Below are 72089 nucleotides of genomic sequence, written 5' to 3' on the forward strand. Positions count from 1 at the left end.
TTTTTTTCATGCCTCAAGGGCTAGGTGGCGCTGCATATATAACTGAATGTTGTCATAGAGATAACTTCAGGCCTTGACGATAAACATACATGTCAAGTTTGGGATTTTTTGGAGCATGTACCGGGGAGTTATCAAGCATATCCTTTTTCATTGTGAAACACAAATTTTGATGCCCCGCCCTCATCATATAGTATTTCGAAAAGTCAAAATTTTTCCCCCTGTCGTTGGCTCAGGTCTTGACATGGTCCAGGCCAAGTCTTAACTCAGTCGGATGAAACGTGTAGGAGAAGTGGGCAAAAGTCTGCCCCCTGTGAATGTGCAAAAATCGTCAAAAATGGGACATTCAAAAATTCGTAGCTCACTTCCTGTTCATTTTAGCATATGGGTACAAGAGACTTTTTTGTAGGTCTTGGGCTCCCTCATACACTTAAAAATATTCGGCGTTCTTGCTTAAACGTACAACCGGGGCTGCTTCGTTAAAAATTTCGAGGGGGCGCTATTGACTCATTTTTGTAAAAATAGCACAATCAACAATAAAATATTGCTCATTTTACCAGGCCAGATGTGTGTGCCAAGTTTCAGGAGTTTCTGTGCATGTTTAGACCCTCAAAACTGGCGTTGTTTTCTTGGCGAACAGCGCTTAGCCACGCCTACAGCAATTCGCGAAAACTCACAAACTTCGTGTTGTGACATCATGAAGGCCGAAACCCTCCTCTGAGCAAATATGAGGTAGGTCCAGTTAACGTGTTTGGAGAAAAACGTAGAAGAAAATTCGTAAGAAAAAAAATTGCCACTAGGTGGCGATATCAGTTAGATGAAATGTAAGTTAGTAGATGTCTTTAGAGCTGGACTCTCATCAAATGTGTGAAATTTTGAGAAGATAGGATCATCTCGGTCAAGTTAATGCAGCTTTTATTTTCACGAAAAATCTTCAGATTTTGCGTCACCGTAGCGGCCACGCCCTTTGACGAAAAGTTACAATATTCGGTGTGGGGCATGATCAACATCTTAAGGCTTTTCTGACCAATTTTCAAATGGATCCCTTCAACAAGCTCAGCACAGTAGCTAAAAACGTAAAGTATGACATTTATTGTAACCACTAGGTGGCGCTATATGTATAACTGAATTTTGTCATATAGATGTTTTCAGGCTGTGACTATTACGTTGCCTGAGAAGTTTGAGATTTTTTGGAGCTTGAACATGGGAGTTATTAAGCATTTGCTCTTTCTGGACAAATGAAATTTTAAAGGCAATATTTGATGCTCCGCCCCCGTCGTATAGTATTTCGAAAAGGCAAGATGTTTTGCCCAGCTGTTCTCTTAGGTCTTGAGATGATAAATGCCAAGTTTGAAGTCAATTGGATGAAAAATGTTTGCAAAGGGGGAAAAAGCATGACCACAGTGAATGTGCCAAAATAGGCCAAAATTGGACATTAAAAAATTCATAGCTCACTTCCTGTACATTTTAGCTACATGGTCCCAATAGACTTTTTTGTGCGTCTCGGGGTGCTACACGTGCCTGCCAATTTTCGTTGCTCTAGCTCAAACGTGTCGGGCTTGGTTTTTATTTTTCTACGCTAGGGGGCGCTATAGAGTCGCGTTGTTATAACGACTTCATAATATCAAATTTTTCGCCGGACCTGAGGAGTGTGCAAAGTTTGGTGAGTTTTCGTGAATATTTAGGTACCCAAAATCGCGATTGTTTGCGGAGAATAAAGAAGAAGAAGAAGAATAATAATAATAATAATAATAATAATAATAATAATAATAATAATAATTTTTACAAAAACAATAGGGACCTCGCAGCGGTCGCTGCTCGGGCCCTAATAATAATAATAATAATAATAATTTTTACAAAAACAATAGGGACCTCGCAGCGGTCGCTGCTCGGGCCCTAATAACTAGAGCTGCGAGCAGCTATAAAGGGCCCTCGCAGCCCGGGCCACGTTGGGGTCCTTGCACGTTGGGGTACTGGCACGTTGGGGTACTGGCATATTGGAAGCAAAATTTCTTTGAAAATGGCATAATAAACGTTTACATGTAGAATATTTTTTTTGCCAGTGTCTGTCAAGCTCAACGGATTTTGGTGATTGTTAAGACCTGCAAAAATCAGCGTCCTTATTTATTTTTAGGCAATGAGTTGCCCTGATTGGTATTTTTTTGTAAAAGTGTATATACACATCATCGCTCGTTGTACTCATTGCACAATGTTTACTTTTATTGTCCAAAGGGGCAATCAAAAATGAATAAAACAAAATGGAAACGTACATACGTTTGGATCGGTGTGAAGCCAGTGAACAATTTGAGTGGTGGAAACTAAAAGAATATTCATAAATGACTTAGTTATCACACTTTGAATGAGTGTACATTTTTTGTACAAAATACCGTATGTGGGTATTTTTTTAATTTTTTTTATATAAGCCTCAACGGCTAGGTGGCGCTGTATTTATAACTGAATGTTGTCATAGAGATACCTTCAGGCCTTGATTATAAGCATACATGTCAAGTGTGGGATTTTTTTTGGAGCATGTACCGTGGAGTTATTAAGCATATCCTTCATTCACGATATTGCTTTTAATGTCCACAGAGGCTATCAAAAATAAATAAAAATATATATATGTTTGGATAAGTCTGATGCCAGTGAACATTTTGAGTGGTGGAAACTAAAAGAATATTCATAAATGACTTAGTTATCACACTTAGAATGAGTTTACATTTTTTGTACAAAATACCGTATGTGGGGTATTTTTTTTTCATGCCTCAAGGGCTAGGTGGCGCTGCATATATAACTGAATGTTGTCATAGAGATAACTTCAGGCCTTGACGATAAACATACATGTCAAGTTTGGGATTTTTTGGAGCATGTACCGGGGAGTTATCAAGCATATCCTTTTTCATTGCGAAACACAAATTTTGATGCCCCGCCCTCATCATATAGTATTTCGAAAAGTCAAATTTTTTCCCCCTGTCGTTGGCTCAGGTCTTGACATGGTCCAGGCCAAGTCTTAACTCAGTCGGATGAAACGTGTAGGAGAGGTGGGCAAAAGTCTGCCCCCTGTGAATGTGCAAAAATCGTCAAAAATGGGACATTCAAAAATTCGTAGCTCACTTCCTGTTCATTTTAGCATATGGGTACAAGAGACTTTTTTTGTAGGTCTTGGGCTCCCTCATACACCTGAAAATATTCGTCGTTCTTGCTTAAACGTACAACCGGGGCTGCTTCGTTAAATATTTCGAGGGGGCGCTATTGAGTCATTTATGTAAAAATAGCACAATCAACAATAAAATATTGCTCATTTTACCAGGCCAGATGTGTGTGCCAAGTTTCAGGAGTTTCTGTGCATGTTTAGACCCTCAAAACTGGCGTTGTTTTCTTGGCGAACAGCGCTTAGCCACGCCCACAGCAATTCGCGAAAACTCACAAACTTCGTGTTGTGACATCATGAAGGCCGAAACCCTCATCTGAGCAAATATGAGGTAGGTCCAGTTAACGTGTTTGGAGAAAAACGTAGAAGAAAATTCGTAAGAAAAAAAATTGCCACTAGGTGGCGCTATCAGTTAGATGAAATGTAAGTTAGTAGATGTCTTTAGAGCTGGACTCTCATCAAATGTGTGAAATTTTGAGAAGATAGGATCATCTCGGTCAAGTTAATGCAGCTTTTATTGTCACGAAAAATCTTCAGACTTTGCGTCACCGTAGCGGCCACGCCCTTTGGCGAAAAGTTACAATATTCGGTGTGGGGCATCATCAACATCTTAAGGCTTTTCTGACCAATTTTCAACTGGATCCCTTCAACGAGCTCAGCACAGTAGCTAAAAACGTAAAGTATGACATTTATTGTAACCACTTGGTGGCGCTATATGTATAACTGAATTTTGTCATATAGATGTTTTCAGGCCGTGACTATTACGTTGCCTGAGAAGTTTGAGATTTTTTGGAGCTTGTACATGGGAGTTATTCAGCATTTGCTCTTTCTGGACAAATGAAATTTTAAAGGCAATATTTGATGCCCCACCCCCGTCATATAGTATTTCGAAAAGGCAAGACTTTTTGCCCAGCTGTTCTCTTAGGTCTTGAGATGATAAATACCAAGTTTGAAGTCAATGGGATGAAAAATGTTTGCATAGGGGGAAAAAGCATGACCACAGTGAATGTGCCAAAATAGGCCAAAATTGGACATTAAAAAATTCCTAGCTCACTTCCTGTACATTTTAGCTACATGGTCCCAATAGACTTTTTTGTGCGTCTCGGGGTGCTACACGTGCCTGCCAATTTTCGTTGCTTTAGCTCAAACGTGCCGGGCTTGGTTTTTATTTTTCTATGCTAGGGGGCGCTATAGAGTCGCGTTGTTATAACGACTTCATAATATCAAATTTTTCGCCGGACCTGAGGAGTGTGCAAAGTTCGGTGAGTTTTCGTGAATATTTAGGTACCCAAAATCGCGATTGTTTGCGGAGAATAAAGAAGAAGAAGAAGAATAATAATAACTAGAGCTGCGAGCAGCTATAAAGGGCCCTCGCAACCTGGGCCACGTTGGGGTACTTGCACGTCGGGGTACTGGCACGTTGGGGTACTGTCAAATCGGACAAGGACCATCTAAAATGTTTTTGACAAGCTTTGTGAGTGCAAAAGGCCAAAGATGGTGTGCAATTCCCAAAATAAATTCAAAATGGCGGACTTCCTTTTAGGTTTAGCATACGGCTACAGAATACTTTTTGTAGGTCTTAAGCTAATAGGTATGCCTCCCAGTTTTCACAAATCTAGGTCAAGTCATCTTTAGTTGTGTATCGCTTGAATCATACAATTGGAAATGCTCCATAAAAATGCATAGAGGGCGCTATTGAGCACAACGTTGGGTTACTTGCACGTCAGGGTACTGGCACGTTGGGGTACTGTTACATGGAACAAGGACCATTTAAAATGTTAGTTTTTTCCATGCCTTGTCTGTGCAAAGTTTAATGAAAGAGGCCAAAAATGATGTATAATTCCCAAAATAAAATCAAAATAGCGGACTTCCTCTTTGGTTTGGCAAATGGCTACATAATACTTTTTTGTAGGTATTAGGCTGATAGGGGTCTGTCCTAATTTTCACAAATCTAGCAGAATCATACAATCGGAAATACTTCATAAAAATGTCTAGAGGGCGCTATTTATTGCAAATTGCACAATAAATCTCTAAAAATTCATGTTCATGACAAGTCTGATGTGTTTGCAAAGTTTCATGAGTTTTCACACATGTATAGATAAAAAAACAAAGCAGCACTTTACTTGGCAAACAATGCATCGCTATAGCAGCAGCGTGCGACAAAATAAAAAACTTTCGATAACTTTGCATCTTAAACATCTTAAGATGAAACACACCAAGTTTGAAGACGGTCGGATGAACTTTGTACGAGGAGTTCGTTAAAATATGACCCCTGAAAAAGGCCACAAAAAATGGCAACAAATCCCATCGTAAATCAAAATGGCAGACTTCCTGTTTGGTTTAGCACATGGTTCCAAGAGACTTTTTTGTACATCGTGGGCTCTTATGTATGCCTGCAAATTATCATCGCGCTAGGTGAAACGTACAACCGGGAATGCTTCGTTAAAGAGGAGTTTTCTAGCTCAAAATGTGATGCCCGGCCCCTGGGGGACTTCCTGTTGGATTTAGCACATGGCACCAAGAGACTTTTTTTGTACATTGTGGGCTGTTACATATTTCTACAAATTTTTGTAGCTCTAGCTACTTCGTACAACTGGGAATGCTTCATTAAGAAGGATTTTTTTCCTTTGCAAAAAGTGCATGCCACGACAACAGCGTGCGACGAAATAAAGAGCTTTCAATAACTTTTCATCCTCAACATCTTAAGATGAGTCACACCAAGTTTGAAGATGATCGGATAAACTCTGTAGGAGGAGTTCGTTAAAATATGACCCCTATGAAATGGCCCAAAAAATGGCAACACATTCCAAAGTAAATCAAAATGGCGGACGTCCTGTTAGGTTTAGTATATGGTTCAAAAAGAGTTTTTTGTACCTCGAGGGCTGTTATATACCTCTACAAATTTTGGTAACTCTAGGTGAAACGTACAGCCGGGTATGCTTTGTTAAAGAGGAGTTTTTTAGCTCAAAATGTGATGCCCGGCCCCTGGGGGACTTCCTGTTGGGTTTAGCACAGGGCACCAAGAGACTTTTTTGTACATCTTGGGCTGTTACATATGTCTACAAATTTTCGTAGCTCTCGCTGCTTCGTACAAATGGGAATGCTTCTTTAAGGATATTTTTTTTTCCTTTGCAAACAGTGCATGCCATGACAACAGCGTGCGACGAAATACAAAGCTTTCAATAACTTTTCATCTTCAACATCTTAAGATGAATCACACCAAGTTTGAAGATGATCGGATAAACACTGTAGGAGGAGTTCGTTAAAATAAGACCCCAATGAAATGGCCAAAAAAATGGCAACACGTTCCAAAATAAATCAAAATGGCGGACTTCCTGTGAGGTTTAGCATATGGTTCAAAAAGAGTTTTTTGTAGGTCATAGCCTGTTACATATGTGTACCAATTTTCGTAGCTCTAGATTAAACGTACAACCGGCAATGCTTCGTGAAGTAAGAATTTTTAAACTCTAAATTTGATGCGTCGCCGCCGTCATATAGTATATCAAAAACTTTAGATTTTTTACAATGATGTTGTCCCAGGTGTTGAGATGGTCCATCCCAAGTTTGAAGTCAATCGGGTTAACCGTGTAGTAGAAGCGGGCAAAAGTATGACCCCTGTAAATGTGCAAAACTGGGCCAAAATTGGACATTCAGATGATCATACCTCACTTTCTGTCTATTTTAGGGTACACACATCAAAGAGGTTTTTGTTCATCTGGATGTGCTACGGGTGCCACACAATTTTCGTCGCCATAGGACAATCGTAGCGGGACAGGGATCCGTTTAACCTATGTAGGTGGCGCTATGGAGCCATTTTTCTGTTATGTATGGCGACTTTAAAATATCAAATTTTTCGCCAGGCCTGATGTGCGTGTAAAGTTTGGTGAGTTTTCATTCACGTTTAGCGTCTCAAAAATGTGATTGTTTGCGGAGAATAATAATAATAATAATAATAATAATAACTAGAGCTGCGAGCAGCTATAAAGGGCCCTCGCAACCCGGGCCACGTTGGGGTATTTGCATGTCGGGGTACTGGCATATTGGGGTACTGTTTCATAGGAAACCGTCTAAATTGTAAATGTTTTAGACATGCTTTGTGTTTGCAAAGTTTCATGGAAGGCCAAAAATGATGCACAATTTAAAATCAAAATGGATTGGCACATGGCTATAGAATACTTTTTGGAGGTATTAGGCTGATAGGTATGCCTCCCAATATTCACACATCTAGCTGAATCATATAAAAAACATTTTTCTTTGCAAACGATGCATCGCTACAGCAAAGGCGTGCAACAAAATAAAAAATTTCAATAACTTTTCATCTTAAATATCTTAAGATGAAACGCGCCAAAGAATATATGACGCCTATAAAAGGCCCCAAAAATGGCAACAAATACCAAAGTTAATCAAAATGGCAGACTTCCTGTTTGGTTTAGCATATGGCTTTAGAAACTTTTTTGTAAGTCTTAGGCTGATCTCCCAATATTCACACATCTAGCTGAATCATATAAAAAACATTTTTCTTTTCAAACAATGCATCGCTACAGCAAAGGCGTGCGACTAAATAAAAAATTTCAATAACTTTTCATCTTAAATATCTTAAGATGAAACGTACCAAAGAATATATGACGCCTATAAAAGGCCCCAAAAATGGTATCAAATACCAAAGTTAATCAAAATGGCAGACTTCCTGTTTGGTTTAGCATATGGCTTTAGAAACTTTTTTGTAAGTCTTAGGCTGATAGGTATCCAAATTTTTTCACATCTAGCTGAATCATACATTTCCAAAAGCTTCATAAAAATGTCGAGATGGCGCTATTGAGCCATTTATTGAAAATTGCAGAAAAACTCTCTAAAATATTCATGCTTATGACAAGCCTGATGTGTGTGTAAAGTTTCATGAGTTTTTGCACATGTTTAGATAAAAAAAAAAAAAAGCAGCATTTTACTTGGCAAACAATGCACCGCTATGGCAACGGCGTGCGACAAAATAAAACACTTTCGATAACTTTGTATCTTAAACATCTTAAGATGAAGCACACCAAGTTTGAAGACAGTCGGATAAATTTTGTAGGAGGAGTTCGTTAAAATATGACCCCTAAAAAAGGCCACAAAAAATGGCTACAAATCCCAACGTAAATCAAAATGGCGGACTTCCTGTTTGGTTTAGCAGATGGTTCCAAGAGACTTTTTTGTACATCGTGGACTCTTATGTATGCCTCTAAATTATCATAGCGCTAGGTGAAACGTACAACCAGGAATGCTTCGTTAAAGAGGAGTTTTTTTACCTCAAAATGTGATGACCGGCCCCTACGGGACTTCCTGTTGGGTTTAGCACATGGCACCAAGAGACTTTTTTGTACATCGTGGGCTGTTAAATTTGTCTCTAAATTTTCGTAGCTCTCGCTGCTTCGTACAACTGGGAATGCTTCATTAAGAGGGAATTTTTTCCTTTGCAAACTGTGCATGCCACGGCAACAGCGTGCGACGAAATAAAAAGCTTTCAATAACTTTTCATCTTCAACATCTTAAGATGAATCACACCAAGTTTGGAGATGATCGGATAAACTCTGTAGGAGGAGTTCGTTAAAATAAGACCCCTATGAAATGGCCCAAAAAATGGCAACACGTTCCAAAGTAAATCAAAATGGCGGACTTCCTGTTCGGTTTAGCATATGGTTCAAAAAGAGTTTTTTGTACCTTGAGGGCTGTTACATATGTCTTCAAATGTTGGTAACTCTAGGTGAAATGTACAGCCGGGAATGCTTCATTAAATAAGAATTTTGAAACACAAAATTTGATGCCTCGCCTCTGGCGGACTTCCTGTTAGGTTTAGCATATGGCACCAACAGGCTTTTTTGTAGATCATAGTCTGTTACATATGTGTACCAATTTTCGTGGCTCTCAATTAAACGTACCACCGGCAATGCTTTGTTAAGTAAGAATTTTGAAACTGTAAATTTGATGCCCCGCCACCGTCATATAGTATGTCAAAAACTTTAGATTTTTTACCATGATGTTGTCCCAGGTGTTGAGATGGTACAGCCCAAGTTTGAAGTCAATCGGGTTAACCGTGTAGGAGAAGCGGGCAAAAGTATGACCCCTGTAAATGTGCAAAAATGGGCCAAAATTGGACATTCAAATACTCATACCTCACTTCCTGTCTATTTTAGGGTACACATATCAAAGAGGTTTTTGTTCATCTGGATGTGCTACAGGTGCCACACAATTTTCGTAGCCATAGGACAATCGTAGCGGGACAGGGATCCGTTAAACCTATGTAGGTGGCGCTACAGAGCCATTTTTCTGTTATCATGTATGGCGACTTTAAAATATCAAATTTTTCGCCAGGCCCGATCTGCGTGTAAAGTTTGGTGAGTTTTCGTTCATGTTTAGTGCCTCAAAAATGTGGTTGTTTGCGGAAAAGAATAATAACAAAGAAAAAGAAGAAGAAGAAGAATAATAACTAGAGCTGCGAGCAGCTATAAAGGGCCCTCGCAACCCGGGCCACGTTGGGGTATTTGCACGTCGGGGTACTGGCATGCTGGGGTACTGTCAAATAGGAAACCATCTAAATTTTAAAAGTTTTTGCCATGCTTTGTGTTTGTAAAGTTTCATGGAAAGGCCAAAAATGATGCACAATTAACAAAATTAAATCAAAATGGATTGGCACATGGCTATATAGAATACTTTTTGAATATATTAGGCATGCCTGCCAATATTCACACATCTAGCTGAATCATATAATCGGAAAGACTTCATAAAAATGTCTAGAGGGCGCTATTGAAGCATTTATTGCAAATTTAATAAGAAATCTCTAAAATATTCATGCTTATGACAAGCCTGATGTGTGTGTAAAGTTTCATGAGTTTTTGCACATGTTTAGACCAAAAAAAAAAAGCAGGATTTTACTTGGCAAACAATGCATCGCCATGAAACGGTGTGGGACAAAATAAATAACTTTCGATAACTTTGTATCTTAAACATCTTAAGATGAAGCACACCAAGTTTGAAGACAGTCGGATAAATTTTGTAGGAGGAATTCGTTAAAATATGACCCCTAAAAAAGGCCACAAAAAATGGCTACAAATCCCAACGTAAATCAAAATGGCGGACTTCCTGTTTGTTTTGGAAGATGGTTCCAAGAGACTATTTTGTACATCGTGGGCTCTTATGTATGCCTCTAAATTATCATAGCGCTAGGTGAAACGTACAACCGGGAATGCTTCGTTAAAGAGGAGTTTTTTACCTCAAAATGTGATGACCGGCCCTTACGGGACTTCCTGTTGGGTTTAGCACATGGCACCAAGAGACTTTTTTGTACATTGTGGGCTGTTAAATTTGTCTCCAAATTTTCGTAGCTCGAGCTGCTTCGTACAACTGTGAATGCTTCATTAAGAGGGAATTTTTTCCTTTGCAAACTGTGCATGCCACGGCAATAGCGTGCGACGAAATAAAAAGCTTTCAATAACTTTTCATCTTCAACATTTTAAGATGAATCACACCAAGTTTGGAGATGATCGGATAAACTCTGTAGGAGGAGTTCGTTAAAATAAGACCCCTATGAAATGGCCCAAAAAATGGCAACACGTTCCAAAGTAAATCAAAATGGCGGACTTCCTGTTCGGTTTAGCATATGGTTCAAAAAGAGTTTTTTGTACCTTGAGGGCTGTTACATATGTCTTCAAATGTTGGTAACTCTAGGTGAAATGTACAGCCGGGAATGCTTCATTAAATAAGAATTTTGAAACACAAAATTTGATGCCTCGCCTCTGGCGGACTTCCTGTTAGGTTTAGCATATGGTTCAAAAAGAGTTTTTTGTAGATCATAGTCTGTTACATATGTGTACCAATTTTCGTGGCTCTCAATTAAACGTACCACGGCAATGCTTTGTTAAGTAAGAATTTTGAAACTGTAAATTTGATGCCCCGCCACCGTCATATAGTATGTCAAAAACTTTAGATTTTTTTACCATGATGTTGTCCCAGGTGTTGAGATGGTACAGCCCAAGTTTGAAGTCAATCGGGTTAACCGTGTAGGAGAAGCGGGCAAAAGTATGACCCCTGTAAATGTGCAAAAATGGGCCAAAATTGGACATTCAAATACTCATACCTCACTTTCTGTCTATTTTAGGGTACACATATCAAAGAGGTTTTTGTTCATCTGGATGTGCTACAGGTGCCACACAATTTTCGTAGCCATAGGACAATCGTAGCGGGACAGGGATCCGTTAAACCTATGTAGGTGGCGCTACAGAGCCATTTTTCATGTATCATGTATGGCGACTTTAAAATATCAAATTTTTCGCCAGGCCCGATCTCCGTGTAAAGTTTGGTGAGTTTTCGTTCATGTTTAGTGCCTCAAAAATGTGGTTGTTTGCGGAAAAGAATAATAACAAAGAAAAAGAAGAAGAAGAAGAACTAGAGCTGCGAGCAGCTATAAAGGGCCCTCGCAACCCGGGCCACGTTGGGGTATATGCAAGTCGGGGGACTTGCACGTTGGGGTACTGTTAAATAGAAAAGGACCATGGAAAATACAAAGGCATTTGCCGTGCCTTGTGTGTAAATAGGTGCAAGGCCAAAAATGATGCACAACACCCAAAATAAAATCAAAAGTGTGGACTTTCTGATGTGTGTGCAAAGTTTCATGAAAAGTCGCTCGTTTGATATTCAAAACCAGCATCTGTTTATTTGAAAACATTGAATGCCACAGAGATCGTGTGTGATCAAATAAAAAGCTTTTTGATGACTCTTAATGTGGTGTCGCTGTGCAACACATATGTATTCAAGACATAGTGAAGTATTGTGACAGTTTTGTAGGGTCCAGCAAACAGTAAATGTGTGACAGTTATGAAACTAGAAAAAAAAATTTCCCGTGGAAATTTAGGATGTGACTGCTGACTCTTGCAAGGCGGAAAGCCGAATGCACTCTGGGTCACTTCCTACATGTTAACTTTGCAGGAGGATTAGCATGCAAAGCTAACATTAGCATTAGCGTGCTAACTTAGCATGATCATTAGCATGCTAAGCTAACATTAGCATTAGCATGCTAACTTAGCATTAGCATGCTAACGTAGCATTAGCATTAACATGCTAACTTAGCATTAGCATGCTAACGTAGCATTAGCATGCTAAACTTAGCATGAGGAAAAAAAAAAAAAAAAATAATAATAATAATAAAAAAAAAAAAAAAAAAAATAATAATAAAAAAAAAAAAATAAATAAATAAAAAAAATAAAAATAAAAAAAAAACTTAGCATTAGCATGCTAACGTAGCATTAGCATGCTAACTTAGCATTAGCATTAACATGCTAACGTAGCATTAGCATGCTAACGTAGCATTAGCATGCTAAACTTAGCATTAGGAAAAAAAAAAAAAAAAAAAAAAAATAATTAAAAAAAAAAATAAGAATTAAAAAAAAAAATAATTAAAAAAAAAAAAAAAAAAAAAAAGAAAACAAATTAGCATTAGCATGCTAACGTAACATTAGCATGCTAACGTAGCATTAGCATGCTAACTTCGCATTAGCATGCTAACGTAACATTAGCATGCTAACTTAACATTAGCATGCTCAGCTAACATTAGCATGCTAACTTAGCACTAGCATGCTCACTTCCTGGTGAATCAGGTCACTTCCTGTTGAAGTCGGGTCACTTCCTGTTGATATTAGGTCACTTCCTGTTGAAATCCGGTCACTTCCTGTTGATTTTAGGTCAGTTCTGGGTCACTTCCTGTAGAAATTAGGTCACTTCCTGTTCAAATTAAGTCACTTCCTGTTGATATCAGGTCATTTTTAGGTCATAGCAGTTCATTACATTACATTTCATCAACAAAAATATTATATTGTGCTTTGATTTTTTTTTATTAAGCGAAAATAGGGAATGATCTGAAGAGTTAAAAATTCGAATGGTTTTAATTGATCAAGAAATGTGGAAGTTAAGCCATAATCACTAAACTGAAAATGGGTTACTGTCACTTTAACAAATATGCGCATTCACGCACACACATTTCCTAAGTACCAGGTGGGTGAACATTTTGCTTGCTTCAATTGAGTTCTATGAGAAAGCGCACACCTCGAACAAAAGGCTCTCACGACTGAACGGTTTAAGATACAGATTTCAGAAATGCCCCGTTAGAACGGCAAGGCTTTGGGGAACGCAAGCATGTTCTCATTTTTTAAATCGGATAAAAAATGACCAAATTAGAGCAGGTTGAAAACGTGTGACTTTTTAAAAAAATGACAAAAAAAGGCGGCGAAAATAACATGGGGCTCAATGGGCGAAAAAGTGCGACTTCCCCTCGCTTCAAGTCAAATAAAAGGTACTAAATGACACCTTAGCCGCACAAAAGTGGGTTTGTCAGAAAGAAGACCCTTGTGACTACAAAATATCCAAATGTGATGTTTACTGAGCAAATATTGTGGCCACGGTGACGAGTTGAAGTGAAATTTTTCGAAAGAATTTTTTTTGTCTCTCCACTCTAGCGCTGATTGCTCCACTCTAGCAAACGCAATACACACTAATGTAAAGAGCCTCTTTTTCTTCATTTCACACCCTGTCTTTGAACCCGCACAGGAGGGAGCGCTTACATTTCTTAAAAAAAATTTCAACACAGAGCTAAAGATGGGAAAAATTGCAACAAAATGAGCTAAAAATCGTCTCGGTCGGTCAATGTATGTGCGCGCAGCGTGGCTTCGAAAAAGGTGTTACATTTGTGGAGGTTTTTTCCCCTTCTCCATTCATTCCTATGGGACTTTTTGGGGGGGTTTTAGGGGAATTGCGTCGCCATGGTAACTCAAAATTCCGAAAAAAAATGGTTCCCCGCCGAGTCAGATCGAGACGCATCTTTTGACACCTCATTTGTGCCGGTACGTTCAACGGTACGACCCGCATTCTTTCTGAAAAATCGGTGGAATAATTAAAAAAAATAATAAACGCCGTTTTCCTGGATAGTAATATGTGACTGCTTTGCAGCAGTCACATAATAATAAAAAATGTAGCTTTGAAGCAGGCTAACCAATGACATCATCTAAAGGGGAAAAAAAGCACATGAGCAAGCATAGGTATAAGTAGAGGAGAAAAAGAGATGAAAGAAGTGCGAGAGATGGAACAGGAGAGGAATGCAGCTGTTTATGTATAGCTGTTGTAACAGGACAGATTAAATAACCTTGCCAACACTTTAACCAGGGGTTAACAGCGTCCTAGGACAGATAAACTCTTGAGTGTAAAAGTTTTCTGGGACAGATGAATCCCTTGGGGTCAAAGAGTTTGGGTTAGCACATAGTCTGTCTTAGGATAATGTAACCTCCATGGATGAATTAGTTTTAGGACGCTTTGACCTGCGGGCTAAAACTTCAGGGGGGTTAACCTGTCCTGTTATATTGTGATCATCGTCTTCGTGCATGTCCTCAGTGGCTTCTTCTGTCTGTGTGGCAGCATTTGATACATCTGTAGAACAAAAAAGAATGAAGAATCATGTTAGATCTTTGAAGTGTGGTTGTCTAAGGTGTAGTTTACAGAACAGTCGTGTGCATATTTGTAGCATGGTAGTGTCTTAATACAAAAGGATATTATGTAATGCACTGTATATGGATATTACAGACGTAATATTTGACGGTGATCGTATATTCATAGTTTTTGCCCGTTAATAAATAATATAGCTTGGATCAGTAAAGTAATAAGACACGCAAAAAGGGTATAGTTGAATCCTCAGGGTCAAAAAGCAATGTTTTAGGATTGTGTGATGAAATGATGAATAAAAGTAAGGATACAACAAGTACATAAATGGTTATGTAAGTGTAAAATTTGGCATGGTGTGTCCAGATACATGCAGGATAAGTATAAAATATTGTGGTGTGTGATTGATTTCTTCTTAGTAAAAATTAGTATTGTAAAGGTCAAGTCACAGTATGTCCCAAAAAAAAATCTAAAAAAATCTATGGTATAGAAACATCAGAATCAGGGGCAAAGACATAAACATAATAATAGTAATTAATAATGATAGAATTTAAATCTTTTCCATGAATATGTCAGTTGTTTTGAGAAGATACAAAAAAAAAAAAAAGAACTTTGAAGTGGTTATCAGTGGATGAAAGAGGGCAAGATCACAGCACAGCTACATGATATCAGTCACATTAGAAAGTAATCAAGTGTAGTATGTATTCACATTATATACATTGAGAAATTGCGGCTCAATAATCAGTCAGTGTTTCAGTTAACAGTCCAATGTTACCTTCAAGATATTCCTAACAGAAAAAAAGGAACGTGCATTAACAAAAAAAAAGTAAAAATGTCCATTGTCAAACATGTCATTCATTATACACAAAGTGTAGGATGGGGATGCTTGCTGTGTTAGTGTTTGTGTGTCTTCCATGTCATATAGCTTACCATCACGGACAAATGCATCACATGCATCCTTTATATCCAATGCAGTCTCGAGTTCTTTCACACGCTTGGTTTTGAAGTCCATCTGTTTTTCAAGTGCTCGATTGACTCGAGTCACATGGACTAGTTGGTTCATCATTTGGGAATGAAGATCAAGGCTGCGCTGGTATAAGTCGTTGCGACTGAAAGCATGATCAATGCATGCATACTGTAATGACAAAGCATTCAATGAAAATCAGTCATGTTAGATTCCATGATTCTAAATAGCAGAGGTAACGTGTTGGTGCAAAACGTTGTGGTCGTGTTGCATGTTACTCAATGGTGGTGTGTGTCAAAACGAGTTTATTTAAAAAAAAAAAAACAAAAAAAAACAAAACGAGTTTATTTGAAAGAATATACAAATATATACACACGGACATATATATTGATACAGTATAACAGTACTGCATGTATTGGTTTTAAGGAAAGAGTTGAAAAGCAGTCTTCAGGAAAATGCATAAGACGCACAAAGTACCATTTCACTACAAGTAATAAGTTGTCAATTAGACATGTGAATTAAGTGGTTAAGATAGTGGCTACTGTGCAAGTAAGCTTCAATTGTCTCTAAAAGGTTAGCGTATGTGTTCTACATGATATCAATGGCTAGACGTGCTCGTGGAGAAACATTACAAACAGAAAAACACACAAAAGGTGCCTTTAACAAACCTGTCAAAAAATGAGAACTTAATACATATATGTATGGCATACTGTATATGATTGAGAAAGTAGTCCTGTTTAGTTTATTTATTGTATACTTACGGAAAAAAGTTGGCAATCTTTGCGTATGGAGATGATTAGAGGGTCTTTATCAGAAGAGAATTTGCTCGGTGATTTGTCCATGTTCTGTAGAAAAGCAAAGGAGTAGAAATAAATACAGTGTCATATTTCATAAACATACAAGAAATTTGTAGCTGTATTAACCATTGTTGGTATTTGAAGTGATAATGTAGGAATTGAAGTGTAGTGATGGCAGAATTTACAGAGTGCTTACCTTGTATGACTTTGTAGATGGAAATGTTCTTTGTTGAAAGAGCTCTTTGTTGTCTACTATATATGCAAGTACAAGCATAAGTAGGTGTGGTTATGAAGTACTTGACCATTGAAATAAAGCAGTGGTATCAAAAGTATGGACCGTGGTTTGGCTCAGGCCCGCAAAGGGGTTTAATGTGGCACAAGAGATAATCTTGTAAGGTACAAAAAAATAATAATAATATGAGTAATGTCTTACCAATTAATCAGATGGCCAAAATCAAAAAAAAGAAATGTGTAATTTCAAAAGTAGTTTTTAGGTGACCAATCAATTAGAACACGGAATGGATCAGCATGTTATTATTTGACACACAAGCTAAAGTTATGGATTGTTGGGGGGGGGGAAAAGACAAACATAAATGTGCTGAATATGACACTCATTCAGCTATTGGTAACACAAACACAATATGGTGTGAAATAATGTCCAATAACTTCATTAATTGTGTCACACAGTACATTCTAGAAATAATATATATATGAAAGACAGGTAGATATAACACGCTGGGAACTCATATGGACAGTGTTGCCACTTTCCATTTGCATGTGAGTTATTCTTAGCAAAAATGTATTTACAGTTGAGCCTTGCTATTTAGGGTAGTTCTACAAATAGCAAAAATCTGTCTATAACTGATGCCGATTGTATTTAAGCTATATACCATGATGTTATCAGTCCAGCCAACTTAGTTATAGAGTATATTGTCCTTCATGTGGCCACTGAGCTAATAAAAGTTGATAAAAAAGCATGATCACAAGTGGTGAGTGACTGTTAGTAAGAATAATAATTGTATCTATGTTGTGTGCTACAATGAAAGTATTGATAGTGACATGTTATGATATATAATACAATTTTCTAAGTAGCATTTGAAACATCAGTATCTTTAATTTATTGACAAGAAAACACAGGAATGTATGGATATAGATGTTGATAGATAAAAAAGCAATATTTTCTACATACTATCAGTTAGCATTACAAGTATCCATAGTAAGTAAAAGAAATGCTGTTAATTGTGAAATTGGAGTGCTAAAAATTATCTAAACTTTGCTTGTACATGTGAGGGAATTGTAATCATTAGCAAAGGCAATAGGAAACAAACAGAATGCACATAGCTTACAAAACATAAAAGTAGTAGTATAAAAGTGTTGATGTTTAAATTTCATTGTGTAACAGTGTTGATGTTTAAATTTCATAGAAGTATCATATTTTGCCCGCCCCTTCTGTTCTTATTGGTCAAAAGTCAGACTCTTTCAAGGGCGGCTACATTTAAACCACTGTCACTGAAAGAGACTTCCTCTTGTTGTTCTTCACTGGTTTTGCGTCAGCAGATTCAGAGAGCACAGACAGCATGTCAGGCCTGCGGGCCGAGCCCGCTGAGTGTGCGTGTGTCTTCCAGGTGTGGTGCATTGGAGTCAAGCAGCAGGTGTGTCCAATTAATCAGCAGCCTACTTAAGCCAGCCTCTGACTCCACCACACCGCCAGATCGTCACAACTCCTGAACGAGTTTGTACATCCAGCTAGACCTTGAAATCAACTTTTACTTACCTTTTCTGACTCGCATTTCCGTCCTCCTTTTCAGCCTGTCGTCCTGCCCGCAGACCCCGACCTTGACACACGCCTCGCCAACCAGAACCAGCCCCCAGCACCCAACGGACTGCAACCACTTTCTGGCCGTCCACTATTGCAATAAAACTTTGCCAACTCACTCCTTTTGTTTTTCTGCATTTGGGTCCCCACCCCGCACCGGAACCGTGACAGCACGATCTGGCCAGCCATGGACCCAGCAGAGAACGATTCCGTTCGTCAGACCCTGACCGGACAAGGCTTGCTTTTGGACCAACATGACAACGCCCTGAACTTTTTGATTGGACAGGTACGTGAATTCTCACAAGCCCTCACGACCCTCCAACAGCAACATGCGGCCTTTCAGACACAAAGACAATCCGCAGCTACACCTGCCACGCCCGCCGCACCTCCTCCCCATGTCATTAAAGAACCGTACGTGCCCACACCGGCCCCTTATGATGGTGATTTAGGAGCTTGCCGTCCCTTTCTAGTCCAGTGTTCTCTAGTCTTCAGTCAGCAGCCTCTGTCATATGCTTCCGACCACGCTAAGATAGCTTACCTCATAGGCTGCCTCCGGGGCGCGGCTCTAGCATGGGCCACTGCGGAGTGGGACAAACAGTCCCCTGCTTGCACAACCTATTCCGCCTTTACGAAAGAAATGAGGAAGGTCTTCGACCACCCGGTCCGTGGGAGGGAGGCTGCAAGACGCCTCATGTCGCTACGACAGGGTGCTCGTAGCGTGGCAGAGTTCTCAGTTTCGTTCCGGACTCTCGCCGCTGAGAGCAACTTTAATGATGAAGCGCTCCAGGAAGTCTTCCGGGGAGCATTAAATGAAAACATCAAGGACGAATTGGCCTCGAGGGATGATCCGAGCTGTCTCGACTCGCTCGTTGACTTAGCCATAAAGCTTGATTGTCGCCTCCGGGAGCGCAAAAGAGAGCGTCATGCCAAACCACAGACTCCGCCCATGTTCCCGCCCATTGCCGGGCCATCCATGTTTGATCCACCTCCAATGCCACCGGCTCCGGCTTCCGGTTCGGGCCCGTCCCCAGACACCGGCAGCGTTCCTATGCAGCTGGGACGAGCTCGTCTGTCGGACTTGGAGAAGGCGCGCAGACGTTCATCTAACCTGTGCCTATACTGTGGAGCCAGCGGCCACTACATCTCTCAGTGCCCCTCCCGGCCAAAAGGACTGACTCACCAGTAATGGGGAACGTATTGGTGAGTCCCGTTATGAGTTCCCCTGCTTCTAACCGTTTTATGCTCTCTGCCACCCTCTGCTGGGGTAATATGTCTCTGCCCGTGTCTGCCCTTGTAGACTCCGGAGCCGATGAGAACCTAATTGATCACCGACTGGTAGAACAAATGGCTATAGACCTGCAAACCTTGACCACTCCTTTGGATGCCACAGCCCTAAACGGTGCACTGATCTCCCATGTCAGACAACAAACAGTACCAGTTGTACTCAAGCTCTCGAGTAATCACCAAGAGGTAATCAGTTTACATGTATTTGACTCCCTCCAAGTTCCCATAGTGTTGGGCATGCCATGGCTCAAGCTCCACAACCCACATATTGACTGGACAGTGCCCAACATCATTTCTTGGAGCAATTACTGCCATGGAAATTGCTTGCTGTCTGCTGTTGTGCCACCCAGTGGCCAAAACCAACAAGAACCACCCGACCTGTCCGGCGTCCCTGCTGATTATCACGACCTTGCATTGGTCTTCAGCAAACACCATGCTTCCTCTCTGCCCCCTCACCGACCATACGACTGCGCTATCGACCTCCAGCCCGGAGCGCCACTTCCACGAAGCCGGCTTTACAACATTTCACGGCCGGAGAGAGAAGCAGCAGATTCCTATATCAACGAATCACTGGCAGCAGGTATTATCCGGCCCTCCTCGTCACCAGTGGGAGCTGGGTTTTTCTTTGTGGACAAGAAAGACAAGACGCTCCGCCCTTGTGTAGACTATCGTGGTCTGAATGACATCACCATAAAGAACAAATATCCCCTGCCCCTGATGGACTCCGCATTCTCACCTCTTCATGGAGCCACCATTTTTACCAAGTTGGACTTGCGCCAGGCCTACCATCTTGTCCGTATCCGGCAGGGCGACGAATGGAAGACAGCATTTAACACACATAGAGGGCACTACGAATATCTGGTCATGCCTTTTGGCTTAACTAACGCCCCCGCTGTCTTCCAGGCCCTGGTCAATGATGTTCTGCGTGACATGATTGGGAGGTTCGTCTTTGTATATCTTGACGACATCTTGATTTTCTCAAGTTCTGACTCCGAACATAAGAAACACGTACGCCAAGTTCTCCAGAGACTCCTTGAAAATAAGCTTTTCGTGAAAGCTGAAAAGTGTGACTTCCATGTAACAAAGACCACCTTTCTGGGCTATGTAATTGCTGAGGGACGGCTCCAAATGGACCCCGCCAAGACGACTGCAGTCACCGAATGGCCCAGACCCACATCCAGAAGGGAGCTGCAACGCTTCCTTGGTTTTGCCAACTTCTATCGCCGATTCATCAAGGACTACAGTCGTGCAGCAGCTCCTCTTACCGCCCTTACGTCCACCGTGGTGCCTTTCAAGTGGTCTGAGGAAGCTGCCCTGGCCTTTAGCGAGCTCAAACGTATGTTCACCACTGCTCCTGTGCTTGTCCATCCAGATCCGCAGAGGCAATTCATAGTTGAGGTGGATGCCTCGGAGGTGGGGGTCGGAGCGGTTTTGTCCCAGCGGTCTCTGGAGGATGGTAAGGTCCACCCGTGTGCTTTCTATTCCCGCAGGCTCTCTCCAGCCGAGAGGAACTATGGAATTGGTGACCGGGAACTCCTGGCGGTGAAGGCGGCATTGGAGGAATGGAGACACCTCCTGGAAGGGGCCGAGCAGCCATTCGTTGTATGGACAGACCACAAGAATCTGGAGTACATCCGCTCTGCTAAGAGACTAAGCTCACGTCAAGCCAGGTGGGCCTTATTCTTTGATCGGTTCGCATTCACCCTGTCCTACCGCCCAGGGTCTCAGAACACAAAACCGGATGCCCTATCCCGCCAGTTTGCAGCAGAGGGCACCAGGTCAGATCCCGGCCCTATCCTGCCTTCCACCTGTTTTATTGGGTCTGTCACTTTGGAAATTGAAGCCCTGGTGAGGAGGGCCCAGGTTGGACTGACTGTACCCCCCCGGGCTCCGCAGAACCGCCTGTTTGTCCCTGACCCTGTCCGTTCCCAGGTTCTACAGTGGGCTCACTCCTCGCGACTTACCTGCCACCCGGGAATCCGCAGGACGCTGGCCTTCCTCCGCCAAAATTTTTGGTGGCCCACGATGGAGGAGGACACCCGCTCGTTCGTCTCGGCATGCACGGTATGTGCCCAGAACAAAACCTCCTCCAAACCTAGCTCTGGCCTGCTCCACCCGCTTCCTATTCCCAAACGCCCGTGGTCCCACATTGCCCTGGACTTTGTTACCGGACTTCCGCCGTCAAGAGGTAACACAGTAGTTCTCACCATTGTTGACAGATTTTCCAAAGCAGCCCACTTTCTTGCTCTTCCCAAGCTCCCAACTGCCAAGGAAACCGCTGACCAGTTAGTCCAACATGTCTTCCGTCTACATGGCATCCCTTCAGACATTGTGTCGGACAGGGGGCCCCAGTTCACTTCACAGGTCTGGAGGGCCTTTTGTGCTGCATTAGGCATTGGCCTAAGCCTCTCGTCCGGTTACCATCCACAAACTAATGGTCAATGTGAACGTACCAATCAGCAACTGGAGACCACCCTCCGCTGCATCTCACAGTCCCATCCCGCTTCATGGAGCACTCAGCTCGCTTGGGTAGAGTACGCCCATAACTCCCTGCCCAACGCCTCCTCAGGTTTGTCCCCTTTTCAATGTTCTCTGGGCTACCAACCACCACTGTTTCCCTCTCAGGTCCCTGACCTCTCCGTTCCATCTGTGCAAAGCCACATGCGCCTATGCTCCAGGGTCTGGAGGCAAGCCCGCTTCACCTTACTCCGGTCATCTGCCAGGATACAGGTACACGCCAACCGTCGCCGCATTCCTGCACCCTCCTATGCTGTCGGCCAGAAGGTGTGGCTAAGTACGAGGAACCTCCCGCTAAAGGCGGAATCCAAGAAGCTGTCCCCTCGTTTCATCGGCCCCTTTGAGATTGCGGCTGTGATCAATCCCTGTGCTGTGCGTCTCAAGATCCCAACCTCTCTCCGTGTTCACCCCACTTTTCATGTCTCTCAGATAAAACCTGTTTCATCTAGCCCTCTGTCCCCACCTGTGCCGCCACCGCCAGCTCCTCTCATAATTGATGGACATCCCGCCTACACGGTACGCCGCCTCCTGGACGTTCGTCGCCGCGGTCGCGGCCTCCAGTATTTGGTAGACTGGGAGGGTTACGGACCGGAAGAGCGCAGCTGGATCCCTGCTCGCCAGGTCCTGTGCAAGTCGCTGATCCGCGACTTCCATCGTGCCCATCCTGGTCGCCTGGGCCGTTCTGCACCTGGTGGTGCTCGTGGGGGAGGGGGTACTGTCAGGCCTGCGGGCCGAGCCCGCTGAGTGTGCGTGTGTCTTCCAGGTGTGGTGCATTGGAGTCAAGCAGCAGGTGTGTCCAATTAATCAGCAGCCTACTTAAGCCAGCCTCTGACTCCACCACACCGCCAGATCGTCACAACTCCTGAACGAGTTTGTACATCCAGCTAGACCTTGAAATCAACTTTTACTTACCTTTTCTGACTCGCATTTCCGTCCTCCTTTTCAGCCTGTCGTCCTGCCCGCAGACCCCGACCTTGACACACGCCTCGCCAACCAGAACCAGCCCCCAGCACCCAACGGACTGCAACCACTTTCTGGCCGTCCACTATTGCAATAAAACTTTGCCAACTCACTCCTTTTGTTTTTCTGCATTTGGGTCCCCACCCCGCACCGGAACCGTGACACAGCAAGATTTCCACAAACGTTATTTCAGCTGTTGGAGTATCCTCTAGAGTGTTTTTATTTATTTATTTATTTATGTTTTTATTTTTTTATTTATTTAGTTAGTAGTAACAGGTAATTGTATATTAAATATTTATTGTAGTAGGAGTGTAGATTGTTAGCTTCTCAGATGCCTCGGGGGAAAGGCTATCATCGTTCGGAGGCAGCCAAGAGGAGGATGACTGAACGTCTTCGACTTGGTGATGTTCAGCAACCATTTCATGCAACTTGCGCACGTAAGTAGCTACCATTTGTATGTAATATTTTAAGCACGAAGACGTCCGATGAATTATTGCGGAGAAAAATTTAAACAGTGTTTTATTTCCTTTGTTGTCATGAAATGTAATTCAATAATGATTATTTCTGTATGTGCTAATAGGTGGTGGTACTGGTGGCCGTCACAAAGTGCAAGAATGGCCAATTTCTTGCGTTACTGGTCGAAGCCACAAGTTGGTCATACCCTCTGAGTGTTCAAACAAGAAGGTATACATGGTTTCTAGTGCTACATTTAAGAAAAAAGTGCAATGGATACTGATTGTGCTAAATTAAATACTGTACATTATGTCATATAGTTTGTCTTGCTCATTGGAGACTCGCACCTACGGAGCATCGCAGATGGTTTTGTGGAGATGCCAAAGGATTTTTTTTCCTTTGGCGTCATGTCGACACCCGGAGCTTGTGCAACCGAGTTGACTACTGAGGTGCAGCATGCTGTTGTGCCTAGAACTCCAGACGTGGTTTGTCTTTTGGCTCCTAGCAATAACCTGACATCCAGCCGCACCCCTGACGAGGCAGGAGCAGATTTCTGCAGACTCCTTGGTAATGTCTGTGGTCGCTGGCCTAATAAGGTACATGTATATTATGTTTATTAATAGATTTGTAATACTATTATGAGGTGTATAGTATACACGATTGCAGTGTGATGTGGAAATATTTTAATGGGTAAAATAGTACAAACGTAAGTTATAAACGCTGCTTGTTTTGAATAGGTGTTTGTCTTGGACTTTCCTCCACGTCTAACCGTGGATGTGACTCAGCAGGATTACTTGCGTCAGGAGTTTCATCGTGTGTCAGCACGTATGGGTGAGTTACTAGATAATGACATTCAGTTAGGTCTTACATGTTTTATCATATGGTGTGCGTTTTTGTTACACTGTAAACTGTGCATCCTACAGAATATAAACTGTGAATGTAAAAAGACTTTAATAGGTAATAAACATAGATATAAAATTATTGATGACTATAGGAGAAAATCATAATGAAGGATGTTCTCTCCCAATGTCTTTTTAAGGGGTCAAGTACATGTCTACTGCAGCGTTCTTCCCTTTGAAGAACTTGAAGCTGTGGAGTAAAGATGGTGTAAGTTCCATTATGGTATAATAATTCAGAATCATTGGATATACACATTGATTAGATTTGTATGGTAGTACTGGAATAAAATAGGTTAGTAGTGTTATAAAATTGTTACTTATTTTTGCAGGTGCACTTGAGTGATGATCATGGGATGAGTATTCTTGTGCAGTTGATGTGTGATGGTGTTCATCAGGTTAGCCATTTTATACTGTAATTTGTTTCATTGTAGTTTTGTATTACGTTTGTAATGTGCTTAAATTGTGTAGTTGTATGGAAATATGTACATTTTTCTGAATGCAGTATATATGTATTTAGATATGTATTTTATATAATGCTGTTTGTGAATCATGATTTAGGCAAATATGAGTGATATATAAGTAACATAAATATTTATCTTCATGTTATTTGTTTTGTTTTTTTTATTATCAGCAACTTGACCTCCAAACACCTAAGTTGGAGATACAAGTAGCATCGAGGCCACCAGCGGTTAAAACTATTCCAAAAATTGTGGTTAAGGGTGAGACTTTGGTTCTTCGTCGATTGAACCCATTTGAGTGGATTGTTGTTGGACCAGGCAGGAAGGTAATGGTTGCATATTGTAATAGCTTGGTTGTTGTTGTAGTTTTTAGTGTTGTGATATATTTGTTTTACATTAGATTCTCCAAAGTTGAGCAAAGTAAAGGTCAGTATAGGTTGATAAATAAAAATGATGATGTCTGTCATTGCAGAGGACGCAAGCAGGACTTGAACAATCCTGTGATGGGGTTCCCAAAAAGAGGAAAATTCAGCCTAACGTTAGTTTGTTTAGAATAATTATATAGTGTATTTGTTATAGACAAGATGCATTCAGTAACATATTTTCAAAATGTGTATTTCACAGGTTGTGCTAAAGGAATGTTTTATTCCTCTAACCCCAGTTTGGTTCAGCAGTGAAATGTTGGGTGCGATGGATAAGATAAAACCATCAGATCTGTCCAGCCCTGTGAAGGCTGCTCCAAGAGACAAAAAGGTAATTTTCATGTAAATTTCATGGTTCAGGTGTTGTCATTAAGTGAGTCCAGTCATTTATGTGACACATTCTTCTTGATTGATAACATTTAAATTGTGTATAATTGTCTAAAGAAGCTGTAATCTGCATGTGTGGAATATATAAATATATATATTTTTTGTCTTTCATTAGAAATCAAATGTGAGATATCAACAGAGAGTTGTTTTCAAAAGGACAAAGTCACAGGTTTGTGTTTTTATTTGTATTTTTTATTGGGGAGTAATGTAAATATTAGACTAGTTTATAATTGCTGTTATTCAGTTTGAGAAGGGGAGAATAAAATGTTTTATAGCAATGAGTAACAATAGTTATTGTAATATAAATAAGTACATTTGTAGTTGTTGTTTTGCAGGCATTACAAAGGATGGTGGTGGATGCCAGTCTTTGTTCTTCCAGTGTTGTGGAAGAGGTTGTGCAGCAAGAGGTTAGTTTATTGCTTTAGAATTTCAGAAAAGAGAGATAAGTGTTTATTAGTGATGTATGGTTGTTGTTATTTATGTTATTGATCTAGCACATTGTTTAAGAATGAACAATATATGTAATTTATGTATAATCAAGTAGACTAGTGAGGAGGAATTAAGTGTACTTTGTAATGTGCAAGTAATAGTAAAACAATAAAAAAAAAAACATACACAGTAGTTTGTTGGCTCAGTGGAGTATGTAACATCATTTCATTATCTAACCTTTTTGCTGTTGTATACATTCTAAGTAGGTATTACTTTTGTTATTGTGTTTAATAGGCAACACCAAGGGCGTTGGTGGATGCAAGTTTGTCTTGTTCCAGTGGTGTGGAAAAGGCTGTGCAGGAGGAGGTTTGTGGCCTGCTTTAGAATGCCACCTTAAAAAAGAGAACATGTTTTGTAGCAATGAGTGACTATTGTTATATAAATGATATAAGTTCATTTGTAGTTGTTGTTTTGCAGGCAACACAAAGGATGGTGGTGGATGCCAGTCTCTGTTCTTCCAGTTTTGTGGAAGAGGTTGTGCAGCAAGAGGTTTGTTTCTTGTTTTAGAATTTCAGAGAAGAGAGATAAGTGTTTATTAGTGATGTATGGTTGTTGTTATTTATGTTATTGATCTAGCACATTGTTTAAGAATGAACAATATTGGTAATTATGTATAATCAAGTAGACTAGTGAGGAGGAATTAAGTGTACTTTGTAATGTGCAAGTAATAGTAAAACAATAAAAAAAAAAAAACATACACAGTAGTTTGTTGGCTCAGTGGAGTATGCAACATCATTTCATTATCTAACCTTTTTGCTGTTGTATACATTCTAAGTAGGTATTACTTTTGTTATTGTGTTTAATAGGCAACACCAAGGCCGTTGGTGGATGCAAGTTTGTCTTGTTCCAGTGGTGTGGAAAAGGCTGTGCAGGAGGAGGTTTGTGGCCTGCTTTAGAATGTCACCTTAAAAAAGAGAACATGTTTTGTAGCAATGAGTGACTATTGTTATATAAATGATATAAGTTCATTTGTAGTTGTTGTTTTGCAGGCAACACAAAGGATGGTGGTGGATGCCAGTCTTTGTTCTTCCAGTTTTGTGGAAGAGGTTGTGCAGCAAGAGGTTTGTTTCTTGCTTTAGAATTTCAGAAAAGAGAGAAAATTATGATAAGTGCTTATTAGTGATGTATGGTTGTTGTTATTTATGTTATTGATCTAACACATTGTTTAAGCATTAACAATACTGGTAATTTATGTATAATCAAGCAGACTAGTGAGGAGGAATTAAGTGTACTTTGTAATGGGCAAGTAATAGTAAAACAACAACAAAAACACACAGTCGTAACCTTTTTGCTGTTGTATACATTCAAAGTATGTATTACTTTTGTTATTGTGTTTAATAGGCAACACCAAGGCCGTTGGTGGATGCAAGTTTGTCTTGTTCCAGTGGTGTGGAAAAGGTTGTGCAGGAGGAGGTTTGTGGCCTGCTTTAGAAAGTCACCTTAAAGAAGAGAACATGTTTTGTAGCAATGAGAGACAATTGTTATATAAATGATATAAGTTAATTTGTAGTTGTTGTTTTGCAGGCAACACAAAGGATGGTGGTGGATGCCAGTCTTTGTTTTTCCAGTGTTGTGGAAGAGGTTGTGCAGCAAGAGGTTTGTTTCTTGCTTTACAATTTCAGAAAAGAAAGAAAATTATGATAAGTGCTTATTAGTGATGCATGGTTGTTGTTATTTATGTTATTGATTTAGCACATTGTTTAAGCTTTAGCAATATTGGAAATTTATGTATAAATCAAGTAAACTAATGAGGGTGAAAGAAGTGAATTTTGTAATGTTGCTTAAGTATGCATAAGTAATATATATATAACCATGAAAACATAGAGTTGTTTGTTGGATGGATTGTTGGAGCATGCAACATCATTTCATCGCCTACCCTTGTTGCTGTTGTATACGTTCACATAGCAAGTATGGATTACTTTTGTTTTGTTTTGTTTTTTGTTTAATAGGTAACACAAAGACCAGTGGTGGATGCAAGTTTGTCTTGTTCCAGTGTTGTGAAAGACGCTGTGCAGGAGGAGGTTGGTGTTCTGCATTAAAATGACAAGTTCCATAAAAGTACATTGTTTTCTATGTAGTGATGTAGTTTGTTGTTGAAGATGTTGCCATTCATCTGGGCGAATGTTGAAGTTGTAAAAATATAGATAACATATGTAACCATTTTCTGCCACGTGTATGCTATGCATGTTCCGTGATGTTGTGTAATGTTAAATTATTAAATGAATCGTTTGTTAAAATGTATTTTTTTGTCATATACCTATAGTTGCCGAGGGAGAGGACTTCTCGCATGGAGCATGCAGCCAAGATCAGTCCCAAGCGTATACAAAGTAAGACCATTGGTAATGCAAATACATCTATGTGTTATGTTTTAGAAGGTGATGTTACATGTAATTCATTCTTGACTGATATGAACACAGCATATGACAGTTATGCACATACTGACAGCTCCAGTATTAATGTTCATTCAATATCATTCGGAGCTCCAAGTGATGCTCTAGAGTGTCAATGCAGAAGTGTGAATGGGTCTTTTCATCAAGGAGACAGTCGGTTGAACCATCCAGGTAAGCAGTGTATGGCTATAGCGTATGTGGGTCTAGCAAATCACACAGCTAGTAGTGCGTTTTCATGGTGTTCAGAAGATTTAGACAAACTTCTTGTTTTAGGTGATCGTTTGTATACATTATTGAAGAATAGTGACAAGTTCAGTAGCTCACATAACTATTTAATGGTGCCAGACTTGCCAAAGCAGCTGGTTTTTGAAGGAACGCTGTTTGAGTTTAAGGAAATAGATGTGGTGTCTGGATTTATACCGATGGTCGATAAAACAATTATTGTGGAATGTCAAGACGTTACTATTTTAAAAGGATTGCAAAAGATACATGATCAAGTTGATTTATGTTTGCTGACCATGGGTTGTTATACATGTGCAATCATTTGCAAAAATGGACAGTATGCAGTATTTGATTCCCATGCTCGCAGTGCTAGTGGAATGCCAGATGGTGATGGTAAAAGTGTTATAGTTTACTTTAATTGTCTTCAAGATGTTTATGATCATATATGTAATTTGACAAAAAAGACATGTAGAGGGCAAACGTTTTTTGAGTTTTCAGGTTTTCATGTTGTGCGGACACAGACAAGTTCATATGAACACTCTGTAAAGGGTGTTGGCATGATTGTATTGGATTCCCTGGCTGAAGTTACACGTAATTTAGGTTTGGATAATAACAGCACAATATTTGAGCTCCATGCGTACACCGAGGCAGAAAAAGTACATTCCCAACCAGTGTCATTTGGAGCTTCAAGTCATGCTTTAGAGCGTTATGATGACAGAAGCTTGAATGGTTTTCATAAGGGAGACACACTACAAGCAATGGCTCAATGTTCAGTGGGTCAACAAGCTAAACCCTCTGTAAAGGATGTAAAAATTACTACACAGGATTCTACTGTATCACAGCAATGTAAGATGTCATTGAGAAGTAGCGTTTCAAGGACAATGCAAAGTTGTGACGCTACTGCACTTAATGCTGATGTGCAGATAATGGGCAATGTGACTCATAAAAAGATGCAATTTAAACCTATTGGTAAACAAGTTGTCCAAGATTTATGTACACGATTTAAATGGGATTTAGAGAAACTTGTTGTAGAGGAGTCTGCAAATGGTGGTTTACTAGGGCTTCCATGCCAGAAAGAGAAAATAATAGGTGATGGGAACTGTTTCTTTCGAGCAGTATCTCAAGCTGTGTGTGGTTCACAAAAGAACCACAGAAAAATCAGACTAGCTGTTGTAAAACAAATGGAATCAAATGCAGTTGTGTATGAAACATTTTTAAGGAGTGAGTACTCTTCAGTGGATGAGTATATAAAAAAATCAAAAATGCGAAATGTTGGCAGTTGGGCTACTGAAGTGGAAATTCAAGCAACAGCAGATTGTTTAGGAGTCAATATATTTATATATTATGATGGTAAGTGGTTAGAATATAGTTCAAAAGCAAAAGAGGGAATTTACCTAGAAAATAGCAATGGTAATCATTATGAAACTGTTATTTGTGTGTATCATCCAGAACTGCAGAAGTGTTATGGATTGTGTAAAGCCTATCTGGCCAACTTCGAAGCATATAATTTAAGAAGGCAAAATATAGTTCAAGGTTCATGTATACAACAAGTAAGTGTTAAAAGTGTAAACAACACTGACAATTTGAATCTAACCAGAACACTAAGTATTAAGAAAGAAATAGTGAATATTGAGGATGATGGTATAGCGCAAACAAAATATTCAAAGAGTAATAGTTTTATTTCAAAGTATTTGATACAGAAATATAGATATCAAAAGAAAACTAATTATCAAGACAACGTATCGCATAGAAATAAACTAAAGGAAATGCGTGTTGCGAAATATCACCTAAATGCATTGCATCGGGACAAACTTAGGGACAAAAGTAGAAAAAAATATTGGGAAAATCCTTTTCTAAGGGAAAAAGTGCAAGAATTGAGTGTAAAGAAATATTGTGAAAACACAGTGCATAGAGAAAAAGTCAAAGACATGAGTATAAAAAAATATTGGCAAAACGAACCGCATAGAAAAAAAATGAAAGAAATGAGTGCAAATAAATATGGGCAAGATGAAACACATAGGGAAAAAGTGAAAGAAATGAGTATAAAGAAATATCGGCAAAATGAATTGCATAAGGAAAAAGTGAAAGAAATGAGTATAAAGAAATATCGGCAAAATGAATTGCATAAGGAAAAAGTGAAAGAAATGAGTATAAAGAAATATCGGCTAAATGAATTGCATAAGGAAAAAGTGAAAGAAATGAGTATAAAGAAATATCGGCAAAATGAATTGCACAAGGAAAAAGTGAAAGAAATGAGCACAATAAATTATTGGCATAACGTGTTGCACAGGAAAAGCGTTAAACTTCGAAGTAAATGTAAGTATGATAGTAATCCCGATCACAAGAAAAAAGTTAAGGCAGCTACCAGATGTAGGATGCAAAAAATTAAAGAGAAGTCAACACAGATAGATTTCATTATGAAAAATTTTTGGGATAAAGTGAAAAATGGGCCGGAATTTGTGTGTAGCGTCTGCCATAGATTGTTATTTAGACGCCAGGTTTTATTTTATAAAACCGATAATTACAAGAAAAATAAAATAGTAGCTGCAATAGCAGAAAAATGTGTAACAGAAAAATATTTGCACAAATGTAGTGTGGACTGTGTAGTACCATGTAGGGCATTACAGTCAGCTAGAGGCCAGCTGTGGATTTGCTTCACCTGCAATGGTAAGATTATTAAAGGCGAAATACCTCCTGAATGCGTAATTAACAATTTGACAGTCCAACCCATTCCACCTGACTTGGCATGTTTGAATAGCTTGGAACAACATTTGATTGCCTTACATATACCATTTATGAAAATGTTAGCTTTACCTAAAGGTGGGCAAAATGGAGTACATGGACCAGTGACGTGTGTTCCAGCAAATATTGTGCAAACAAACAATTTGCTGCCTCGTTCAAATATGGAAGGGTCTTTATTGGCTGTAAAACTGAAGCGAAAATTAACATATAAAGGTTATTATGAATACCAATTTGTTGATACGATGCGCATAAGACAAGCATTACAAATTTTAAAACAAACAAATGTGCATTATAAAGATGTTAATTTTAACGAAACCTGGATAAATGAGTTTTGTAGGGAACAAGGTGAAGTTGTAGAAAATATCAATAATGTTGAAAGTGGTGAAAACTCAAATGTTGAAGACGACCTTTTGCATGATAGACAACAACATTGTATGTTTCAAGACACCTGTTTAATGCCTGTTGATATTGGCCAGGAAGCGCTCGATCAGTACTTTGATGATGTTTTAAATTTGGCACCAGCAGAAGGCAATAATCCTGTGAAATTGCTTTCTGATCATACAAATGAAGCCAAATGCTTCCCAGTCTTATTTCCACAGGGACGAAATACATACCACGATAGTAGGCAATATCGACTTACTTTGGCACGTTATTTCAACAACAGAATTTTACATGCTGATGGAAGGTTTGCACAAAATGTTGAATATATATTTTTTGCTCAGTACATGTCTGAGATAGAGCAGGTTATCTCAAATGTATCCATTGCATTACGCAAAGGAAACAAAGGTCAAACATTTAAAAAGCTGAGCAAAGATATGTTAAAAAATGAAGAATCATTGAGGGATTTATTAAAGTTTGATGAAGGTTATCGTTTCCTTAAACCTATAAGAGGTACCCCAGCTTTTTGGCAGGGAGTACAACGAGACCTGATTGCCTGTGTTCGTCAGCTTGGTGTTCCTACCTGGTTTTGTTCATTTTCTTCGGCTGACATTCGGTGGAAAACCCTTCTGAACAGTATATTAAAAAATAACGGTAGAACACAGACAGCAGAAGAGTTAGAATGGGCAGACAAATGTGAACTGCTTCGTCACAATCCCGTAGCTGCTGCACGATATTTTGATTTTCGCTGGCATATCTTTTTGCGCGAGGTGCTTATGTCTGATTTACATCCAATTGGTAAAATCCTGGATTACTTTCACAGGGTGGAATTTCAGCAGCGTGGTTCACCTCATACTCACTGCTTTTTTTGGATTTTCAATGCTCCACTGATTGACAAAAACACAGATGATGAAGTATGTGAATTTATCGATAAATATGTAACATGTGAATTACCTTCAGAAGATGAGGCATTATTAGACATAGTCACGTCTGTACAGGAGCATTCAAAGCAACATACCAAATCATGTAAAAAGAAAAACACAGTTTGTCGTTTCAATTATCCCAGGCCAGCATCCAGTAGGACATTTATTAGTCGTAAGAAAACTGATGAAAATGACAAAAAACAATGCAAATGTAAGGTAGATAAAGATGCTTTAGCAAAATGTGCATGTAAAAATGAGGAACAGCAAGAATCTATCAGAGCAGCAGAAATTATGACAGCAGTAAAGACTGCTCTTTCAGATAAAAACGCGAGCTTCGACTCTGTGGAACATTTGTTTGAAAGCCTCGGCATAAATCAAGAAACGTTTGAGGATGCATATCAACGCTTTAGTCGAAATACACATGTTGTTTTGAAAAGGGACGTTAAAGCGGTTTGGGTAAATCCGTACAATAAGTCACTGCTAAAATGTTGGAATGCAAACATGGACATACAATACGTTATTGATGCATATGCATGCATAGTGTACATAATTTCTTATATTTCAAAGTCAGAAAGGGAAATGGGATTACTGTTAAGAAATGCTCAAAGTGAAGCCGCAAAAGATGGAAATGTTTCTGCAAAGGCTGCATTAAAAAATCTCGGTAGTGTTTATCTACAGAACAGAGAGGTCTCTGCTCAAGAGGCAGTCTATCGGTTAACAAATATGCATCTGAAGGAATGCTCAAGGAAAGTTGTCTTTGTACCAACAGGGGACAATCAAGTGAAACTAAGTTTGCCTTTAAATGTGTTACGGCAAAAGGCGGCATCACAAAATCTTACCACGGAAGACATGTGGATGACCAGTACAGTAGAACGGTATAAAAATAGACCCAATGATGCCACTTTTAATGATATGTGTATGGCCACATTTGCATCAGAATATCGTGTTTTGAGTAAGAATGAGAAATGCCAAAATCGGATTACACTGAATAATGATTGCGGTTTCATCGCAAAAAGAACACGAACAAAACCTGCAGTAGTTCGATACATGCGCTTTTCTGAAAGTAAAAATTCAGAATTGTTTTACCAAAGTAGGATGCAATTGTTTTTGCCATATCGGGTAGATACACAGCTAAAACCTCCCAACTGCGAATTATTTGAACAGTTTTACAAAAATGGTCATGTGAGATTTAATGATGGTTCAAAACATTCAGTGAAGTCGGTTGTTGATTTGAACAGAAGTAAATTTGAAAAAGAAGCAAATGAATTGGAAGCCATCCAGAATATGATTGATTCAGATGGCATTTTAGAAAATGCTTGGTGTGATCTGTTCCCCGAGCAAGAGCTAGAACGATTACAATGTGAGGAGGAACGGAAAAACAAAGACCAGATAGTAGAAGAAGTAGAAAATATTCCGGATTTAGCTGTAGGTAACCAAAAAATAGCACATTTGGAAAAGAGAAATAACATAATGAGCAGAAGTGATGGCTTGGCTTTAATTAGATCTCTCAATAAGACACAATTGTCTGTTTTCTATCAAATACGACAGTGGTGTTTACAAAAGTTAGCAGGGAAAAATCCCGATCCATTGCATGTATTCATTACAGGTGGTGCCGGGACAGGAAAAACCCATTTAATAAAAGCTATTCAATATGAAGCAACAAGACTGTTGTCAACAGTCTGCCGCCATCCTGACAATGTTTGTGTTTTGATAACTGCTCCAACAGGAATTGCTGCATACAATTTGCATGCATCAACTATTCATCATACATTTAGCATAAGCAAAGATTGTCGCTTACCTTACACACCATTGGGTGAGGAAAAGCTTAATTCATTGCGTGCTAAATATAGTGATTTGCAAATTCTCATAATAGATGAAATATCTATGGTTGATCACAAAATGTTATCATATATTCATGGTAGGTTAAGACAAATTAAACAAACTGGTGATGTTCACCCCTTTGGTAAAGTAAGTGTAATTGCTGTTGGAGATTTTTTCCAATTGCCTCCGGTAAAAGGGAAACCCCTATATGTAGATGATGTTGGCTTTAACTTGTGGTCTAATCGATTTAGACTTGTGGAATTGAAAGATATAGTTAGGCAAAAAGACCATGTTTTTGCAGAGTTGCTGAATAGAATACGAACTCGTTCCAAAGGCACCCCAATGTTAAAAACTGACATAGAAACTCTAAAAAGTTGTGAAACTGGCGAAGTCAGCTCAGCATTGCACATATTTCCTACTAATAAACAAGTAAATGAACACAACATTCAACAGCTATTTAAGACTTGTCCAGAATATATTGAGATAGATGCTCAGGACTTTGTCACTAATAAAAAAACAGGAAAACTAGAGTTAAAAAGTGGACATCACGCTAAAGCACATGATGCATGTTTGGCAGAAAAATTGTTGTTGGGAAAAGATGCACGGGTTATGTTGTGTAAGAATGTTGATGTTATGGATGGTCTGGTTAATGGTGTATGTGGTACAGTAAGACATATTGTTACTTATCAAAATAATAAGTTTCCTCAAAAAGTGTATGTGAAATTTGATGATAATCAAATCGGTGCCCAAAGTAGGAAACAATCTGCAGGTTCCAATCCATTTATTTCAATGGGTGCCACTGCGATTGAGCCAGAGGAAGAAAGGGCCACAAAACAAGGAGGGTTGCGCAGACAGTTTCCACTTAAACTTGCGTGGGCTTGTACAATACATAAAGTACAAGGAATTACAGTTGACAATGTAGTAGTGTCCCTCAAAAAAGTTTTTTCTGCAGGACAGGCGTATGTGGCCTTAAGTCGTGTTACCAGTTTGGCAGGATTAGTTATTCAAGATTTAGAAGATAAAGCTCTGTATTGTAAAGATCACATTAAGGATGCAATTCAGAGCATGCCTAAATTCCTGATAGAAAATGAAACAAAATCCAAATTCAACACACATACTTTTTCTTTATTCATGATGAATGTGCAAAATTTGCCGTGTCATGTTTTTGATCTGGGATTGTGCACACAGCATTTGCAGCTTAACTGTATTGCTGTTATAGAAACCTGGCTACCACCTGTTTTTTCAATGGAAGCAGTCAAACTTGATGGTTACAATTTTCATAGTGCACCACGTGCTTTAGCATACAATGGCAACCACCCTGCTTTGGTTGGTTTGCAACACCAACAACACGGTGGTGTTGGCATGTATATTGCACACAATATGAAATATGACATTCTCAAACTACCAAATGTGAACTTGGAATGCTGGGCTTACAAATGTGCTACTTACAATATATTAGTAGCAGTCATTTATCGACCACCATCATATCCCATGTCTTTATTTAAAGAAAATCTAGGAAAGCTCCTTGATTGGCTAGATCCTCAAAGTAACACAATAGCTGTCATGGGAGATTTCAATGATGATCTTCTAAAATCATCCACAATCTGCAAATTTGTAACAGACAGAGGGTATTCTCAGCTTGTTGGAGAACCCACGACAGAAAAAGGTACACAAATTGATCATGTGTATGTAAAAACTCCATTTTATGATGTAAAATCTATAGTTGTACCAACATATTTCAGTGATCACGAAGGGCTTGTGTGTTCTTTTACATATAAATGTATGAATAATGATCCAAAAAACTAACATATTTTATACACTCAGATTTACAAAGGTGTCAACCTATAGGGATGTCGTTCCAGAACAAATTACCGGTAACTGAATCCTAATACTTTTAAAATTAAACAAGCCCTATAAACAAGCCCTAAAAGTACTTCACAAAAAAACAAAACAAAAAAACATATCATCATTGTCATATCCTGAAAAAGTATGGCCTTTTAACTGGGAAAACATTGTAAAATATACTGATTGTGTCCTTGTTTACAAAATTTTTCATGGTAAAGCTCCACCACCATTATTACAGTTTGTTCAGAGCGACTCTAATAGCTCAACCAGAGCTGGCTCTCGGGGTGACTGGAAAGTGCCACTCAGGAAAACTGCTTTTGGTCAAGCTACCTTCTATCGCTCATCACAAACATGGAACTACATACCAAGTACAATACGAGAATTGCTAAATATATCATTATTTTCTAAGTATTTGAGAACATGGCTATTTGTAAAGCAAATCTGTTAACATAACATTGAATGAAAGCAGTTTTCCAGCTGCCTGTAATGTAATCCTTAGTAGTGTGTGATTGGCCCTGTTTTTGTTATAGAAATGTAATACAACTAAGTATTTTATGGTGATGGCAATAGTATTTTATGTATTATTCTTTTATTTTTTCCTCTTTTAATTGCTTTTACTCTATCCTGTCCCCACTTTGGGGACCTTCCTGCCGATGGGACAAGGGATGCAAATTACTAAAACAGCTAAAATCTTACACATATTTACATTTGTAAATGTTCATTAATATGTTCTGTCCCATTTAAAAACAAAAAAAATAAACAAATGGAAAAATAAATGATGTCAAATGATGTCATTCTGTGAATATAACTTTTTGCGTACCAACATTTATATTATGGCATTGACTTGTGAGACTGATACTGACATCATACTTTTGTGAAAGATGTTTCATGTACACTACCTGTGAAAATTGGAGGTTCTACCTGTGTATAAATGTTGACATGTCAACGAGAGACCGTTTTGTTTATATCTCAACTTCAAACTTCTAATACATTTTTGAAAAACATATATTTGCCTGTTTGACTACCGCTTGTCCTCTCTTTTGCCCGCCGCCACATCCTGCTTGGAGACGGGGCTAGGCGGTGATGAAAGAGTGTGACGTTTTTGCTGTATGGATTCTGCACTGACGGACCGGGACAAGATCTGAGGTGGACCATTTCCCCAGAGGCATTATTATGGAGAAATCTACATCGACTCACCAGACCGGGGCCTGAGCAAGAGTCACAGCGCTTCATCTCAATAAAATGACTGTTGTTTTTGAGCGAATATTGTATAGCACCATACTACTGTATCTGTGAAATGTTGTCCATGTGTCATCCATTGCAGCCTGGTCATCCTGGAAGGGGGATTCTCTCCATCTGTGGCCCCTTCTCAAGGTTTCTCCCTTTTTCCCCAAATGGGTTTTTTTGAGTTTTTCCTTGCCCGGTTGGAGGGTTAGATCAGGGGATGTCACAACTTGTTTATAGTTAAATAAATGTCTTAACAACTTCACGATAGAATTTGTTTTCTATTCTCCAAGGTTGCGGATTGGATTTATCGATTTCAATGTTCCCATAATTTATTCACTAAGAAATATAAATAGACAAGTGTATGAAATACTTAATCTATCATTGTTGGCATGTCACATCACATTTGAGCAATAACATATCTGAAATTAATCATTTAAAAAAATATGCATGCATCTGTGTGCACATAAGTATGCCTTCCAATTTTCACAAATGAAGGTGATTCATGCAATAGGGAATGCTTCATTAATAAAATGTGTAAAAAGTACTGTTGAGCAATTTAGTGGAAACTACACTAGGAATTTGTAAAATATTCATGTTCATGACAGGTCTGACCTGTGCAAAGTTCCAAAAAACTTTCCATAACTTTGCATCTTAAACATCTTAAGATGAAACACACCAAGTTAGAAGACGGTAGGATGAATTTTGTAGGAGGAGTTAAAATATGACCCCTGAAAAAGGCCACAAAAAAAGGCTACAAATCCCATCATAAATCAAAATGGCGGACTTCCTGTTTGGTTTAGCACATGGTTCCAAGAGACTTTTTTGTACATCGTGGGCTCTTATGTATGCCTGTAAATTATCATAGCGCTAGGTGAAATGTACAACCGGGAATGCTTCGTTAACGAGGAGTTTTCTAGCTCAAAATGTGATGCCCGGCCCCTGGGGGACTTCCTGTTGGGTTTAGCACATGGCACCAAGAGACTTTTTTGTACATTGTGGGCTGTTACATATGTCTACAAATTTTTGTAGCTCTAGCTACTTCGTACAACTGGGAATGCTTCATTAAGAGGGATTTTTTTCCTTTGCAAAAAGTGCATGCCACGACAACAGCGTGCGACGAAATAAAGAGCTTTCAATAACTTTTCATCCTCAACATCTTAAGATGAGTCACACCAAGTTTGAATATGATCGGATAAACTCTGTAGGAGGAGTTTGTTAAAATATGACCCCTATGAAATGGTCCAAAAAATGGCAACACATTCCAAAGTAAATCAAAAAGGCGGACGTCCTGTTAGGTTTAGCATATGGTTCAAAAAGAGTTTTTTGTACCTCGAGGGCTGTTATATACCTCTACAAATTTTGGTAACTCTAGGTGAAACGTACAGCCGGGTATGCTTTGTTAAAGAGGAGTTTTTTAGCTCAAAATGTGATGCCCGGCCCCTGGGGGACTTCCTGTTGGGTTTAGCACAGGGCACCAAGAGACTTTTTTGTACATCTTGGGCTGTTACATATGTCTACAAATTTCCGTAGCTCTCGCTGCTTCGTACAAATGGGAATGCTTCTTTAAGGATATTTTTTTTCCTTTGCAAACAGTGCATGCCATGACAACAGCGTGCGACGAAATACAAAGCTTTCAATAACTTTTCATCTTCAACATCTTAAGATGAATCACACCAAGTTTGAAGATGATCGGATAAACACTGTAGGAGGAGTTCGTTAAAATAAGACCCCAATGAAATGGCCAAAAAAATGGCAACACGTTCCAAAATAAATCAAAATGGCGGACTTCGTGTGAGGTTTAGCACATGGTTCAAAAAGAGTTTTTTGTAGGTCATAGCCTGTTACATATGTGTACCAATTTTCGTAGCTCTAGATTAAACGTACAACCGGCAATGCTTCATGAAGTAAGAATTTTTAAACTCTAAATTTGATACATCGCCGCCGTCATATAGTATATCAAAAACTTTAGATTTTTTACAATGATGTTGTCCCAGGTGTTGAGATGGTCCATCCCAAGTTTGAAGTTAATCGGGTTAACCGTGTAGGAGAAGCGGGAAAAAGTATGACCCCTGTAAATGTGCAAAACTGGGCCAAAATTGGACATTCAGATGATCATACCTCACTTTCTGTCTATTTTAGGGTACACACATCAAAGAGGTTTTTGTTCATCTGGATGTGCTACGGGTGCCACACAATTTTCGTCGCCATAGGACAATCGTAGCGGGACAGGGATCCGTTTAACCTATGTAGGTGGCGCTATGGAGCCATTTTTCTGTTATCATGTATGGCGACTTTAAAATATCAAATTTTTCGCCAGGCCTGATGTGCGTGTAAAGTTTGGTGAGTTTTCGTTCACGTTTAGCGTCTCAAAAATGCGATTGTTTGCGGAGAAGAATAATAATAAGAATAATAATAATAAGAAGAATTCCTACAAAAACAATAGGGCCTCGCAGCGGCACCGCCGCCGCCGCTGCTCGGGCCCTAATAATAAGAATTCCTTCAGGAACAATAGGGACCTCGCAGCGGTCGCTGCTCGGGCCCTAATAAGAATTCCTTCAGGAACAATAGGGACCTCGCAGCGGTCGCTGCTCGGGCCCTAATAACTAGAGCTGCGAGCAGCTATAAAGGGCCCTCGCAACCCGGGCCACGTTGGGGTACTTGCACGTCGGGGTACTGGCACGTTGGGGTACTGTCAGATAGGACAAGACCATCTAAAATGTTTTTGACAAGCCTTGTGTGTGCAAAGTTTAATCAAAACGCAAAATATGGTGTGCAATTCCCACAATAAATTCAAAATGGTGGACTTCCTTTTAGGTTTAGCATATGGCTACAGAATACCTTTTGTAGGTCTTAAGCTAATAGGTATGCCTCCCAGTTTTCATAAATATTGGTCAAGTCATCTTTAGTTGTGTATCGCTTGAATCATACAATTGGAAATGCTCCATAAAAATGCATAGAGGGCGCTATTGAGCACAACGTTGGGTTACTTGCACGTCAGGGTACTGGCACGTTGGGGTACTGTTACATGGAACAAGGACCATTTAAAATGTTAGTTTTTTCCATGGCTTGTCTGTGCAAAGTTTAATGAGAAAGGCCAAAAGTGATGTATAATTCCCAAAATAAAATCAAAATAGCGGACTTCCTCTTTGGTTTGGCAAATGGCTACATAATACTTTTTTGTAGGTCTAGCATAATCATACAATCGGAAATGCTTCATAAAAATGTCTAGAGGGCGCTATTTATTGCAAATTGCACAATAAATCTCTAAAAATTCATGTTCATGACAAGTCTGATGTTTTTGCAAAGTTTCATGAGTTTTCATGTGTATAAAAAAAAAAAAAAGCAGCACTTGACAACTGTTACATGGAACAAGGACCATTTAAAATGTTAGTTTTTTCCATGCCTTGTCTGTGCAAAGTTTAATGAAAAAGGCCAAAAATGATGTATAATTCACAAAATAAAATCAAAATAGCGGACTTCCTCTTTGGTTTGGCAAATGGCTACATAATACTTTTTTGTAGGTCTAGCATAATCATACAATCGGAAAGGCTTCATAAAAATGTCTAGAGGGCGCTATTTATTGCAAATTGCACAATAAATCTCTAAAAATTCATGTTCATGACAAGTCTGATGTGTTTGCAAAGTTTCATGAGTTTTCATGTGTATAAAAAAAAAAAAAAAAAGCAGCACTTGACAACTGTTACATGGAACAAGGACCATTTAAAATGTTAGTTTTTTCCATGCCTTGTCAGTGCAAAGTTTAATGAAAAAGGCCAAAAATGATGTATAATTCCCAAAATAAAATCAAAATAGCGGACTTCCTCTTTGGTTTGGCAAATGGCTACATAATACTTTTTTGTAGGTCTAGCATAATCATACAATCGGAAAGGCTTCATAAAAATGTCTAGAGGGCGCTATTTATTACAAATTGCACAATAAATCTCTGAAAATTCATGTTCATGACGAGTCTGATGTGTTTGCAAAGTTTCATGAGTTTTCATGTGTATAAAAAAAAAAAGCAGCACTTGACAAACAATGCATTGCTATGGCAACAGCGTGTTACAAAATAAAAAACTTTCGATTACTTTGCATCTTAAACATCTTAAGATGAAACACACCAAGTTTGAAGACAGTCGGATAAATTTTGTAGGAGGGGTTCGTTAAAATATGACCCCTGAAAAAGGCCACAAAAAATGGCAACAAATCCCATCATAAATCAAAATGGCAGACTTCCTGTTTGGTTTAGCACATGGTTCCAAGAGACTTTTTTGTACATCGTGGGCTCTTATGTATGCCTGCAAATTATCATAGTGCTAGGTGAAACGTACAACCGGGAATGCTTCGTTAAAGAGGAGTTTTTTAGCTCAAAATGTGATGCCCGGCCCCTGGGGGACTTCCTGTTAGGTTAAGCACATGGCACCAAGAGACTTTTTTGTACATCCTGGACTGTTACATATGTCTACAATTTTTCGTCGCTCTAGCTGCTTCGTACAACTGGGAATGCTTCATTAATAAGATTTTTTTTCCTTTGCAAAAAGTGCATGCCACGACAACAGCGTGTGACGAAATAAAAAACTTTCAATCACTTTTCATTTTCAACATCTTAAGATGAATCACACCAAGTTTGAAGATGATCGGATAAACTCTGTAGGAGGAGTTTGTTAAAATATGACCCCTATGAAATGGCCCAAAAAAATGGCAACACATTCCAAAGTAAATCAAAATGGCGGACGTCCTGTTAGGTTTAGCATATGGTTCAAAAAGAGTTTTTTGTACCTCGAGGGCTGTTATATACCTCTACAAATTTTGGTAACTCTATGTGAAACGTACAGCCGGGTATGCTTTGTTAAAGAGGAGTTTTTTAGCTCAAAATGTGATGCCCGGCCCCTGGGGGACTTCCTGTTGGGTTTAGCACAGGGCACCAAGAGACTTTTTTGTACATCTTGGGCTGTTACATATGTCTACAAATTTTCGTAGCTCTAGCTGCTTCGTACAAATGGGAATGCTTCTTTAAGGATATTTTTTTTCCTTTAAAAACAGTGCATGCCATGACAACAGTGTGCGACGAAATACAAAGCTTTCAATAACTTTTCATCTTCAACATCTTAAGATGAATCACACCAAGTTTGAAGATGATCGGATAAACACTGTAGGAGGAGTTCGTTAAAATAAGACCCCAATGAAATGGCCAAAAAAATGGCAACACGTTCCAAAATAAATCAAAATGGTGGACTTCCTGTTAGGTTTAGCATATGGTTCAAAAAGAGTTTTTTGTAGGTCATAGCCTGTTACATATGTGTACCAATTTTCGTAGCTCTAGATTAAACGTACAACCGGCAATGCTTCGTGAAGTAAGAATTTTTAAACTCTAAATTTGATGCGCCGCCACCGTCATATAGTATATCAAAAACTTTTCATTTTTCACAATGATGTTGTCCCAGGTGTTGAGATGGTACATCCCAAGTTTGAAGTCAATCGGGTTAACCGTGTAGGAGAAGCGGGCAAAAGTATGACCCCTGTAAATGTGCAAAAATTGGCAAAAATTGGACATTTAAATACTCATACCTCACTTTCTGTCTATTTTAGGGTACACACTTCAAAGAGGTTTTTGTTCATTGGGATGTGCTACAGGTGCCACACAATTTTCATAGCCGTCGGACAATCGTAGCGGGACAGGGATCCGTTTAACCTATGTAGGGGGCGCTAAGGAGCCATTTTTCTGTTATCATGTATGGCGACTTTAAAATATCAAATTTTTCGCCAGGCCTGATGTGCGTGTAAAGTTTGGTGAGTTTTCGTTCACGTTTAGTGTCTCAAAAATGCGATTGTTTGCGGAGAAGAAAAAGAAGAATAATAAGAAGAATTCCTACAAAACCAATAGGTCCTCGCAGCGGCACCGCCGCCGCCGCTGCTCGGGCCCTAATAATAATAATAATTTTTACAAAAACAATAGGGACCTCGCAGCGGTCGCTGCTCGGGCCCTAATAATAATTCTTACAAAAACAAGAGGGACCTCGCAGCGGTCGCTGCTCGGGCCCTAACTAGAGCTGCGAGCAGCTATAAAGGGCCCTCGCAGCCCGGGCCACGTTGGGGTCCTTGCACGTTGGGGTACTTGCACGTTGGGGTACTGGCACGTTGGGGTACTGGCATATTGGAAGCAAAATTTCTTTGAAAATGGCATAATAAACGTTTACATGTAGAATATTTTTTTTGCCAGTGTCTGTCAAGCTCAACGGATTTTGGTGATTGTTAAGACCTGCAAAAATCAGCGTTCTTATTTATTTTTAGGCAATGAGTTGCCCTGATTGGTATTTTTTTGTAAAAGTGTATATACACATCATCGCTCGTTGTACTCATTGCACAATGTTTACTTTTATTGTCCAAAGGGGCAATCAAAAATGAATAAAACAAAATGGAAACGTACATACGTTTGGATCGTGTGAAGCCAGTGAACAATTTGAGTGGTGGAAACTAAAAGAATATTCATAAATGACTTAGTTATCACACTTAGAATGAGTGTACATTTTTTGTACAAAATACCGTATGTGGGGTATTTTTTAAATTTTTTTATATAAGCCTCAACGGCTAGGTGGCGCTGTATTTATAACTGAATGTTGTCATAGAGATACCTTCAGGCCTTGATTATAAGCATACATGTCAAGTGTGGGATTTTTTTTGGAGCATGTACCGTGGAGTTATTAAGCATATCCTTCATTCACGATATTGCTTTTAATGTCCATAGAGGCTATCAAAAATAAATAAAAATATATATATGTTTGGATAAGTCTGATGCCAGTGAACATTTTGAGTGGTGGAAACTAAAAGAATATTCATAAATGACTTCGTTATCACACTTAGAATGAGTGTACATTTTTTGTACAAAATACCGTATGTGGGGTATTTTTTTTTCATGCCTCAAGGGCTAGGTGGCGCTGCATATATAACTGAATGTTGTCATAGAGATAACTTCAGGCCTTGACGATAAACATACATGTCAAGTTTGGGATTTTTTGGAGCATGTACCGGGGAGTTATCAAGCATATCCTTTTTCATTGCGAAACACAAATTTTGATGCCCCGCCTTCATCATATAGTATTTCGAAAGGTCAAGATTTTTCCCCCTGTCGTTGGCTCAGGTCTTGACATGGTCCAGGTCAAGTCTTAACTCAGTCAGATGAAACGTGTAGGAGAAGTGGGCAAAAGTCTGCCCCCTGTGAATGTGCAAAAATTGTCAAAAATGGGACATTCAAAAATTCGTAGCTCATTTCCTGTTCATTTTAGCATAAGGGTCCGAGAGACTTTTTTGTAGGTCTTGGGCTCCCTCATACACCTAAAAATATTCGTCGTTCTTGCTTAAACGTACAACCGGGGCTGCTTCGTTAAAAATTTCGAGGGGGCGCTATTGAGTCATTTTTGTAAAAATAGCACAATCAACAATAAAATATTGCTCATTTTACCAGGCCAGATGTGTGTGCCAAGTTTCAGGAGTTTCTGTGCATGTTTAGACCCTCAAAACTGGCGTTGTTTTCTTGGCGAACAGCGCTTAGCCACACCCACAGCAATTCGCGAAAACTCACAAACTTCGTGTTGTGACATCATGAAGGCCGAAACCCTCATCTGAGCAAATATGAGGTAGGTCCAGTTAACGTGTTTGGAGAAAAACGTAGAAGAAAATTCTTAAAAAAAAAATTGCCACTAGGTGGCGCTATCAGTTAGATGAAATATAAGTCAGTAGATGTCTTTAGGGCTGGACTCTCATCAAATGTGTGAAATTTTGAGAAGATAGGATCATCTCGGTCAAGTTAATGCAGCTTTTATTTTCACGAAAGATCTTCAGACTTTGCGTCACCGTAGCGGCCACGCCCTTTGGCGAAAAGTTACAATATTCGGTGTGGGGCATGATCAACATCTTAAGGCTTTTCTGACCAATTTTCAAATGGATCCCTTCAACGAGCTCAGCACAGTAGCTAAAAACGTAAAGTATGACATTTATTGTTACCACTAGGTGGCGCTATATGTATAACTGAATTTTATCATATAGATGTTTTCAGGCCGTGACTATTACATTGCCTGAGAAGTTTGAGATTTTTTGGAGCTTGAACATGGGAGTTATTAAGCATTTGCTCTTTCTGGACAAATGAAATTTTAAAGGCAATATTTGATGCCCCGCCCCCGTCATATAGTATTTCAAAAAAGCAAGATATTTTGCCCAGTTGTTCTCTCAGGTCTTGAGATGATAAATGCCAAGTTTGAAGTCAATTGGATGAAAAATGTTTGCAAAGGGGGAAAAAGCATGACCACAGTGAATGTGCCAAAATAGGCCAAAATTGGACATAAAAAAATTCATAGCTCACTTCCTGTACATTTTAGCTACATGGTCCCAATAGACTTTTTTGTGCGTCTCGGGGTGCTACAGGTGCCTGCCAATTTTTGTTGCTCTAGCTCAAACGTGCCGGGCTTGGTTTTTATTTTTCTACGCTAGGGGGCGCTATCGAGTCGCATTGTTATGACGACTTAATAATATCAAATTTTTCGCCGGGCCTGAGGAGTCTGCAAAGTTCGGTGAGTTTTCGTGAATGTTTAGGTACCCAAAATCGCGATCGTTTACGGAGAATAAAGAAGAAGAAGAAGAATAATAATAACTAGAGCTGCGAGCAGCTATAAAGGGCCCTCGCAGCCCGGGCCACGTTGGGGTCCTTGCACGTTGTGGTACTTGCATGTTGGGGTACTGGCACATTGGGGTACTGGCATATTGGAAGCAAAATTTCTTTGAAAATGGCATAATAAACGTTTACATGTAGAATATTTTTTTGCCAGTGTGTGTGTCAAGCTCAACGGGTTTTGGTGATTGTTAAGACCTGCAAAAATCAGCGTCCTTTTTTATTTTTAGGCAATGAGTTGCCCTGATTGGTATTTTTTTGTAAAAGTGTATATACACATCATCGCTCGTTGTACTCATTGCACAATGTTACTTTTATTGTCCAAAGGGGCAATCAAAAATGAATAAAATAAAATGGAAACGTACATACGTTTGGATCGGTGTCAAGCCAGTGAACAATTTGAGTGGTGGAAACTAAAAGAATATTCATAAATGACTTAGTTATCACACTTAGAATGAGTGTACATTTTTTGTACAAAATACCGTATGTGGGGTATTTTTATTTTTTTTTATATAAGCCTCAAGGGCTAGGTGGCGCTGTATTTATAACTGAATGTTGTCATAGAGATACCTTCAGGCCTTGATTATAAGCATACATGTCAAGTGTGGGATTTTTTTGGGAGCATGTACCGTGGAGTTATTAAGCATATCCTTCATTCACGATATTGCTTTTAATGTCCATAGAGGCTATCAAAAATAAATAAAAATATATATATGTTTGGATAAGTCTGATGCCAGTGAACATTTTGAGTGGTGGAAACTAAAAGAATATTCAGAAATGACTTCGTTATCACACTTAGAATGAGTGTACATTTTTTGTACAAAATACCGTATGTGGGGTATTTTTTTTTTATTCCTCAAGGGCTAGGTGGCGCTGCATATATAACTGAATGTTGTCACAGAGATAACTTCAGGCCTTGACGATAAACATACATGTCAAGTTTGGGATTTTTTGGAGCATGTACCGGGGAGTTATCAAGCATATCCTTTTTCATTGCGAAACACAAAATTTGATGCCCCGCCCTCATCATATAGTATTTCGAAATGTCAAAAATTTTTCCCCCTGTCGTTGGCTCAGGTCTTGACATGGTCCAGGCCAAGTCTTAACTCAGTCGGATGAAACGTGTAGGAGAAGTGGGCAAAAGTCTGCCCCCTGTGAATGTGCAAAAATCGTAAAAAATGTGACATTCAAAAATTCATAGCTCACTTCCTGTTCATTTTAGCATATGGGTCCAAGAGACTTTTTTGTAGGACTTGGGCTCCCTCATACACCTAAAAATATTCGTCGTTCTTGCTTAAACGTACAACCGGGGCTGCTTTGTTAAAAACTTCTAGGGGGCGCTATTGAGTCATTTTTGTAAAAAATAGCACAATCAACAATAAAATATGGCTCATTTTACCAGGCCAGATGTGTGTGCCAAGTTTCATGAGTTTCTGTGCATGTTTAGACCCTCAAAACTGGCGTTGTTTTCTTGGCGAACAGCGCTTAGCCACACCCACAGCAATTCGCGAAAACTCACAAACTTCGTGTTGTGACATCATGAAGGCCGAAACCCTCATCTGAGCAAATATGAGGTAGGTCCAGTTAACGTGTTTGGAGAAAAACGTAGAAGAAAATTCGTAAGAAAAAAAATTGCCACTAGGTGGCGCTATCAGTTAGATGAAATATAAGTCAGTAGATGTCTTTAGGGCTGGACTCTCATCAAATGTGTGAAATTTTGAGAAGATAGGATCATCTCGGTCAAGTTAATGCAGCTTTTATTTTCACGAAAAATCTTCAGACTTTGCGTCACCGTAGCGGCCACGCCCTTTGGCGAAAAGTTACAATATTCGGTGTGGGGCATGATCAACATCTTAAGGCTTTTCTGACCAATTTTCAAATGGATCCCTTCAACAAGCTCAGCACAGTAGCTAAAAACGTAAAGTATGACATTTATTGTAACCACTAGGTGGCGCTATATGTATAACTGAATTTTATCATATAGATGTTTTCAGGCCGTGACTATTACGTTGCCTGAGAAGTTTGAGATTTTTTGGAGCTTGAACATGGGAGTTATTAAGCATTTGCTCTTTCTGGACAAATGAAATTTTAAAGGCAATATTTGATGCCCCGCCCCCGTCATATAGTATTTCAAAAAGGCAAGATGTTTTGCCCAGTTGTTCTCTCAGGTCTTGAGATGATAAATGCCAAGTTTGAAGTCAATTGGAAGAAAAATGTTTGCAAAGGGGGAAAAAGCATGACCACAGTGAATGTGCCAAAATAGGCCAAAATTGGACATAAAAAAATTCATAGCTCACTTCCTGTACATTTTAGCTACATGGTCCCAAGAGACTTTTTTGTGCGTCTCGGGGTACTACACGTGCCTGCCAATTTTTGTTGCTCTAGCTCAAACGTGCCGGGCTTGGTTTTTATTTTTCTACGCTAGGGGGCGCTATCGAGTCGCATTGTTATAACGACTTCATAATATCAAATTTTTCGCCGGACCTGAGGAGTGTGCAAAGTTCGGTGAGTTTTCGTGAATATTTAGGTACCCAAAATCGCGATTGTTTGCGGAGAATAAAGAAGAAGAAGAAGAAGAAGAACTAGAGCTGCGAGCAGCTATAAAGGGCCCTCGCAGCCCGGGCCACGTTGGGGTACTTGCACGTTGGGGTACTTGCACGTTGGGGTACTGGCACGTTGGGGTACTGGCAAGTTTAGGTACGGCACATTGGAAGCAGAATTTCTTTGAAAATGGCATGATAAACCTTGACATGTGGATTTTTTTTTTTTTTGTAAAAATACCGTTAAGTTGGTGTATTTTTTTTTATGCCTCTAGGGCTAGGTGGCGCTGTATATATAATGGAATGTTGTCATAGGGATACCTTCAAGCCTTGACTCTAAACATACATGTCAAGTGTGGGATTTTTTTGGAGCATGTACCGTGGAGTTATTAAGCATATCCTTCATTCACGATATTGCTTTTAATGTCCATTAGAGGCTATCAAAAATAAATAAAAAAGTACATGTTTGGATAAGTCTAATGCCAGTGAACATTTTGAGTGGTGGAAAGTAAAAGAATATTCATAAATGACTTAGTTATCACACTTAGAATGAGTTTACATTTTTTGTACAAAATACCGTATGTGGGGTATTTTTTTGTTTTGCCTCAAGGGCGAGGTGGCGCTGCATATATAACTGAATGTTGTCATAGAGATACCTTCAGGCCTTGACGATAAACATACATGTCAAGTTTGGGATTTTTTGGAGCATGTATCGGGGAGTTATTAAGCATATCCTTTTTCAGTGCGAAACACAAATTTTGATGCCCCGCGCTCATCATATAGTATTTCCAAAAGTCAAGATTTTTCCGTCTGTTGTTGGCTCAGGTCTTGACATGGTCCAGGTCAAGTCATAAGTCAGTCGGATAAAACATGTAGGAGAAGTGGGCAAAAGTATGCCCCCTGAAAATGTGCAAAAATCGTCAAAAATGGGACATTCAAAAATTCGTACCTCACTTCCTGTTCATTTTAGCATATGGGTCCAAGAGACTTTTTTGTAGGTCTTTGGCTCCCTCATACACGTAAAAATTTTCGTAGATCTTGCTTAAACGTAGAATCGGGGCTGCTTCGTTAAAAATTTCTAGGGGGCGCTATTGAGTCATTTTTGTAAAAATAGTACAATCAACAATAAAACATTGTTCATTTTACCAGGCCAGATGTGTGTGCCAAGTTTCATGAGTTTCTGCGCATGTTTAGACCCTCAAAACTGGCGTTGTTTTCTTGGCGAACAGTGCTTAGCCACGCACACAGCGATTCGCGAAAACTCACAAACTTCGTGTTGTGACATCATGAAGGCCGAAACCCTCATCTGAGCAAATATGAGGTTGGTCCAGTTAACGTGTTTGGAGAAAAATGTACAAGAAAATTCGTAAGAAAAAAAATTGCCACTAGGTGGCGCTATCAGTAAGATGAAATATAAGTTCGTAGATGTCTTAAGGGCTGGACTCTCATCAAATGTGTGAAATTTTGAGAAGATAGGATCATCTCGGTCAAGTTCATGCAGCTTTGATTGTCATGAAAAATTTTCGGACTTTGCGTCACCGTAGCGGCCACGCCCTTTGGCGAAAAGTTACAATATTCGGTGTGGGGAATGATCAACATCTTGGCTTTTCTGACCAATTTTCAACTGGATCCCTTCAACGAGCTCGGCACAGTAGCTAAAAACGTAAAGTATGACATTTATTGTTACCACTAGGTGGCGCTATATGTATAACTGAATTTTATCATATAGATGCTTTCAGGCCGTGACTATTACGTTGCCTGAGAAGTTTGAGATTTTTTGGAGCTTGAACATGGGAGTTATCACACTTAGAATGAGTTGACATTTTTTGTACAAAATACCGTATGTGGGGTATTTTTTTTTCACGCCTGAAGGGCTAGGTGGCGCTGCATATATAACTGAATTTTGTCATAGAGATACCTTCAGGCTTTGACTATAAACATACATGTCAAGTTTGGGATTTTTTGGAGCATGTACCGGGGAGTTATTAAGCATATCCTTTTTCAGTGCGAAACACAAAATTTGATGCCCCGCCCTCATCATATAGTATTTCCAAAAGTCAAGATTTTTCTGCCTGTAGTTGGCTCAGGTCTTGACATGGTCCAGGTCAAGTCTAAAGTCAGTCGGATGAAATGTGTAGGAGAAGTGGGCAAAAGTATGCCCCCTGAAAATGTGCAAAAATCGTCAAAAATGGGACATTCAAAAATTCATAGCTCACTTCCTGTTCATTTTAGCACATGGGTCCAAGAGACTTTTTTGTAGGTCTTGGACTCCCTCATACACCTAAAAATTTTCGTAGATCTTGCTTAAACGTACAATCGGGGCTGCTTCGTTAAAGATTTCTAGGGGGCGCTATTGAGTCATTTTTGTAAAAATAGGACAATACATGATAAAATATTGCTCATTTTGCCAGGCCAGATGTGTGTGCCAAGTTTCATGAGTTTCTGCGCATGTTTAGACCATCAAAACTAGCGTTGTTTTCTTGGCGAACAGTGCTTAGCCACGCCCACAGCGATTCGCGAAAACTCACAAACTTCGTGTTGTGACATCATGAAGGCCGAAACCCCCATCTGAGCAAATATGAGGTTGGTCCAGTTAACGTGTTTGGAGAAAAATGTACAAGAAAATTCGTAAGAAAAAAAATTGCCACTAGGTGGCGCTATCCGTTAGATGAAATATAAGTTCGTAGATGTATTTAGGGCTGGACTCTCATCAAATGTGTGAAATTTTGAGAAGATAGGATCATCTCGGTCAAGTTCATGCAGCTTTTATTGTCACGAAAAATCTTCAGAATTTGCGTCACCGTAGCGGCCACGCCCTTTGGCGAAAAGTTACAATATTCGGTGTGGGGCATCATCAACATCTTAAGGCTTTTCTGACCAATTTTCAACTGGATCCCTTCAACGAGCTCAGCACAGTAGCTAAAAACGTAAAGTATGACATTTATTGTAACCACTAGGTGGCGCTATATGTATAACTGAATTTTTTCATATAGGTGTTTTCAGGCCGTGACTATTACGTTGCCTGAGAAGTTTGAGATTTTTTGGAGCTTGTACATGGGAGTTATTCAGCATTTGCTCTTTCTGGACAAATGAAATTTTAAAGGCAATATTTGATGCCCCGCCCCCGTCATATAGTATTTCGAAAACGCAAGATTTTTTGCCTAGTTTTTCTCTTAAGTCTTGAGATGATAAATGCCAAGTTTAAAGTCAATGGGATGAAAAATGTTTGCATAGGGGGAAAAAGCATGACCACAGTGAATGTGCCAAAATAGGCCAAAATTGGACATTAAAAAAATTCATAGCTCACTTCCTGTACATTTTAGCTACATGGTCCCAATAGACTTTTTTGTGCGTCTCGTAGTGCTACACGTGCCTGCCAATTTTCGTAGCTCTAGCTCAAACGGGCCGGGATTGGTTTTTATTTTTCTACGCTAGGTGGCGCTATAGAGTCGCGTTGTTATGACAACTACATAATATCAAATTTTTCGCCGGGCCCGAAGAGACTGCAAAGTTTGGTGAGTTTTCGTAAATGTTTAGGCCCTCAAAAATGCGATCGTTTACGGAGAAGAAGAAGAAGAAGAAGAATAATAATTCTTACAAAAACAAGAGGGACCTCGCAGCGGTCGCTGCTCGGGCCCTAACTAGAGCTGCGAGCAGCTATAAAGGGCCCTCGCAGCCCGGGCCACGTTGGGGTCCTTGCACGTTGGGGTACTTGCACGTTGGGGTACTGGCACGTTGGGGTACTGGCATATTGGAAGCAAAATTTCTTTGAAAATGGCATAATAAACGTTTACATGTAGAATATTTTTTTTGCCAGTGTCTGTCAAGCTCAACGGATTTTGGTGATTGTTAAGACCTGCAAAAATCAGCGTCCTTATTTATTTTTAGGCAATGAGTTGCCCTGATTGGTATTTTTTTGTAAAAGTGTGTATACACATCATCGCTCGTTGTACTCATTGCACAATGTTTTATTGTCCAAAGGGGCAATCAAAAATGAATAAAACAAAATGGAAACGTACATACGTTTGGATCGGTGTGAAGCCAGTGAACAATTTGAGTGGTGGAAACTAAAAGAATATTCATAAATGACTTAGTTATCACACTTATAATGAGTGTACATTTTTTGTACAAAATACCGTATGTGGGGTATTTTTTTAATTTTTTTTATATAAGCCTCAACGGCTAGGTGGCGCTGTATTTATAACTGAATGTTGTCATAGAGATACCTTCAGGCCTTGATTATAAGCATACATGTCAAGTGTGGGATTTTTTTTGGAGCATGTACCGTGGAGTTATTAAGCATATCCTTCATTCACGATATTGCTTTTAATGTCCATAGAGGCTATCAAAAATAAATAAAAATATATATATGTTTGGATAAGTCTGATGCCAGTGAACATTTTGAGTGGTGGAAACTAAAAGAATATTCATAAATGACTTCGTTATCACACTTAGAATGAGTTTACATTTTTTGTACAAAATACCGTATGTGGGGTATTTTTTTTTCATGCCTCAAGGGCTAGGTGGCGCTGCATATATAACTGAATGTTGTCATAGAGATAACTTCAGGCCTTGACGATAAACATACATGTCAAGTTTGGGATTTTTTTGGAGCATGTACCGGGGAGTTATCAAGCATATCCTTTTTCATTGCGAAACACAAATTTTGATGCCCCGCCCTCATCATATAGTATTTCGAAAAGTCAAAATTTTTCCCCCTGTCGTTGGCTCAGGTCTTGACATGGTCCAGGCCAAGTCTTAACTCAGTCGGATGAAACGTGTAGGAGAGGTGGGCAAAAGTCTGCCCCCTGTGAATGTGCAAAAATCGTCAAAAATGGGACATTCAAAAATTCGTAGCTCACTTCCTGTTCATTTTAGCATATGGGTACAAGAGACTTTTTTGTAGGTCTTGGGCTCCCTCATACACCTGAAAATATTCGTCGTTCTTGCTTAAACGTACAACCGGGGCTGCTTCGTTAAAAAGTTCGAGGGGGCGCTATTGAGTCATTTTTGTAAAAATAGCACAATCAACAATAAAATATTGCTCATTTTACCAGGCCAGATGTGTGTGCCAAGTTTCAGGAGTTTCTGTGCATGTTTAGACCCTCAAAACTGGCGTTGTTTTCTTGGCGAACAGCGCTTAGCCACGCCCACAGCAATTCGCGAAAACTCACAAACTTCGTGTTGTGACATCATGAAGGCCGAAACCCTCATCTGAGCAAATATGAGGTAGGTCCAGTTAACGTGTTTGGAGAAAAACGTAGAAGAAAATTCGTAAGAAAAAAAATTGCCACTAGGTGGCGCTATCAGTTAGATGAAATGTAAGTTAGTAGATGTCTTTAGAGCTGGACTCTCATCAAGTGTGTGAAATTTTGAGAAGATAGGATCATCTCGGTCAAGTTAATGCAGCTTTTATTGTCCCGAAAAATCTTCAGACTTTGCGTCACCGTAGCGGCCACGCCCTTTGGCGAAAAGTTACAATATTCAGTGTGGGGCATCATCAACATCTTAAGGCTTTTCTGACCAATTTTCAACTGGATCCCTTCAACGAGCTCAGCACAGTAGCTAAAAACGTAAAGTATGACATTTATTGTAACCACTAGGTGGCGCTATATGTATAACTGAATTTTGTCATATAGATGTTTTCAGGCCGTGACTATTACGTTGCCTGAGAAGTTTGAGATTTTTTGGAGCTTGTACATGGGAGTTATTCAGCATTTGCTCTTTCTGGACAAATGAAATTTTAAAGGCAATATTTGATGCCCCGCCCCCGTCATATAGTATTTCGAAAAGGCAAGACTTTTTGCCCAGCTGTTCTCTTAGGTCTTGAGATGATAAATACCAAGTTTGAAGTCAATGGGATGAAAAATGTTTGCATAGGGGGAAAAAGCATGACCACAGTGAATGTGCCAAAATAGGCCAAAATTGGACATTAAAAAATTCATAGCTCACTTCCTGTACATTTTAGCTACATGGTCCCAATAGACTTTTTTGTGCGTCTCGGGGTGCTACACGTGCCTGCCAATTTACGTTGCTCTAGCTCAAACGTGCCGGGCTTGGTTTTTATTTTTCTATGCTAGGGGGCGCTATAGAGTCGCGTTGTTATAACGACTTCATAATATCAAATTTTTCGCCGGACCTGGGGAGTGTGCAAAGTTCGGTGAGTTTTCGTGAATATTTAGGTACCCAAAATCGCGATTGTTTGCGGAGAATAAAGAAGAAGAATAATAATAATAATAATAATAATAATAATAATAATAATTTTTACAAAAACAATAGGGACCTCGCAGCGGTCGCTGCTCGGGCCCTAACTAGAGCTGCGAGCAGCTATAAAGGGCCCTCGCAGCCCGGGCCACGTTGGGGTCCTTGCACGTTGGGGTACTTGCACGTTGGGGTACTGGCACGTTGGGGTACTGGCATATTGGAAGCAAAATTTCTTTGAAAATGGCATAATAAACGTTTACATGTAGAATATTTTTTTTGCCAGTGTCTGTCAAGCTCAACGGATTTTGGTGATTGTTAAGACCTGCAAAAATCAGCGTTCTTATTTATTTTTAGGCAATGAGTTGCCCTGATTGGTATTTTTTTGTAAAAGTGTATATACACATCATCGCTCGTTGTACTCATTGCACAATGTTTACTTTTATTGTCCAAAGGGGCAATCAAAAATGAATAAAACAAAATGGAAACGTACATACGTTTGGATCGTGTGAAGCCAGTGAACAATTTGAGTGGTGGAAACTAAAAGAATATTCATAAATGACTTAGTTATCACACTTAGAATGAGTGTACATTTTTTGTACAAAATACCGTATGTGGGGTATTTTTTAAATTTTTTTATATAAGCCTCAACGGCTAGGTGGCGCTGTATTTATAACTGAATGTTGTCATAGAGATACCTTCAGGCCTTGATTATAAGCATACATGTCAAGTGTGGGATTTTTTTTGGAGCATGTACCGTGGAGTTATTAAGCATATCCTTCATTCACGATATTGCTTTTAATGTCCATAGAGGCTATCAAAAATAAATAAAAATATATATATGTTTGGATAAGTCTGATGCCAGTGAACATTTTGAGTGGTGGAAACTAAAAGAATATTCATAAATGACTTCGTTATCACACTTAGAATGAGTGTACATTTTTTGTACAAAATACCGTATGTGGGGTATTTTTTTTTCATGCCTCAAGGGCTAGGTGGCGCTGCATATATAACTGAATGTTGTCATAGAGATAACTTCAGGCCTTGACGATAAACATACATGTCAAGTTTGGGATTTTTTGGAGCATGTACCGGGGAGTTATCAAGCATATCCTTTTTCATTGCGAAACACAAATTTTGATGCCCCGCCTTCATCATATAGTATTTCGAAAGGTCAAGATTTTTCCCCCTGTCGTTGGCTCAGGTCTTGACATGGTCCAGGTCAAGTCTTAACTCAGTCAGATGAAACGTGTAGGAGAAGTGGGCAAAAGTCTGCCCCCTGTGAATGTGCAAAAATTGTCAAAAATGGGACATTCAAAAATTCGTAGCTCATTTCCTGTTCATTTTAGCATAAGGGTCCGAGAGACTTTTTTGTAGGTCTTGGGCTCCCTCATACACCTAAAAATATTCGTCGTTCTTGCTTAAACGTACAACCGGGGCTGCTTCGTTAAAAATTTCGAGGGGGCGCTATTGAGTCATTTTTGTAAAAATAGCACAATCAACAATAAAATATTGCTCATTTTACCAGGCCAGATGTGTGTGCCAAGTTTCAGGAGTTTCTGTGCATGTTTAGACCCTCAAAACTGGCGTTGTTTTCTTGGCGAACAGCGCTTAGCCACACCCACAGCAATTCGCGAAAACTCACAAACTTCGTGTTGTGACATCATGAAGGCCGAAACCCTCATCTGAGCAAATATGAGGTAGGTCCAGTTAACGTGTTTGGAGAAAAACGTAGAAGAAAATTCGTAAGAAAAAAAATTGCCACTAGGTGGCGCTATCAGTTAGATGAAATATAAGTCAGTAGATGTCTTTAGGGCTGGACTCTCATCAAATGTGTGAAATTTTGAGAAGATAGGATCATCTCGGTCAAGTTAATGCAGCTTTTATTTTCACGAAAGATCTTCAGACTTTGCGTCACCGTAGCGGCCACGCCCTTTGGCGAAAAGTTACAATATTCGGTGTGGGGCATGATCAACATCTTAAGGCTTTTCTGACCAATTTTCAAATGGATCCCTTCAACGAGCTCAGCACAGTAGCTAAAAACGTAAAGTATGACATTTATTGTTACCACTAGGTGGCGCTATATGTATAACTGAATTTTATCATATAGATGTTTTCAGGCCGTGACTATTACATTGCCTGAGAAGTTTGAGATTTTTTGGAGCTTGAACATGGGAGTTATTAAGCATTTGCTCTTTCTGGACAAATGAAATTTTAAAGGCAATATTTGATGCCCCGCCCCCGTCATATAGTATTTCAAAAAAGCAAGATATTTTGCCCAGTTGTTCTCTCAGGTCTTGAGATGATAAATGCCAAGTTTGAAGTCAATTGGATGAAAAATGTTTGCAAAGGGGGAAAAAGCATGACCACAGTGAATGTGCCAAAATAGGCCAAAATTGGACATAAAAAAATTCATAGCTCACTTCCTGTACATTTTAGCTACATGGTCCCAATAGACTTTTTTGTGCGTCTCGGGGTGCTACACGTGCCTGCCAATTTTTGTTGCTCTAGCTCAAACGTGCCGGGCTTGGTTTTTATTTTTCTACGCTAGGGGGCGCTATCGAGTCGCATTGTTATGACGACTTAATAATATCAAATTTTTCGCCGGGCCTGAGGAGTCTGCAAAGTTCGGTGAGTTTTCGTGAATGTTTAGGTACCCAAAATCGCGATCGTTTGCGGAGAATAAAGAAGAAGAAGAAGAATAATAACTAGAGCTGCGAGCAGCTATAAAGGGCCCTCGCAGCCCGGGCCACGTTGGAGTCCTTGCACGTTGGGGTACTTGCACGTTAGGGTACTGGCACGTTGGGGTACTGGCATATTGGAAGCAAAATTTCTTTGAAAATGGCATAATAAACGTTTACATGTAGAATATTTTTTTTGCCAGTGTGTGTCAAGCTCAACGGGTTTTGGTGATTGTTAAGACCTGCAAAAATCAGCGTCCTTTTTTATTTTTAGGCAATGAGTTGCCCTGATTGGTATTTTTTGTAAAAGTGTATATATACATCATCGCTCGTTGTACTCATTGCACAATGTTACTTTTATTGTCCAAAGGGGCAATCAAAAATGAATAAAACAAAATGGAAACGTACATACGTTTGGATCGGTGTGAAGCCAGTGAACAATTTGAGTGGTGGAAACTAAAAGAATATTCAGAAATGACTTAGTCATCACACTTAGAATGAGTTTACATTTTTTTGTACAAAATACCGTATGTGTTTTTTTTTTTTTTTATATAAGCCTCAAGGGCTAGGTGGCGCTGTATTTATAACTGAATGTTGTCATCGAGATACCTTCAGGCCTTGATTATAAGCATACATGTAAAGTGTGGGATTTTTTTTGGAGCATGTACCGTGGAGTTATTAAGCATATCCTTCATTCACGATATTGCTTTTAATGTCCACAGAGGCTATCAAAAATAAATAAAAATATATATATGTTTGGATAAGTCTGATGCCAGTGAACATTTTGAGTGGTGGAAACTAAAAGAATATTCATAAATGACTTAGTTATCACACTTAGAATGAGTTTACATTTTTTGTACAAAATACCGTATGTGGGGTAATTTTTTTTTATGCCTCAAGGGCTAGGTGGCGCTGCATATATAACTGAATGTTGTCATAGAGATAGCTTCAGGCCTTGACGATAAACATACATGTCAAGTTTGGGATTTTTTGGAGCATGTACCGGGGAGTTATTAAGCATATCCTTTTTCAGTGCGAAACACAAATTTTGATGCCCCGCCTTCATCATATAGTATTTCGAAAGGTCAAGATTTTTCCCCCTGTCGTTGGCTCAGGTCTTGACATGGTCCAGGTCAAGTCTTAACTCAGTCAGATGAAACGTGTAGGAGAAGTGGGCAAAAGTCTGCGCCCTGTGAATGTGCAAAAATTGTCAAAAATGGGACATTCAAAAATTCGTAGCTCACTTCCTGTTCATTTTAGCATATGGGTCCAAGAGACTTTTTTGTAGGTCTTGGGCTCCCTCATACACCTAAAAATATTCGCCGTTCTTGCTTAAACGTACAACCGGGGCTGCTTCGTTAAAAACTTCTAGGGGGCGCTATTGAGTCATTTTTGTAAAAATAGCACAATCAACAATAAAATATTTCTCATTTTACCAGGCCAGATGTGTGTGCCAAGTTTCATGAGTTTCTGTGCATGTTTAGACCCTCAAAACTGGCGTTGTTTTCTTGGCGAACAGCGCTTAGCCACACCCACAGCAATTCGCGAAAACTCACAAACTTCGTGTTGTGACATCATGAAGGCCGAAACCCTCATCTGAGCAAATATGAGGTAGGTCCAGTTAACGTGTTTGGAGAAAAACGTAGAAGAAAATTCGTAATAAAAAAAATTGCCACTAGGTGGCGCTATCAGTTAGATGAAATATAAGTCAGTAGATGTCTTTAGGGCTGGACTCTCATCAAATGTGTGAAATTTTGAGAAGATAGGATCATCTCGGTCAAGTTAATGCAGCTTTTATTTTCACGAAAAATCTTCAGACTTTGCGTCACCGTAGCGGCCACGCCCTTTGGCGAAAAGTTACAATATTCGGTGTGGGGCATGATCAACATCTTAAGGCTTTTCTGACCAATTTTCAAATGGATCCCTTCAACAAGCTCAGAACAGTAGCTAAAAACGTAAAGTATGACATTTATTGTAACCACTAGGTGGCGCTATATGTATAACTGAATTTTATCATATAGATGTTTTCAGGCCGTGACTATTACGTTGCCTGAGAAGTTTGAGATTTGTTGGAGCTTGAACATGGGAGTTATTAAGCATTTGCTCTTTCTGGACAAATGAAATTTTAAAGGCAATATTTGATGCCCCGCCCCCGTCATATAGTATTTCAAAAAGGCAAGATGTTTTGCCCAGTTGTTCTCTCAGGTCTTGAGATGATAAATGCCAAGTTTGAAGTCAATTGGATGAAAAATGTTTGCAAAGGGGGAAAAAGCATGACCACAGTGAATGTGCCAAAATAGGCCAAAATTGGACATTAAAAAATTCATAGCTCACTTCCTGTACATTTTAGCTACATGGTCCCAATAGACTTTTTTGTGCGTCTCGGGGTGCTACACGTGCCTGCCAATTTTTGTTGCTCTAGCTCAAACGTGCAGGGCTTGGTTTTTATTTTTCTACGCTAGGGGGCGCTATCGAGTCGCATTGTTATGACGACTTAATAATATCAAATTTTTCGCCGGGCCTGAGGAGTGTGCAAAGTTCGGTGAGTTTTCGTGAATGTTTAGGTACCCAAAATCGCGATCGTTTGCGGAGAATAAAGAAGAATAATAATAATAATAATAATAATAATAATAACTAGAGCTGCGAGCAGCTATAAAGGGCCCTCACAGCCCGGGCCACGTTGGGGTCCTTGCACGTTGGGGTACTTGCACGTTGGGGTACTGGCACGTTGGGGTACTGGCATATTGGAAGCAAAATTTCTTTGAAAATGGCATAATAAACGTTTACATGTAGAATATTTTTTTTGCCAGTGTCAAGCTCAACGGATTTTGGTGATTGTTAAGACCTGCAAAAATCAGCGTCCTTATTTATTTTTAGGCAATGAGTTGCCCTGATTGGTATTTTTTTGTAAAAGTGTATATACACATCATCGCTCGTTGTACTCATTGCACAATGTTTACTTTTATTGTCCAAAGGGGCAATCAAAAATGAATAAAACAAAATGGAAACGTACATACGTTTGGATCGGTGTGAAGCCAGTGAACAATTTGAGTGGTGGAAACTAAAAGAATATTCATAAATGACTTAGTTATCACACTTAGAATGAGTGTACATTTTTTGTACAAAATACCGTATGTGGGGTATTTTTTTTATTTTTTTTTATATAAGCCTCAACGGCTAGGTGGCGCTGTATTTATAACTGAATGTTGTCATCGAGATACCTTCAGGCCTTGATTATAAGCATACATGTCAAGTGTGGGATTTTTTTTGGAGCATGTACCGTGGAGTTATTAAGCATATCCTTCATTCACGATATTGCTTTTAATGTCCATAGAGGCTATCAAAAATAAATAAAAATATATATATGTTTGGATAAGTCTGATGCCAGTGAACATTTTGAGTGGTGGAAACTAAAATAATATTCATAAATGACTTCGTTATCACACTTAGAATGAGTTTACATTTTTTGTACAAAATACCGTATGTGGGGTATTTTTTTTTCATGCCTCAAGGGCTAGGTGGCGCTGCATATATAACTGAATGTTGTCATAGAGATAACTTCAGGCCTTGACGATAAACATACATGTCAAGTTTGGGATTTTTTGGAGCATGTACCGGGGAGTTATCAAGCATATCCTTTTTCATTGCGAAACACAAATTTTGATGCCCCGCCCTCATCATATAGTATTTCGAAAAGTCAAAATTTTTCTCCCTGTCGTTGGCTCAGGTCTTGACATGGTCCAGGCCAAGTCTTAACTCAGTCGGATGAAACGTGTAGGAGAGGTGGGCAAAAGTCTGCCCCCTGTGAATGTGCAAAAATCGTCAAAAATGGGACATTCAAAAATTCGTAGCTCACTTCCTGTTCATTTTAGCATATGGGTACAAGAGACTTTTTTGTAGGTCTTGGGCTCCCTCATACACCTGAAAATATTCGTCGTTCTTGCTTAAACGTACAACCGGGGCTGCTTCGTTAAAAATTTCGAGGGGGCGCTATTGAGTCATTTTTGTAAAAATAGCACAATCAACAATAAAATATTGCTCATTTTACCAGGCCAGATGTGTGTGCCAAGTTTCAGGAGTTTCTGTGCATGTTTAGACCCTCAAAACTGGCGTTGTTTTCTTGGCGAACAGCGCTTAGCCACGCCCACAGCAATTCGCGAAAACTCACAAACTTCGTGTTGTGACATCATGAAGGCCGAAACCCTCATCTGAGCAAATATGAGGTAGGTCCAGTTAACGTGTTTGGAGAAAAACGTAGAAGAAGATTCGTAAGAAAAAAAATTGCCACTAGGTGGCGCTATCAGTTAGATGAAATGTAAGTTAGTAGATATCTTTAGAGCTGGACTCTCATCAAATGTGTGAAATTTTGAGAAGATAGGATCATCTCGGTCAAGTTAATGCAGCTTTTATTGTCACGAAAAATCTTCAGACTTTGCGTCACCGTAGCGGCCACGCCCTTTGGCGAAAAGTTACAATATTCGGTGTGGGGCATCATCAACATCTTAAGGCTTTTCTGACCAATTTTCAACTGGATCCCTTCAACGAGCTCAGCACAGTAGCTAAAAACGTAATGTATGACATTTATTGTAACCACTAGGTGGCGCTATATGTATAACTGAATTTTGTCATATAGATGTTTTCAGGCCGTGACTATTACGTTGCCTGAGAAGTTTGAGATTTTTTGGAGCTTGTACATGGGAGTTATTCAGCATTTGCTCTTTCTGGACAAATGAAATTTTAAAGGCAATATTTGATGCCCCGCCCCCGTCATATAGTATTTCGAAAAGGCAAGACTTTTTGCCCAGCTGTTCTCTTATGTCTTGAGATGATAAATCCCAAGTTTGAAGTCAATGGGATGAAAAATGTTTGCATAGGGGGAAAAAGCATGACCACAGTGAATGTGCCAAAATAGGCCAAAATTGGACATTAAAAAATTCATAGCTCACTTCCTGTACATTTTAGCTACATGGTCCCAATAGACTTTTTTGTGCGTCTCGGGGTGCTACACATGCCTGCCAATTTTCGTTGCTCTAGCTCAAACGTGCCGGGCTTGGTTTTTATTTTTCTATGCTAGGGGGCGCTATAGAGTCGCGTTGTTATAACGACTTCATAATATCAAATTTTTCGCCGGACCTGAGGAGTGTGCAAAGTTCGGTGAGTTTTCGTGAATATTTAGGTACCCAAAATCGCGATTGTTTGCGGAGAATAAAGAAGAAGAAGAATAATAATAATAATAATAATAATAATAATTTTTACAAAAACAATAGGGACCTCGCAGCGGTCGCTGCTCGGGCCCTAATAATAATAATAATAATAATTTTTACAAAAACAATAGGGACCTCGCAGCGGTCGCTGCTCGGGCCCTAATAATAATAATAATAATTTTTACAAAAACAATAGGGACCTCGCAGCGGTCGCTGCTCGGGCCCTAATAATAATAATAATTTTTACAAAAACAATAGGGACCTCGCAGCGGTCGCTGCTCGGGCCCTAATAATTTTTACAAAAACAATAGGGACCTCGCAGCGGTCGCTGCTCGGGCCCTAATAATAATAATAATAATTTTTACAAAAACAATAGGGACCTCGCAGCGGTCGCTGCTCGGGCCCTAATAATAATTTTTACAAAAACAATAGGGACCTCGCAGCGGTCGCTGCTCGGGCCCTAACTAGAGCTGCGAGCAGCTATAAAGGGCCCTCGCAGCCCGGGCCACGTTGGGGTCCTTGCACGTTGGGGTACTTGCACGTTGGGGTACTGGCACGTTGGGGTACTGGCATATTGGAAGCAAAATTTCTTTGAAAATGGCATAATAAACGTTTACATGTAGAATATTTTTTTTGCCAGTGTCTGTCAAGCTCAACGGATTTTGGTGATTGTTAAGACCTGCAAAAATCAGCGTCCTTATTTATTTTTAGGCAATGAGTTGCCCTGATTGGTATTTTTTTGTAAAAGTGTATATACACATCATCGCTCGTTGTACTCATTGCACAATGTTTACTTTTATTGTCCAAAGGGGCAATCAAAAATGAATAAAACAAAATGGAAACGTACATACGTTTGGATCGGTGTGAAGCCAGTGAACAATTTGAGTGGTGGAAACTAAAAGAATATTCATAAATGACTTAGTTATCACACTTAGAATGAGTGTACATTTTTTGTACAAAATACCGTATGTGGGGTATTTTTTAAATTTTTTTATAAGCCTCAAGGGCTAGGTGGCGCTGTATTTATAACTGAATGTTGTCATAGAGATACCTTCAGGCCTTGATTATAAGCATACATGTCAAGTGTGGGATTTGTTTTGGAGCATGTACCGTGGAGTTATTATGCATATCCTTCATTCACGATATTGCTTTTAATGTCCACAGAGGCTATCAAAAATAAATTAAAAAAAATATATGTTTGGATAACTCTGATGCCAGTGAACATTTTGAGTGGTGGAAACTAAAAGAATATTCATAAATGACTTAGTTATCACACTTAGAATGAGTTTACATTTTTTGTACAAAATACCGTATGTGGGGTATTTTTTTTTTATGCCTCAAGGGCTAGGTGGCGCTGCATATATAATTGAATGTTGTCATAGAGATAGCTTCAGGCCTTGACGATAAACATACATGTCAAGTTTGGGATTTTTTGGAGCATGTACCGGGGAGTTATCAAGCATATCCTTTTTCAGTGCGAAACACAAATTTGATGCCCCGCCTTCATCATATAGTATTTCGAAAGGTCAAGATTTTTCCCCCTGTCGTTGGCTCAGGTCTTGACATGGTCCAGGTCAAGTCTTAACTCAGTCAGATGAAACGTGTAGGAGAAGTGGGCAAAAGTCTGCCCCCTGTGAATGTGCAAAAATCGTCAAAAATGGGACATTCAAAAATTCGTAGCTCACTTCCTGTTCATTTTAGCATATGGGTCCAAGAGACTTTTTTGTAGGTCTTGGGCTCCCTCATGCACCTAAAAATATTCGTCGTTCTTGCTTAAACGTACAACCGGGGCTGCTTCGTTAAAAACTTCTAGGGGGCGCTATTGAGTCATTTTTGTAAAAATAGCACAATCAACAATAAAATATTGCTCATTTTACCAGGACAGATGTGTGTGCCAAGTTTCATGAGTTTCTGTGCATGTTTAGACCCTCAAAACTGGCGTTGTTTTCTTGGCGAACAGCGCTTAGCCACACCCACAGCAATTCACGAAAACTCACAAACTTCGTGTTGTGACATCATGAAGGCCGAAACCCTCATCTGAGCAAATATGAGGTAGGTCCAGTTAACGTGTTTGGAGAAAAACGTAGAAGAAAATTCGTAAGAAAAAAAATTGCCACTAGGTGGCGCTATCAGTTAGATGAAATATAAGTCAGTAGATGTCTTTAGGGCTGGACTCTCATCAAATGTGTGAAATTTTGAGAAGATAGGATCATCTCGGTCAAGTTAATGCAGCTTTTATTTTCACGAAAAATCTTCAGAATTTGCGTCACCGTAGCGGCCACGCCATTTGGCGAAAAGTTACAATATTCGGTGTGGGGCATGATCAACATCTTAAGGCTTTTCTGACCAATTTTCAAATGGATCCCTTCAACAAGCTCAGCACAGTAGCTAAAAACGTAAAGTATGACATTTATTGTAACCACTAGGTGGCGCTATATGTATAACTGAATTTTATCATCTAGATGTTTTCAGGCCGTGACTATTACGTTGCCTGAGAAGTTTGAGATTTTTTGGAGCTTGAACATGGGAGTTATTAAGCATTTGCTCTTTCTAGACAAATGAAATTTTAAAGGCAATATTTGATGCTCCGCCCCCGTCATATAGTATTTCGAAAAGGCAAGATGTTTTGCCCAGCTGTTCTCTCAGGTCTTGAGATGATAAATGCCAAGTTTGAAGTCAATTGGATGAAAAATGTTTGCAAAGGGGGAAAAAGCATGACCACAGTGAATGTGCCAAAATAGGCCAAAATTGGACATTAAAAAATTCATAGCTCACTTCCTGTACATTTTAGCTACATGGTCCCAATAGACTTTTTTTTGTGCGTGTCGGGGTGCTACACGTGCCTGCCAATTTTCGTTGCTCTAGCTCAAACGTGCCGGGCTTGGTTTTTATTTTTCTACTCTTGGCGGCGCTATAGAGTCGCGTTGTTATAACGACTTCATAATGTCAAATTTTTCGCCGGACCTGAGGAGTGTGCAAAGTTCGGTGAGTTTTCGTGAATATTTAGGTACCCAAAATCGCGATTGTTTGCGGAGAATAAAGAAGAAGAAGAATAATAATAATAACTAGAGCTGCGAGCAGCTATAAAGGGCCCTCGCAGCCCGGGCCACGTTGGGGTCCTTGCACGTTGGGGTACTTGCACGTTGGGGTACTGGCACGTTGGGGTACTGGCATATTGGAAGCAAAATTTCTTTGAAAATGGCATAATAAACGTTTACATGTAGAATATTTTTTTTGCCAGTGTCTGTCAAGCTCAACGGATTTTGGTGATTGTTAAGACCTGCAAAAATCAGCGTCCTTATTTATTTTTAGGCAATGAGTTGCCCTGATTGGTATTTTTTTGTAAAAGTGTATATACACATCATCGCTCGTTGTACTCATTGCACAATGTTTACTTTTATTGTCCAAAGGGGCAATCAAAAATGAATAAAACAAAATGGAAACGTACATACGTTTGGATCGGTGTGAAGCCAGTGAACAATTTGAGTGGTGGAAACTAAAAGAATATTCATAAATGACTTAGTTATCACACTTAGAATGAGTGTACATTTTTTGTACAAAATACCGTATGTGGGGTATTTTTTAAATTTTTTTATATAAGCCTCAACGGCTAGGTGGCGCTGTATTTATAACTGAATGTTGTCATAGAGATACCTTCAGGCCTTGATTATAAGCATACATGTCAAGTGTGGGATTTTTTTTGGAGCATGTACCGTGGAGTTATTAAGCATATCCTTCATTCACGATATTGCTTTTAATGTCCATAGAGGCTATCAAAAATAAATAAAAATATATATATGTTTGGATAAGTCTGATGCCAGTGAACATTTTGAGTGGTGGAAACTAAAAGAATATTCATAAATGACTTCGTTATCACACTTAGAATGAGTTTACATTTTTTGTACAAAATACCGTATGTGGGGTATTTTTTTTTCATGCCTCAAGGGCTAGGTGGCGCTGCATATATAACTGAATGTTGTCATAGAGATAACTTCAGGCCTTGACGATAAACATACATGTCAAGTTTGGGATTTTTTGGAGCATGTACCGGGGAGTTATCAAGCATATCCTTTTTCATTGCGAAACACAAATTTTGATGCCCCGCCTTCATCATATAGTATTTCGAAAGGTCAAGATTTTCCCCCCTGTCGTTGGCTCAGGTCTTGACATGGTCCAGGTCAAGTCTTAACTCAGTCAGATGAAACGTGTAGGAGAAGTGGGCAAAAGTCTGCCCCCTGTGAATGTGCAAAAATTGTCAAAAATGGGACATTCAAAAATTCGTAGCTCACTTCTTGTTCATTTTAGCATAAGGGTCCAAGAGACTTTTTTGTAGGTCTTGGGCTCCCTCATACACCTAAAAATATTCGTCGTTCTTGCTTAAACGTACAACCGGGGCTGCTTCGTTAAAAATTTCGAGGGGGCGCTATTGAGTCATTTTTGTAAAAATAGCACAATCAACAATAAAATATTGCTCATTTTACCAGGCCAGATGTGTGTGCCAAGTTTCAGGAGTTTCTGTGCATGTTTAGACCCTCAAAACTGGCGTTGTTTTCTTGGCGAACAGCGCTTAGCCACACCCACAGCAATTCGCGAAAACTCACAAACTTCGTGTTGTGACATCATGAAGGCCGAAACCCTCATCTGAGCAAATATGAGGTAGGTCCAGTTAACGTGTTTGGAGAAAAACGTAGAAGAAAATTCGTAATAAAAAAATTGCCACTAGGTGGCGCTATCAGTTAGATGAAATATAAGTCAGTAGATGTCTTTAGGGCTGGACTCTCATCAAATGTGTGAAATTTTGAGAAGATAGGATCATCTCGGTCAAGTTAATGCAGCTTTTATTTTCACGAAAGATCTTCAGACTTTGCGTCACCGTAGCGGCCACGCCCTTTGGCGAAAAGTTACAATATTCGGTGTGGGGCATGATCAACATCTTAAGGCTTTTCTGACCAATTTTCAAATGGATCCCTTCAACGAGCTCAGCACAGTAGCTAAAAACGTAAAGTATGACATTTATTGTTACCACTAGGTGGCGCTATATGTATAACTGAATTTTATCATATAGATGTTTTCAGGCCGTGACTATTACGTTGCCTGAGAAGTTTGAGATTTTTTGGAGCTTGAACATGGGAGTTATTAAGCATTTGCTCTTTCTGGACAAATGAAATTTTAAAGGCAATATTTGATGCCCCGCCCCCGTCATATAGTATTTCAAAAAAGCAAGATGTTTTGCCCAGTTGTTCTCTCCGGTCTTGAGATGATAAATGCCAAGTTTGAAGTCAATTGGATGAAAAATGTTTGCAAAGGGGGAAAAAGCATGACCACAGTGAATGTGCCAAAATAGGCCAAAATTGGACATAAAAAAATTCATAGCTCACTTCCTGTACATTTTAGCTACATGGTCCCAATAGACCTTTTTGTGCGTCTCGGGGTGCTACACGTGCCTGCCAATTTTTCTTGCTCTAGCTCAAACGTGCCGGGCTTGGTTTTTATTTTTCTACGCTAGGGGGCGCTATCGAGTCGCATTGTTATGACGACTTAATAATATCAAATTTTTCGCCGGGCCTGAGGAGTCTGCAAAGTTCGGTGAGTTTTCGTGAATGTTTAGGTACCCAAAATCGCGATCGTTTGCGGAGAATAAAGAAGAAGAAGAATAACTAGAGCTGCGAGCAGCTATAAAGGGCCCTCGCAACCCGGGCCACGTTGGGGTATTTGCACGTCGGGGTACTGGCATGTTGGGGTACTGTCAAATAGGAAACCATCTAAATTGTAAACGTTTTTGCCATGCTTTGTGTTTTTAAAGTTTCATGGAAAGGCCAAAAACGATGCACAATTAACAAAATAAAATCAAAATGGATTGGCACATGGCTATATAGAATACTTTTGAATATATTCGGCATGCCTGCCAATATTCACACATCTAGCTGAATCATATAATCGGAAAGACTTCATAAAAATGTCTAGAGGGCGCTATTGAGCCATTTATTACAAATTGCACAACAAATCTCTAAATAAAATATTCATGTTCCAGACAGGTCTGGTGTGTGTGCAAGGTTTTGTGAGTTTTCACCCATATTTAGACTCTCAAAAAAGCATTTTTCTTCACAAACAATGCATGGCTACAGCAAAGGCGTGTGACAAAATAAAAAAATTCAATAACTTTTCATCTTAAATATCTTAAGATGAAACACGCCAAAGAATGAAGACGATCTGATAAGTTCTGTTGAAAATATGACCCCTATAAAAGGCCCCAAAAAATGGCTACAAATACCAAAGTAAATCAAAATGGCAGACTTCCTTTTTGATTCAGCATATGGCTTTAGAAACCTTTTTGTAAGTCTTAGGCTGATAGGTATCCCAATTTTTACAAATCTAGCTGAATCATAAAACACAAAACATTTGCAAAAGCTTCATAAAAATGTCTAGAGGGCGCTATTGAACCATTTATTGCAAATTGAATAAGAAATCTCTAAAATATTCATGCTGATGACAAGCCTGATGTGTGTGTAAAGTTTCATGAATTTTTGCACATGTTTAGACCAAAAAAAAAAAGCAGCATTTTACTTGGCAAACAATGCATCGCCATGACAACGGCGTGCGACAAAATAAATAAATTTCGATAACGTTGCATCTTAAACATCTTAAGATGAAGCACACCAAGTTTAAAGACAGTCGGATAAATTTTGTAGGAGGAGTTCGTTAAAATATGACCCCTAAAAAAGGCCACAAAAAATGGCTACAAATCCCAACGTAAATCAAAATGGTGGACTTCCTGATTGGTTTAGCATATGGCTCCAAGAGACTTTTTTGTACATCCTGAGCTCTTATGTTTGCCTGCAAATTATCATAGCTTTAGGTGAAACGTACAACCGGGAATGCTTTGTCTGTAAAATATGGTGTGCAATTCCAATGCATTGCTATGGCAACAGCGTGTGACAAAATAAAAAACTTTCGATTACTTTGCATCTTAAACATCTTAAGATGAAACACACCAAGTTTGAAGACAGTCGGATAAATTTTGTAGGAGGGGTTCGTTAAAATATGACCCCTGAAAAAGGCCACAAAAAATGGCAACAAATCCCATCATAAATCAAAATGGCAGACTTCCTGTTTGGTTTAGCACATTGTTCCAAGAGACTTTTTTGTACATCGTGGGCTCTTATGTATGCCTGCAAATTATCATAGCGCTACGTGAAACGTACAACCGGGAATGCTTCGTTAAAGAGGAGGGTTTTTTTTAGCTCAAAATGTGATGCCCGGCCCCTACGGGACTTCCTGTTGGGTTTAGCTTTTGCACCAAGTGACTTTTTTGTACATCCTGGGCTGTTACATATGTCTACAATTTTTCGTCGCTCTAGCTGCTTCGTACAACTGGGAATGCTTCATTAAGAAGGATTTTTTTCCTTTGCAAAAAGTGCATGCCACGATAACAGCGTGTGACGAAATAAAAAACTTTCAATAACTTTTCATTTTCAACATCTTAAGATGAATCACACCAAGTTTGAAGATGATCGGATAAACTCTGTAGGAGGAGTTTGTTAAAATATGACCCCTATGAAATGGCCAAAAAAATGGCAACACATTCCAAAGTAAATCAAAATGGCGGACGTCCTGTTAGGTTTAGCATATGGTTCAAAAAGAGTTTTTTGTACCTCGAGGGCTGTTATATACCTCTACAAATTTTGGTAACTCTCGGTGAAACGTACAGCCGGGTATGCTTTGTTAAAGAGGAGGTTTTTTTTAGCTCAAAATGTGATGGCCGGCGCCTGGGGGACTTCCTGTTGGGTTTAGCACAGGGCACCAAGAGACTTTTTTGTACATCTTGGGCTGTTACATATGTCTACAAATTTTCGGAGCTCTAGCTGCTTCGTACAACTGGCAATGCTTCTTTAAGGATATTTTTTTTCCTTTGCAAACAGTGCATGCCATGACAACAGCGTGCGACGAAATACAAAGCTTTCAATAACTTTTCATCTTCAACATCTTAAGATGAATCACACCAAGTTTGAAGATGATCGGATAAACACTGTAGGAGGAGTTCGTTAAAATAAGGCCCCAATGAAATGGCCAAAAAAATGGCAACACGTTCCAAAATAAATCAAAATGGTGGACTTCCTGTTAGGTTTAGCATATGGTTCAAAAAGAGTTTTTTGTAGGTCATAGTCTGTTACATATGTGTACCAATTTTCGTAGCTCTAGATTAAACGTACAACCGGCAATGCCTCGTGAAGTAAGAATTTTTAAACTCTAAATTTGATGCGCCGCCGCCGTCATATAGTATATCAAAAACTTTTCATTTTTCACAATGATGTTGTCCCAGGTGTTGAGATGGTACATCCCAAGTTTGAAGTCAATCGGGTTAACCGTGTAGGAGAAGCGGGCAAAAGTATGACCCCTGTAAATGTGCAAAAATTGGCAAAAATTGGACATTTAAATACTCATACCTCACTTTCTGTCTATTTTAGGGTACACACTTCAAAGAGGTTTTTGTTCATTGGGATGTGCTACAGGTGCCACACAATTTTCTGAGCCGTCGGACAATCGTAGCGGGACAGGGATCCGTTTAACCTATGTAGGGGGCGCTATGGAGCCATTTTTCTGTTATCATGTATGGTGACTTTAAAATATCAAATTTTTCGCCAGGCCTGATGTGCGTGTAAAGTTTGGTGAGTTTTCATTCACGTTTAGCGTCTCAAAAATGCGATCGTTTGCGGAGAATAATAATAATAATAATAATAATAATAATAATAATAATAACTAGAGCTGCGAGCAGCTATAAAGGGTCCTCGCAACCCGGGCCACGTTGGGGTATTTGCACGTCGGGGTACTGGCATGTTGGGGTACTGTCAAATAGGAAACCATCTAAATTGTAAACGTTTTTGCCATGCTTTGTGTTTGTAAAGGTTCATGGAAAGGCCAAAAATGATGCACAATTAACAAAAAAAAAAAAAAAAAAAAAAAAAAAAAAAAAAAAAATCAAAATGGATTGGCACATGGCCATATAGAATACTTTTTGAATATATTCGGCATGCCTGCCAATATTCACACATCTAGCTGAATCATATAAACGGAAAGACTTCATAAAAATGTCTAAAGGGCGCTATTGAGCCATTTATTACAATTGCACAACAAATATCTAAATAAAATATTCATGTTCCAGACAGGTCTGGTGTGTGTGCAAAGTTTTGTGTGTTTTCGCCCATATTTAGAC

The 72089-nt window shown here is 39.4% G+C and overlaps 2 protein-coding genes across 6 annotated transcripts; one reads left to right on the forward strand and one right to left on the reverse strand.

The window, feature by feature from the left end:
* Window positions 1-13657: 13657 nt before the first annotated feature.
* Window positions 13658-16916, reverse strand: LOC144001813 (uncharacterized). 2 transcript variants are annotated; one of them, XM_077496395.1, is made up of 4 exons: window positions 16557-16649; window positions 16325-16408; window positions 15530-15734; window positions 13658-14590 (listed from the first exon to the last, which is right to left on the reverse strand). In XM_077496395.1, exons 1-4 carry the CDS (start codon window positions 16632-16634, stop codon window positions 14433-14435), a joined length of 525 nt encoding a protein of 174 aa, XP_077352521.1. In that variant the 5' UTR covers window positions 16635-16649; the 3' UTR covers window positions 13658-14432. The 2 variants fall into 2 exon arrangements, with proteins under 2 accessions (XP_077352521.1, XP_077352522.1); XM_077496396.1 differs by having other exon boundaries at window positions 13660-14590; window positions 16487-16916.
* On the forward strand, window positions 13967-37855 carry LOC144001812 (uncharacterized). 4 transcript variants are annotated; one of them, XM_077496393.1, is made up of 20 exons: window positions 23121-23374; window positions 23518-23621; window positions 23711-23986; window positions 24128-24221; window positions 24430-24497; window positions 24619-24684; window positions 24921-25073; window positions 25220-25285; window positions 25372-25500; window positions 25672-25725; window positions 25892-25963; window positions 26280-26351; window positions 26463-26534; window positions 26852-26923; window positions 27035-27106; window positions 27387-27458; window positions 27570-27641; window positions 27995-28066; window positions 28309-28372; window positions 37434-37855. In XM_077496393.1, exons 1-20 carry the CDS (start codon window positions 23269-23271, stop codon window positions 37448-37450), a joined length of 1773 nt encoding a protein of 590 aa, XP_077352519.1. In that variant the 5' UTR covers window positions 23121-23268; the 3' UTR covers window positions 37451-37855. The 4 variants fall into 4 exon arrangements, with proteins under 4 accessions (XP_077352516.1, XP_077352518.1, XP_077352519.1 ...); XM_077496389.1 differs by having other exon boundaries at window positions 28309-37855; XM_077496390.1 differs by lacking the exons at window positions 23121-23374; window positions 23518-23621; window positions 23711-23986; ... (6 more) ...; window positions 25672-25725; window positions 25892-25963 and adding an exon at window positions 13967-14022 and having other exon boundaries at window positions 28309-37855.
* Window positions 37856-72089: the final 34234 nt, after the last annotated feature.

The sequence above is a fragment of the Festucalex cinctus genome, chromosome 14, assembly GCF_051991245.1.
Source record: "Festucalex cinctus isolate MCC-2025b chromosome 14, RoL_Fcin_1.0, whole genome shotgun sequence".
Lineage (NCBI taxonomy): Eukaryota > Metazoa > Chordata > Actinopteri > Syngnathiformes > Syngnathidae > Festucalex > Festucalex cinctus.

Coding starts and splice junctions, on each gene's coding strand:
- LOC144001813 (XM_077496395.1), bottom strand. CDS start 16,634: ATGCTTGTACTTGCATATATAGTAGACAACAAAGAGCTCTTTCAACAA. Junction 16,409..16,556: donor CATCTACAAAGTCATACAAG/GTAAGCACTCTG, acceptor GCTTTTCTACAG/AACATGGACAAATCACCGAG. Junction 14,591..15,529: donor TGATGCATTTGTCCGTGATG/GTAAGCTATATG, acceptor TTTGTTCTACAG/ATGTATCAAATGCTGCCACA.
- LOC144001812 (XM_077496389.1), top strand. CDS start 23,269: ATGCCTCGGGGGAAAGGCTATCATCGTTCGGAGGCAGCCAAGAGGAGG. Junction 24,685..24,920: donor TGTGTGATGGTGTTCATCAG/GTTAGCCATTTT, acceptor TTTTATTATCAG/CAACTTGACCTCCAAACACC. Junction 26,535..26,851: donor AAGAGGTTGTGCAGCAAGAG/GTTTGTTTCTTG, acceptor TGTGTTTAATAG/GCAACACCAAGGCCGTTGGT.